This window comes from Rhinolophus hipposideros (assembly GCF_964194185.1).
Source record: "Rhinolophus hipposideros genome assembly, chromosome: 20".
Lineage (NCBI taxonomy): Eukaryota > Metazoa > Chordata > Mammalia > Chiroptera > Rhinolophidae > Rhinolophus > Rhinolophus hipposideros.
In genome coordinates this window covers 21,389,306-21,461,394 of record NC_138066.1, presented here as the reverse complement: position 1 = coordinate 21,461,394, position 72,089 = coordinate 21,389,306, and the positions used below count along the sequence as shown (strand labels likewise).

General features: G+C 39.9%; 3 protein-coding genes and 1 pseudogene across 7 annotated transcripts in view; 2 read left to right on the top strand and 2 right to left on the bottom strand.

Annotated features, from left to right (window-relative positions):
- The window catches only part of LIG3 (DNA ligase 3), a 19,784-nt gene extending 7,165 nt beyond the window's left edge, over window positions 1–12,619 (bottom strand). The window contains exons 1-10 of one of the 4 annotated variants that reach the window (XM_081027423.1): window positions 12,491–12,619; window positions 11,501–11,591; window positions 9,967–10,520; window positions 7,865–8,008; window positions 5,790–5,987; window positions 5,016–5,167; window positions 4,157–4,323; window positions 3,968–4,045; window positions 3,346–3,514; window positions 1,689–1,844 (exon numbers count right to left, since the gene is read on the bottom strand). In XM_081027423.1, coding sequence (XP_080883549.1) covers window positions 1,689–1,844; window positions 3,346–3,514; window positions 3,968–4,045; window positions 4,157–4,323; window positions 5,016–5,167; window positions 5,790–5,987; window positions 7,865–8,008; window positions 9,967–10,516 — 1,614 coding nt within the window. In that variant the 5' untranslated portion in view covers window positions 10,517–10,520; window positions 11,501–11,591; window positions 12,491–12,619. Of the gene's footprint in view, window positions 1–1,688; window positions 1,845–3,345; window positions 3,515–3,967; window positions 4,046–4,156; window positions 4,324–5,015; window positions 5,168–5,789; window positions 5,988–7,864; window positions 8,009–9,966; window positions 10,521–11,500; window positions 11,592–11,888; window positions 12,001–12,490 lie in introns of those variants that run through there. The other 3 variants (XM_081027424.1, XM_081027422.1, XM_081027421.1) reach the window with 3 other exon arrangements.
- Window positions 12,620–21,912: 9,293 nt separating this feature from the next.
- ZNF830 (zinc finger protein 830) lies at window positions 21,913–26,907 on the bottom strand. The gene has a single exon (XM_081027427.1). The coding sequence runs from the start codon at window positions 25,351–25,353 to the stop codon at window positions 24,286–24,288; it is 1,068 nt and encodes a 355-aa protein (XP_080883553.1). The 5' UTR covers window positions 25,354–26,907; the 3' UTR covers window positions 21,913–24,285.
- On the top strand, window positions 25,534–58,523 carry CCT6B (chaperonin containing TCP1 subunit 6B; the record flags this gene model as incomplete). Its single annotated transcript, XM_081027428.1, has 14 exons — window positions 25,534–25,670; window positions 31,713–31,776; window positions 32,339–32,473; window positions 35,751–35,924; window positions 37,794–37,897; window positions 42,456–42,566; window positions 42,710–42,869; window positions 44,391–44,473; window positions 44,825–44,921; window positions 45,205–45,352; window positions 54,003–54,136; window positions 55,549–55,651; window positions 56,986–57,058; window positions 58,010–58,523. 14 exons carry the CDS (start codon window positions 25,534–25,536, stop codon window positions 58,080–58,082), a joined length of 1,596 nt encoding a protein of 531 aa, XP_080883554.1. The 3' UTR covers window positions 58,083–58,523.
- On the top strand, window positions 39,384–39,654 carry LOC308488315 (LYR motif-containing protein 4-like; annotated as a pseudogene). The gene has a single exon. The product of its transcript is annotated as an LYR motif-containing protein 4-like (transcript).
- Window positions 58,524–72,089: the final 13,566 nt, after the last annotated feature.

The following is a 72,089-nucleotide window of genomic DNA, read 5'->3' as shown; positions in this document are numbered from 1 at the left end:
TCAGGTGAGGGAGAACGGGCACAGGGACCTGCAGCCAAGCCCCAGAAGGAACACAACACCAACATGTGGAAACCCAGCTAATGTGCAAAACGTAGACCTAGGTCTGTCGGCCACCAGGGCGAGAGGAATAGGGTGTGTTTCAGGACCTCTGTCCACACCTAGGAAGAGGTCGGCCCATGCTGAGTCACTTTCTATGGGCTGCAGAGAAGGGCAGTTTGGAGGAAAAAGGAAGAAACAGTATGTGGGGGCAGGCCAACATGGGAGGGAGCGAGCAAAGGTGGGCAGGCAGAGATTGGGGGAAAACAGGCTAGATGGAAGGAAGAGATGAACCCCCGTAGGAACAGCAGGGAAACATGAGGCGGGTCTTCTCTGAGTGGGAGCCCTAACCCCACAGCCATCTTCAAAATGAGTATGAAACGATGTTTGGAATTGGATTTTTCCTGATCAAGGCAGAGGCTTAGCCCCTGACAGTTGCAGACAGGGAGAGGTCCCACTGTAATCCAGGGTAGCCCCACTATGTGATGATGTCAGCAGTGAGGTCCAGAGAGCGTGACTGTGGTCCATTTCCTCCCCTGGGCAGGGCGCACAGGCCATGTACACCTGTGATGCTTGGAGCAGGGACAAGAAAGGCCTTCACATCCATCCCACTCCAATCCCCTTACGAAGCAAAAGCACAGGAGCGACAGAGGTGAAGGAAACGTGGGTAAGGGTGAGCAGAGAAAGGGTTCTAATTCTGGGAAGCTCTGCTCAGACTTCTTCCTGGGTATAGGAGGTGCCCACTGAACCACCTCCCAGGGGGCAGTTCCTCAGTAGTTTTACTGCACCAGAGCCAGTGCACCTGCCTAACGCTGCACAGGGAGGCCGGTGCTCGGCTCTGCCGAACAACTGAAATGAATGACCTGATTGCTCAGGGCTCCAGCAAGCAGGCCAGGCTGAGGTCAGAATGTGAGCGACACACCACGACTCTTCACCCCCAGGGCCCTGACAAGTAGAGTCTGAGCTAGGAAAGACGGGGTAGCAAGGACGGGAAGTCCATTTACTTACAAGCTGCTGGAGCCATATGTTCCAGCTGCTTTTCCCTGAAGATACCCCTAAGGGCTCACAGAGGCCCTGGAAGCTAAGAAGCGCTGAAGAATGAGGTTCTCATGCCCCTGGTTAAGGCCAGGGGTCTGGGCTCTCAGATGTCTCCCATGGATTGTGTCCACATCAGAATGTAAGCTTCTGGAGGGCCAGAAAATTGTGGGTTTTTTTTTAACTGCTGTATGTCTGCTACCTAGAACAGTGCCTAGCACAGACTAAGCATTTGTAGAACAAACTCATGAATGACAGCCCAACAGCCCTTTGTACATGAGCCATAATTCAGCTCAGGGGGTAGCACACAGGACACGGAAACACAAAAGATAAGCACTACAAGTCACTCTCCAGATGGGCTCCTTGTCCCAGCATCACTGTCCCCTGGGGCTTTGTGCTGACTAACGCAAGTCTGGGCTCTTTGGCTGGGGCTACTGAGCAGCCGCTCATTATTAGACGAGTCTAAATATGAATGAATGAATGAATTCATTCATTCATTCAACAAATATAAAACAAACCTATTGTGTATACTAGAGCTGGAATGGCTGTGGCACTCTAGCCCTGAGGTTCTTAGAGGCAGAAGGGAAAGAGTCCTGGTAGAAATGAAGGGACCTTACCTTGTGAGGTAGGACAGGCTTGAGACTGCGGCTGAAGTAGCTGAAGTGGTCCCCGTTCTTATGCACCTGGACTCGTTCCCCATCATACTTGATCTCAGAGAATATGCCATTAGGACACTTCTTCATTGCATAGTCGATGGACTTGCAAGCCTCGGCCTTGGGGAAGGGAAAGACAAGTCTGGAGACTTACAGGTGCCCTTCCACTGAGGGGCTGCTCAGCAGGGACAGCCCACGAGCCCAGGTCCCGGGGGCTGTCAGAGCACAGCCTCAGGGCAGGCCATTGAGGAGGAGATGAGAATGGAAAAGGCTGGCACTGCCATCTCTGCAGCTTGCACTTTGAGGAATATGAATGCAATTCATTGTAGAGCAAATAAAATCCCACTGAAACAGCATTTCATCCCCCCCCCATAATTAAGGATCTTATAGGGCCTCTGGGTTATTATTAAACATGTCAGTTATCTCAGCACGGGCGTACGTGGAGGTTCCGATTAAAGAGTGCAGGTGACAATGAGGCTGACGGGGTGGCAATGGTCAGGGAGCCCGAGGATGGGGCATTCACACACCTGTGCCATTCTGCGTTCAACAATCAGGGCTACCATTTGGGGGGCGGATACTTATGTATCAGATCGTAAACAATTTCAATTCATTCTCAATGTGATAGATGATATTGTTTTCATCTTATGGATGAAAAAACTGAAATTCAAAGAAGTTACGTACTCGCTTGAGGTTACATAGTAGGAACTCCAAAAGCTGTGTGGTTAACCCCTCAGCTGTACAACCCATGCTGCTCTTTAAACGACAGGTTGTAGAACAGACTCCAGAAGAATTCTTGTAAAAGTCGGGAAGGCCACCACTGCAGGTGACTGGGAGTCCAGTCCCTGGTCTGGATCTGACTATTTTGGTGCTGGCTGTCCCACATTCCTAGGAGGGAGAGAACGCTTCTCTATCCCAAACAGGAAACCCTAAACCAAGGCTTCAGTGTCACACACAATAGTGTTTCACAAACGGCACTGCACGCCACTGGAACAAACCAAAGGATGTGACCGTGGTCGTGGCAGCACCCCTAGAGGTCCCGTTGCACGAGAAAACCAATGCCAGAAGGGAAATCCCCCTTCTCATGGAATGCAGAGTGATCTCTGTTAGAGCAAGTGATCTCTGTTAGAGCTGGTCTTTCCTTAAGTTTCCTCTTTCCAGAAGAGAAGGCCCATGTCACGCTGTTATAGGAAGCCTGGCTCTGTCACCAACTCGCCGAGCTACTCTGGGGCAGGTCACAGAACCTCAAGAGTTACTTAACACATCCACCTCCCTTCAGGAAAGATGGCAGATAAACCATTCTGAAGCAGAGGTAGATGCTTCAGAGGGTATCGTACATCACACTAGTCAAGTAAAGGTCAAGAGACGCCGAGGAACTCATCGAAGGGTCTATAGCTGTGTGGTGGCAGAGCTGGGCCTTGAGTTCAGCTCTTTCCACTAGGTCATGCTACCTTCTCCTTTGCCTGTGCTTCCCCACGGAGAAGCACCCCTCTGCATCTCCATTCTTCCTTCCCTGAAGTCCTGCAATCAGCGTGCCAGGGCCGTCAGCATTCCTACCTCCCAGATCTCCCATGGGAGGACAGACTTGGAGAGAAGGAGGAGGCAGGCCAGTGCGCATCCTTACCAGCATGGGCTGCACTGGGGTCATCAGCGAGGCCTGCACGCTTAGGGTTCGCCTGCGGCCTGGCTCCTTCTCCACCTCCTGCTCATTGCGGAGGACCCGCTCCACCACGTCCTGCAGGTTGCGTGACGCTTTGAAGGCTTCATAGGCATTGGGATCGAGGGCGTCTAACCTGCCAATGTAAACAGGAGCACAGAAACAAAAACCACTGCCTTTGACCTTATTGCTTTGGATGGCAGTCTGTGCTCATGGAGACGGGAGTCCCAATATATGGGGAAGGGGTTATGTTCTACTGTCTAAAGACTTTCACAGGGGAAAAAGCTCTTGGACAACTCAGCTCTTTCGAGGGACTGTGGCCATGTGGATGCTGCCTAGCAAAGAGGGGGCTGGAGCAGGCAAGCGACTCATACTATGCGTGCTGAACATACTCCATCCTTTGTGAGAAGGGTATAGTTATCTCCACTTTACATGAGAAAATGGAGGCTGAGCTAGGTCAAGTGACAGGTCCCACAGAAGAAAGAAGGTAGAATCAGGATTGAAATGCAGATCGGATCTCCAAAGTCCTGACACCCGCTGGCAACAAAGGAAGCTGAGAGCTTAGGCTGTCAAAGGAGCTGGTACTTACACATGTTTTGCACCCGAGTTCATCTTCAGATCATGTTTGATCAACCTGATTATGCACTTGAGGTCATTGGCTGTACACCTAGGGGATGAGGCACATTCAGCTTGGTCTCTGAAGAGCTCTGGACCCCCAAACCTTCCTTCCCTAGCGACTCCATCTCCCCAAGCCCATCCCCATCGGGCACCTCCCCACCTGGAGGCGATGTCCTGCAGAGCCTGTTGCTGCTCATCCTCCTTGGTGAGCCTGGAGAGCTGCAGGAGGAATTCGTCCACCTCCTGGATGGTAAGGAGGCTCTTGGCAGCTGGGGGGAAAGACTTGCTCTGCTCAAAGAAGACTCTGATTGTCTCTGACACGTCACCCTGTCTCCAAAAACCAAATGCCACTGCTACAACCCCAGAGTGGCCAAGGGTGTCCCCCAAACCCTCAGGACTTGAATCAGAGATTTCAATCATTGTTCCTGTCCCCAGCTCACACATTTCGACATGTCTTAGAGAATCTATCCCGCCCACAGTTCTTGGAAAAGGTACCTCCATCCACCAAAAGGTCTGGCCACCTGTCTTAGCTGAAAAGCTAAGGACTAGCTGAAAAGCTAATGACACAAGGACTAATCTGGGACTAAGCCAATTTGATTCCTATTAGAATTTGGACTAAGAGACAAATACGGTCATCAGATAACAGGGTGCTTGGATAGAAACTTCCCACAGTGCTCAGGCTGGAGTCACACCAAAGCTGAATGGTAAACCCAAATTATAAGGGGAAAAGAGAAAAACTAGGCTCAGAAATGAGAGCCCCAGGGGAGAGCGGGAAGTCTCAAATCCTGACCCTTGAGAGCTTGGCTTTCAGGACTCAGCAGCGGTATGACTTCCGTCCTCAGAACCTTGTGAAACTGACAGCTGTAGCCTACCATTCAGCTCCTCTCCTAACGGAAGCTTGCTCAAATGGGTTTCAGGTTCCTAAAACAGTATGTGCCCCAACCAGAAAAAAGAGGTTGCAGGTGCATGGCTTGGCAGAACCCCACCTGGAATGCTGCGTACCCTTCCCTTCATCTGACCTGCTCTAGGTCTCGTGCCATATCATCTGGGTTGCAGTTAAAAATGCGGCTGAAAAGCTTCACGATCTGCTTATCATTCAAGTTGTAAACACTCTTAATAACACCCGGCAGCAGCAGCTTTACTGTTAGGTACACGTCACCGTGGAAACCATCTGGAGACAGAAGAAAGGAACCCTTCTTGAGAAATGGACCTTGAACAAATAAATACATAAACTCGAGGAGCGGAAAGAGATGTCTACATTGCTGTACCCCGTGCATTTCATGACAGTAACAGAGGCCAGTGTTCGGTGGCTGGTAGTTTACATGTCTGTTCCCCTAATTTAGCCGCTGCACGGACTCCGGCAGGGCAGAGCCATGACTGTCGCTTCAGCGTCCCCAGGGATGAACACATTATATAGGTGCTCAATGATGATTTGTTAGATGAATAAAAGCAGAGTTGGAAGATTCTATTCCAAGCTGTGCATGTGATTCACAAATCCTATTCAAACATGCAGGACAGTGTATTTTCTTGTTGGTCGAATGGGATAGATTCTCCTGGCCCTCTCGGGGTAGAATAAAGACAGGTGTAGATGCCACGTGCTCAGAACAGGACTGGCTACGGTACAAAATGTGGGGCTCTTTGTTCTTAATTATCAAGAATTTCAAGCCTGTAACAGCAGCATTAAACCAAGCAAGGGGCCCCGTACAACTAACTGTACTGTTCACATGCCCTGAAGCAGCAATGGCTCTAAGCTCGTTAAGGGCAAAGCACACCCAGGATGCTCTAGGCCCCACCTCCTGCTGAGCCTTTCTGAAGGAAGTCCTGGATGATCTGGGTCTTCGTGTTGTAGCTAGGATTTTCAGCCACCATGGCACACAGCTTCCGAAACTCACGTAGCAGACAATCCTTGTGCTTGGGGTCACATTTGCTTGAAGACAGACTTGTCTTAGGGACAGAGCTGGAGTGGGCTTCCCTCGAGTTGTTGGGCTTGGCTGTTTGAGAAAAAGGAGAGAAACAGCAGAGATGACTCATTTTGCCTTGCTGAGAAGGAAGAAAGGGAAACTAATAGGCACTTTGCTGGTGCTCTGCATGTAGCTTCACTTAAACCCCCCAAATCGCCCTTCTGGGGTAGATATCATTACACCCCTCTTACAGATAAAGAAATGGAGGTCAAATAATTTACCCAAATCTCACAGCTATTAATGGTACAGAAACCGTGGCCTCAGACCCAAGCAGAGGCAGAGGGCCAGCTGATGTGCATCTCTTTATGAGTGCTTCAGAGAACAAAGGCCACCTTCGTGCCAAGAGGGGTCAGGAGGATCTCAGAGCAATTGTAAAGCTGACCCCAAAAAGCTGGGGTGAGGAAGGGGGAAGAGATCAAGGGCCATGTTAGTCAATGTAAAACCCCGGCTACTGCAGGCTGTCAAAGCGGGAAGAAGCTTTCAAAGTTATCTAGTTCAATCTCTTCTTCCTGATGAGGAGACCAAGGCCTGAAAAAAGAGACACGCCCAGCCCCTCGCCACTCCCTCCCACCCCCATCACCACTTTCTTACTGCCAAAATAAAAGGTTGTCAACAAGCAGGGCTTTTCTCCAGGCATCCCCAAATAAATGTACAATTCTTGAGTGATACCCTCTTACGTTATTGTGACCATTTACAAAGCAACTTTCACTCTGCAAGCTGGCAGCAGAGCCATTAGCAAGCAGGCTGCTGATGTAAGCTTCTTCTCGGCTGGGCTCTGCACATTATAAATGCAGCCTCATCTCTGACCTGGAGGCCAGAGGATTTCAGGGGACAGAATCTCCGAAGCCTTGATCTTCAGCAGGTTTCAAGAACCAGAACACCATTTCCCTCCCCTCCCCCCGAATTCCCTCCTCGGGACCAGGGCCCTTCCAGAAACATGTCTTTATTGTCACCTGGACTCTTCTGTATTTCTATTTTGGGCCTACCATTAAACAAAAACAAACCTCAGAGTTTTAAAATAACTCCACAGAGGCAGGCACCATTTTCAGCACCGCATCTCCTTTAGTCCTCGAGAACACTGCGGAGTAAACGAGGTAGGTGCTGCCATTCCCACTTCACAGATGAGGCCACAGCGGCTCAGAGGTGACGTGACCTGCTTCCCCGAGCAAGCTGTCAGGTGACAGTGCTGGAACCAGGACCCAAGTCTTCCGACCTCAAGTCTAGGCTTCTTTCACGCACATAAAGCTACCACCCCTAACGACTTCTGAGTCCATGTGTTTTGGCTTCCTTTTCTCTACCTGAGTCAGTCGCAGAATGTCTCCAAATAAAAGACACAACAGGGTGCAGGGTAAGAGCACAGGTGTTGGAGTTAAACAGACTTCACTGTAAATACTAATTCATAATGAACCTGAACATCAGCTTTCGTATTCATAAAATGGACCTAATAAAATTACTTCCAAAGGTTAACTAAAGAACAAACGAAACTACATATGTCAAAGCCCTAGCCCAATGCTATCTGTTACATAAGGCATGCACGACATCTGCCTTCTTCCATACTTTTAACTCCTATATGGGCAAGTTTAGGGATGCAATTTCTCAAAATTCTTTCATTATCAAAAAATAAGGAAGGAAAGGGCAGGTTACAGTTATCTGTCTGACCTAGGTACCTATTTCCAGGGGAAAAGTCTTGACAAAATGAACATCTTTTTGCTGCAATAGAGATTAAAGTATATAAAGAAATGCCATACAGGTGTAATGTTGAGAACTAGCCATTATCTGTCTCTGCTAAGATGGAAGCAAATTATTAATGAGACTAGGTAGCACAGAATTTTCACTCTTGGCCCGAGTCCCAAATAGCTACCAAATGAAGAGGACGACCGTAACAGCCACAGTAGCCCATATCTTACCTGAAAAGCCAGAAAACTTCCGAGGATTGGTGTTGGTAACAACTGAAGCACCTTTCACTGGCGATGTCACCTGGCCCGTGGCTGTCAGCTTAGCCTGAACGACAGCTTTCTTCTTTGGTGTGCTTGCTGCTTTAGAAGACAAGTCTATAGGACCCCAGAAGAAAGGAAAATATCCTTCAGTGAAAGAGTCCTGAGAAGCTTCCAAAGGATCTATCAACCGCTCTTAGAGCCTTGCTTGGTAAGTTACCACCGTGGCATTATCCCAAGGCTGGCTGCGGGCTGGCCAGTCCTTTTGAGAAGGTAATAGGTGGGAGGGGCGGGGGTGCTGTTCTGGAGACAAAATTCCCAGTTACTCTTTACTTCTATTAGTAACTTAAATTTTCACCAACACTCTATATTTCACATATAATAATCTCAAGATTATTTGGGGGGGGGGGAAATCAGAAGTCACATTTGTATCAATATATAAAACTTGAGAACCTCAGCTTTATGGAATTAGCCCCAATTTATAGATGCATAGAAAAGTAAAATGATGATGGATAAGAGTACGTCATTTGGCACAGGCAGGAAATCCTCCAGCTGCTGAGTTATTTGAGCTATGTGACAGTTTAACTCTACCTTGTATTTCCCTTCCTCTGAATGAGATGAGTCAAGTGGTGACAAAGGCTGAGGGCAATGGTTCAGGCAGGGTAGGGCAGGACAGGGAGCTTGAGAAAGGAATATATGAGTAGTTTTCTCTTCTGGATGTCTTTTTTTCCTTTCAAATAAGGATAGACGCCCATTTTTAGAAACACTGTTATTAGAGTCCCCCTATAGTGACAAGAACTATATTTAATAGAAAATATGAGTATTACTCTAAAGATGAGGACACTGGTAGTTATAAAGGACTAATTGGATTTGGAAGTATCAGTGTAAGATTCTAAAATATGTATACATGTAAATATGCATGTCTGTGCACATATACAATATGTATCTGTGTGTATTAGGTACAAGAGTAATTGCAGTTTTTAAATTATTTTTAACCTTTTAAATCGCAATTACTTTTGCACTAACCTAATATATGTGTTTTTGTGTAGATAACATATATTTTCTAGTTCCAGTCTGCTGAAAGGGTTTAAAAGCAAAGACACTTCATGGTAACAAAGACATGTAGCATTCAGATTTGGTCTCTAATGCCATTGGCCACTAACAGGAACCAGGACTTTTCAGAGCCAGGGCAGGTATATGATACCTAGGAGGTAAGCCTCAGAGCATCCTATTATGCCCAAGAGTAAGGAAGTCCTTTAAGACATTTTTTTTTTTTAAATGATGAGGGCATCCAGGACACAAACCAGCTCAAAGGGGCTCCCAACAGGCCAAATATGAAACAATAAAGTACCAAATTAATAAAGTACAGTATAGTTATAAGCCACCAGGAAAAGGAAGTAACCTATGAGTCCATTCAGATAATAAATTGATAGATAAAAGGAGGTGGTGGTAGGTACAGTACCCTAGTCTTCAAAAATGTCAGTGTCATTAAAGAAAGACTATGGAAATGTTCCAGATGAAAGGAGGCCAAAGAGACATGACCACTAAATGCCATATCTGATCTTAGATTGGAATTCTATAATGAAGGGGGGGAAAAAGCACTATAAAATATATCATTTTATCAGTTAACAAAACTGGAATACAGATGGTAAAATATTATATTAAGGATAAATTTACTGAAGTTATTAGCTGTAATATGGTCATGTAAGAGAATATTCCTATTCTTAAGATATATATACTGAAGTATTTAAAGGCAAAGGGCCATTATATATGCAACTTGTTTTCAAATGGTTCAGGAGAAAAAATGTGGGTAAGAAGAGAGTAATAGAGAGAGCATACATGAACACAAATGATAAAACAAAGACAGCAAAAGGTAAACAATATGTAAATCTGGGTAAAGGGAATATAAGTGTTCTTTGTACTATTTTTATTCCTGCAACTCTTCTGTGAGTTTGAAATTACTTCCAAATAAAAAGGTAACAAAAGAAAAGAAACAGAAAAAAAGGGACTCTACTCTCCTTATCACTTTTTCCCACAGCACCAGTAAGATGAGAAAGCATTATTCTGCACCCCACCTGCAATGTGCTGGCTTATCTGTTCCTTCTCATTATCTTCCAGCTCCTCCCAGCCTTCCAGCTCTGTGAGGTCTTCAATTTTTTTTGTGGTGGCCCGGGCCCGCTCCAGTTTCTCAAACATGCATTTGATGTGGTACCACTCTTTCATATCACCCCCAGACTCTGAGAAGGGATTGGGCACCACTTTACCAATTCGGCATACACCCTTCACAATCTTTTCCTTGCATTTTTTGCAGCCAGCTGTGCCACGCTTGGCATAGTCCACACAGAACCGTTGCTCAGCCATCTCCCAGGGCCCACGGCAGAGTCCCACATGCGACCCTGGCAAGAAGACAAGGCAGGTGGTACGTGGTCTTAGATTGTCTTCCTGGGATGACAGAACAGGCTTTCTTTTCTGAAGGAGGCAGCACCCATGAAGCAGATCTGTGTCTGACCAGCGGCTGAAATGTTTTATGTGTGGCCAGAGATGCTGTTTTCGGAGTAGGCACAGTTCTTTGTGGTTGAGTGCACGGAGGGTTGGTGAGAAGAGAATCTTGAAAGCCACAGTCATAGAGCTGCATGAAAGGGTGAGAGGCAGAAAAAGTGAAATGGATACCAGGGGCTAGGCTTCCAATTTCCTCAAAGGCCGAGGTCCTAATACAGTCTATGCTGACTAATCAAAGACTTCTCAAAATATTAAAAGATTTAATGCCTACAGAATGAAGCAGAGTTCCAAATACAGGAAAATTCAGTTTACAAAAGGGTGTTCACTTAGCTAATGTACTAGTAAATCACAATCAAGAGAATCCAAATCACATAAAAGCTTTCCTCAGCCATCAGCAATACTTGATATTCAGAGTGAATGATGACACCTAAGTATTACAAGACCTGAAGTTTCTTTTTAATCACCAAGAAAAATTACATTATATTCATGAAGTTTTTAATGTGAAGTATAACATATATGCCATCTTCAGAAACTAATTAAGCTACTATACAGATCTGTGATTTAATCAGAAGCCCTATTTTGAGAAGCAATTCAAGAGAGCCTTGAACCAGACTGCGTGGGTTCAAATCCTAGCTCATTAACTGTGTAACCTTGGGTTACTTAACCCCTCCATTCCTCAATTTCCTCAACTATAAAATGTGGGTAATAATAGTACCTAACTCAAGGGGTTGTCATTCTAAGCGTAAAGCCCTCAGAACAGAGCTGGGCATAGCAGAGGCACAATAAATGTTAGCTCTTATTATAATCAGTGAAGCAGTTAGCCTTTAAGCAGAAGCTCTCTATGTGCAATTAGCCTGTTCATATTTCAGCAACTTGAATCATGGAACGCTGAAGTAACTAGACAGCAAGAATCAAAGGAACTGATACAGCAATCCCAATGGAAACGGGGATAACAGCTGCATGGTATCCCCCCACCTTCTTAGATTCATATTTTCTGAAGCATCTCCATAGTTCTGATTTTAAAGAGACTGGGAATTATTTCAGCCTGCACACCGCTTTGCAGTGAAACTACCGATGGGTTATGTGTAATGAAAAGCAGGCTTCACTTACTACGGTGCAACGTGATGCAGAGGAAAGCAGGTAAATGGCAATCAGGATGGGAGCACAAGGGTGGCAGCACAGTTCAGGGACTATGAACTCCCTGAAAATGTATACAAAATGTGCATATTCATAAATGTACCTTTTGGGGGGGGCGGGGAGAGAAGGTCTACGATTTTCATGAAATTCACAAAGGGCTCTATAACCCCCAGAAGTTTAAGAACCACAGCGGTGAAGTATGTGACAGTATGGCAGGCCCCTCGGAGGGGCTCGGGACAAACGAGGTTTCAACACCAGAAGAACGATGGAGAAAGCACGCCTGAAAACCCGCGGTGAAAGGAGCCAATTCCAGAGCACCTCGCAGCCTCCCACCCTCCGCAGGGGGGGGCCCAGGAAGCACCTGGGACAGAGGAGGCACAAGGCTGCTTCGAGGAACCCAATCTGTGCCCCGGTCCCCCACGGCCGCTGCTCAGCATTTCATCAAAAGGAGTCGAGAAAGCAATCACCGAGGCCTGCACGCAGCCCCGGCCGCCACGGGCCGGGGAGCCGCACCGGGTTGGGAAGTGAAAGCCCCGCAGCCGCGTTTCCTGGAGGGCCTTCCTGCGATGCTTTCGGGGCCGTGGGCAGGGGCTGCTACCAGGTGCGGAGCCCGGGGCGCCCGGGGACGAGGGCGGCAGCGCGTCCCTCGGGTCGGGCCGGCCGGGGGGCACGGACACAGCTCGGGGATGGGGAGGGGACGCGGCGGGCGGAGAAAGGCTCCGGCGTGCGGACCCGGCCGGGGCCCGAGCAGCCCCGCGAAGGCACCCTCCCCGGCGCGGATCCGTGGGGGCCCCGCCGAGCCGCGAGCCAACCCGCAGGGGCTCCCGGGGGGCCACCACGTCACGGAGGGTGTGCCCCGGGCTCCACGGGCGGGGGAGGAGCCGAGGGCGCCGGCTCCCCGGCCGCGCCGAGTCCGGGGCTGCTTCGCTCCCCACCGCCCGGCCCCGCCGCGCCGCCGCTCACCTGCCTTCCCGGCCCCGGCGCGCACCGCAGGTCTCGGTCCCGGCGACCGCAGGCCGCACTCAACCTCGATGGTGGTAGCGCCTGTCTCTTTAAATCCGGGTCCTTGAGCGAACTGCAGCGCGCAGGCGCAGACGTCCCAGCCGCCGCTGGGCCACGTGTCGCCGCCCCGCCCCCCGCCCCTCCGCCACCCCGCCGGCCACGTGGGCAGTGGTCGGGTCCCGAGTGGTGAGGCCCTGGGCTTGGTGTGGGAGGACGGGGCTGCTCCCCGATCCGCGAGGGCTGCGAGGAAAGCGGGCGTGCGGGGACGCGGTGGCGCCCACGGGCGCAGCCCGGCTGAAACTTCCCAGCACTGTCCGATTTGCTCATAATGTTAGGGGTGAGCTAGTCCTCAAAGGGCGAAGGCAGTGGCTGAGAAACTGCATTGTGATGAGCTTGGGGAAGGCCAGGATCGCGGCAGTCAGCCTCCTTTTCTGTAAGCTCTCGGCCTTGTGTGCCACGCAGTGCTTAGCACGTGGCAAGTACTCGCTAAACACTGCATTGCAAAGAGACACTACGTAGATAGAGATATAAGTGATGGGGAGAGGTAGCCCTTGACTGCGTATCGTTTAAAGTGTATTTATCTCTTTCAGACCTCAGGTCGACTTTTTGAGAGATTAGGATGGCATTTTTGACAGCAGAGGAGCTTAGCGGGCTCAGAGGAGGGTAGGTGAGCTCACTTGTTTAGGATGCAGCCACAGCAAACAGTGGGTCCTCGAGGGACTTCTGTGCTGTGTGAAAAAGCTTGACCTTACGCAGGGGACTGAGAGCCATGCAGAGAAGTGGTAACTACTGTTGAAGCCGAGCAGGGCAGAGACTGAGAGGTAAGGGAACCGGATGAAAGGATCTTTGTGCTGGCTTTGGCAGCCCGTCTGCTGACATTGGAACAATACGGAGAGTAGCATGGCCTCGGCCCAAGGAGGACGCGCAAATTCATGAAGTGGTCCATAATTTTAAAGAAAAAAAAAATTTTTTTTAATTGAAACTATATGAGGTGACGGATGCTAATGAAACTTCTTGTGGTAACCATGGCACAATTATGTAAGTCAAACCCTTGTGCTGTACACCTTAAGCTTATGCAATGATGTATGTCGATTACGTCTCAATAGAACTGGGGTTGGGGGAGAAGGTGCTTGTGAGAGATGAAAGTGGCCTGAACAAGCTCGGTTAGTTGGAGTGGAGAGGAAGATGCAGTTTTGGACAAGCATTTAGATTTTAAATGACCTTCCAGATAAAATGTTCAGTTACCTAAAGATGAAACGAGGACGACTTGAGCAAACAGGTAGATGATGGGGCCATCGACTGAAATATAAAATGAGAGGGAAGGAGGAGGTATTTGAAATAAAAAAAAAAAAATGAGTTTTGTTTTGGATAAATTCAGTTTGGCTGGTTGGGGCTACCCAAAATCCCATTGTGTGACATGGGGCAGAGTCTCTACGGTGCCCCTGAATGAACAAGGTCTTGGGATTGGAAGGTCACTGGAGGCTCAAGTCCTAACTGGTAGTTGAGGGAGCCTGAATATATCTCTATCACTGCATTTACTGTCTTGTTTTGAAAATCCCTTTGACTGTATCTGTCTTTTTCCCCTGACCTTGTGCTGTCAAATGCTGTTACCACTAGCCACATGCGTGACTCTTGAGCTCTTGAAATCTGGCTAATCTGAATTGAGATGTGCAATAAGTATAAAATACACACCGATTTCAAACACGTTACCAAAAAAAAAGGTGCAAAATATCTCATTAGTAATATATTTATGTTGGTCTTATGTTGAAGTGATTGTTTTAGATATGTTGGCTTAAATAAAAATATTTCATTTCAACCGTATATTCTTATTTAACCCAACATATCCAAAATAATCACTTCAAACAACTGTTTGTTTTTACCTTTTTGAAAATGTGGCGACTAAGAATAAAACTGAATACTTGGCTCGTATTATACTTCTGTTGGACAGCACTCTCCGAGATTTAAAACCTGTTTCTGGAGAGTGACATCTGTGCCTTACACTCCTTTTTGATTCTCAGTGCCTGGAACAGTACTGGGTACATAGTAGGCACTCAGCAAATATTTACAAATGAATGAACGAAACCGATGAGTGAATGGAATGAATGAATGAAGCTCTGAAAGCTTCCTTACAGTGATGTTCATTACATTGTATTGACAATGTTTGATATAAATGTGCAAAAAGACTCAGGCTCTAAATGTTTATTTTGCTTGATTAGCGCTCCACGGAACCCTTAATGAATGATCTCTTTTACTCAGGCCCTTCCTGTAAAATGCAACTAGCTGGAAGTTGCTTTTCCTTACGAGAAATGGGAACTGCTACCAAGGAGAATGAGGTAATGTGTGGTAGCAACTTTGGAATTACACAGACTTAGGTTTGAATTAACTTCTCTGGGCCTCAGTTTTCATGGTGAAATTGGGATTAAAAAATACCTCTTAGGATTGTGACAATTAAATGAGAGGACATATATTAGCTGGCAAAACTGCTTGGCACTTAGAGGTAGTTCAGTAAATGTACATGCCCTCTACTTCTCAGCCTGGATACGTACATTCCTACCACTGCAGCATGGAATCATTCAGTCAATCATCGATCAGTCAAGTATTTGTGGAGTGCCCACTCTGTGTTAGGCCCTATTCCAGGAACTGAAATACCGCAGTGAAACAAAACACAAAAAACCCCTACCCTCGTGGAGCTAAGAGGTTAGTATGGGAGACAGATAATAAACTGTAAGTAAAAATGCATAGTCTGTAAGATGATGGGTGCTATGGCGAAAAAGAAAGTAGAAAAGGAGGAGGATAGGATGTCCCAGGCAGGGCAGCGTGGGGTTGCAATTTTAAATACAGTGGTCAGGAAGACCTCACCAACAAAGAGACAATTGAGTAGACTGGACGGAATGAAGGAGAGAGCCACGTGGAGTTCTAGGGTAGAGGGAGCAGCAAGTAAAGGCCAGGATGTGTCTGTCCTGGTGGGAGATCAGCAAGGAGATGGGTGTGGCTAGAGTGCCGGAGTCAAAGTTGAGAAGAGTTGGAGATGAGGTCAGCAGGGTATCTGGAGAAAGATCCTGTAGGGCCTTGTAAACTACTGTAAAGAGGTTGGCTTTTATCGCCGGCGAAATGGGAAGCTAGTGGATGGCACTGAGCAGAGATGTAACACGATCCGACTTAGGTTTTAATAGGATTGCTATCACTCTGGCTGCTGTGTAGAGAAATTGGTAGGTGAGTTAGGTGGCTGCTGTAAAGATGTAGGAGATAAATGAGGGCACTTGGGTGCTAACAGTGAAAGTAGTTAGAACTACCTGAGGCTCATAGACCCTACGGCTCTGGGGTGTCCTTGAACCCCCTGAAATTTTATATAATTATTTGTGTGTAAGTGCAGTTTTGGAAGGAGAGCTTTTATTGGAGTCTCAGAGCAGTTCCATAATCCAAATCAAAAGCTACTTTGGTGGTAAATAAGTAGCGTACCTCCTATCTGTTCTTAGTTATTGAAGACTCAAGATGGTTAAGTCCCTCCCTCAGACCTTGATCCTAAATCCTCCAGAGTACTGATCCTGTTTGTAAGCCTCTCAGAGCTACTGCCACCCCCTTTAAGAATATAGCATGATTTCTAGTTTAGACGCATCAGGATGGTTAAGAAGGAAAAACAAATCACAGGGAAATGGGTAGATTCTGTTAATTTTTTATGCTACTCACTATGGAAGCTTGGCAGCCACAAGCAGGAATTGGGAAAAGGTATCACACCTTCTGAGAGGGCACCTTTGAGGTTAGTTTGCGCTCAGTGGATTTCTTTAATAAGCGCTGGTCTCTGAATCATGTAAATCTCAGCTCCAAGAGCCATTTTTATGGTTTGGTTTGCTTAATAGTCACACAATTAAAATAAGTTGCAAAAAACAGTGGTGGTGTTTGCCAGGATAAATATTTAAACGGGAACAGGTGTAGGAAGATGTAATAATTCAAAGCAGCCCATGGCTCTTCATTCTTAATAAAGGCTGTGGAGGTTAGTTCTTAAGCAGAGGGGTTTCTTGGCCTCTCCTTTGAATATCTTTGTGCGGCAGCTGCCAGGTTTAAGCAGGACAGAGCAAAGAGGAGTTGAGTCCAGTGTGCCTTTGGGAAGAACAGACCTATGGCACAGAGATGGGGCTTCTCAGGTAGGGTTGAGGTGATAGATATGGAGTGAGAGAGACTCACAGTTGCTACCGTTTCCTCGGAATTTCTAGGTTGGGTTTTTCTAGTGTGAAGTCCTGGTGGTCGTAGTTTTCTAGGTGGCAAGTTAAAAATTTTCAAAGGGGAAATTTATTTTACAAAGAGATGAGCCTGTTTGGGAAGCAAACTTAAGTCCTCCCCTCCACTGGATTCTGAGATCCCTGATAGGTAGCATTGAGCAGGTTGAACACTGACTTCCTCTCTTGTTCCTCATGCCATTTCTTTTATTCTGGGACAGTGTCTACCCTTCTCTCCTCCTCTGGGAGATTCCACTCAAGACCTCTTACTGAAGCCGTCCTACCATGCAGCCCAGTGTGCTATCCCTCTCCTGCCTTCAGCTCAGTTTTGGTGTTGGTGATCGAAAAGAAAAAAGCTCTCATTTCCATTTGCATTACACACGACACTCTCAGAATACTACACTTCTGACACGAGATGCGGGTTTCTACCTGGAGCAATCCTGTGACAGAAGCTGGGTGTCCTACAATTTAATTCAATTCTGACACTGTCTGGCAGGAGTCAGTGTCAGATTTTGTAGGTTAAGGGCTCAGTTACACATCACTGCCTCATGCCACCACTTCAGACGCCAATCATCAAGGCCAGGATGTTACCTGTGCTTCTGACTGACCAGGTACAGGTCAGAGCTTCCCACAACTCCCTCCTCGGGTTCGATTAATTTGCTAGCGCAGCTCACAGAATTTAGGAAAACAGTTTACTTAAGCAGATTACTGAGTTATTATAAAAGGATATGACTCAGGAATAGCCAGATGGACGAGATGCATAGCGTAACGTACGTGGGAGGGGGCGCAGAGCACTTCCTCAAGTTCACCAACCCAGAAGTTCTTAAACCCCAACCTTTTGGGTTTTTATGGAGGCTCCATCCCATAGGCAAGATTGATTAAATCATTGGCTGCTGGTGATTGGTTAAATCATTGGCTGCAGGGCGGGGCTGAAAGTTCTAACCCTCTACTTGTACAGTAGGTCCCAGGGACACCAGCACGGGTCCTTAGAGGCTTTCCAAACATCATCTCATTAACATAAATTCTACTGTGCCTGGAAGGGGCTTGTTTTGAATAACAAATGATACCTTTGTCATTCTAATCATTTAGGAAATTCAAAGGTTTTAGTTTAGGAGCTCTGTGACAGAAACAGGAGGAAGGCCAAAATATATACAGGTATTTCTTATTATAATAGAAATCACAATATTACAGTGATTGACAGGTGGGAAGGTCCTTAGGGCATACCCAGATAGCATAATACCCAGAGAGGGGAAAACTAAGGCTCAGAGAATAAACCGACTAGGTAGATATCACATAGCTAGAACGTGGGAAAAGTCAGACTCCAGACATGATTGGCCCTCTTTCCACTACCTACCAGTAGTTTAATAATTGGGTCCTGCTCAATTTCTTACACTGTTTAAACTACAACCAGATTGTAATTTTCTTGAAGGTAGGACCATGTCTTCATTCATTTATTCGATTAGTATTATTTGAGTGTTGGTACTAAAAGCATTTACATGCATGTAATTTATTTAATCTTCTTAGTAATCCCAGGAAGTAGAAGCTATTCTCCCGGTTTTGTAGTTGAGGAAACTAAGGTTGCAATAACTTACCTAAGGTCACATAGTTAAAAAGGGGTGGACTACAGGACAGTGTCACTGTTGTTCCCCAGTTGGAATGTCTGGGAATTGATGTCATTAGTCTTGCTTCCATCAGAGACTACTAAGGAGTAAAATTTATTACTGGTGAAATGGGGAAAGGCAGGGCAGTGTGGAGAGAAAAATATGGCTTTCCAACCCAGCCAAGGTCTCTGGACAGCACCCTTAACCTTGACAGTTAACTTCTCTAATCCTAATTCTTGCTATTTTGGGGGGATCCTCTCCCACTTTTCACATTTCATTATTAAATAGTAGTAGAATATTGGACTGGGAATCAAGTTACATCTAGTCTTATCTTAGCAATGAACTTGATGAGTGACCTTGGACAAATCATTAGACGTCTAAAATGGAGGTGAAATAACTGTTTAACTTCTCTGGGTGGAGGGGGGGGGTGTTGAGACTTGAAGGAAACTAATCTGAACTAATTGGTGAGCAAGCAATACTCTCACTATGCAAATATAAGGTAATGTTAAATAATAACGATGCAGGGGAATAATAAGGACTTAGGGATTGTTGCATTAAGCAAATTCCTTCACTTCTGAGCATGTTCCATCGTCTGTAAAATGAAGGTATTACATAGTTTACAAGGTTGTTGTGAGGATTAGAAATGATGTAGCATGCTGCCAGACATGTGGTAGGAATCCAGTAAATGTAACTGTTATTAGTTACCTCACACACTGGCTTGTTCGATACTCTTACAACCACACTTGGCAGAACAGGCAAGCAAACAACACACATGCACAACGAAAACAGGAACCACCACCATCAACTACCCAATCAGTGTGGTCCTCTGAAGGCCCCTCAAGGTGACCGCTGGCTCCCAAGTGCACTGGAAGCCTGACAGATGCTGTTAGCAAATGGAGGTGCAGCCAGACGAACTCCTTTCCTCCTGAGAGACTGCGAGTGCTTTCAATGAAGCGCGGCTGAGTGCATTCGCTCTGAAATAGTATTGACGGCCAAGTGACAGGAGTGAGCCAAACAAAATGGTGATGGCAGAGAAGGGGAGGGCTGACAGCAGCTGGGAGGCAGTGTGCTTTGAGTCTCTGAACTTACTCTGCCCCCGACTCACTTTATTCCTTTTTCGCCATTTAAGAGGCCTCTAGGCAATCAGGGCTCCCCACGAGCTCCCATTGACATGGACATCCCTTGCTCGCCTGGTGTCATGAGGAATTCTTATTAGGTGCTAAACGTGGAGGTGGCCCATTACACTCTAGAGCCTGTTGTGTATGCCTCTGGTGCTGCTTCTCTCAGAATAGGTAAGGGCTTCATATGCCCAAGAAGGAAAACGCAAGGCAGGAAAAGATTTCTTAGCCCTTTAAGCTGTTGAACTGACTTTTGTTCTGGTTCTGACTTCCATCAGTCAGCTGGGTCTTTTTTGTTTTTTACTTTTCCAAACTATGCCGGTATTATTCATTCAACAGATGTTTATTGAACTTTATTATGTGCCTGGCATTTTAGGCTGTGAACAAGACACACAAGCTCCCTGCCCTTGTGGAGTTTACATTTTGGTGGGGAGAAACACAATGTATGTACAAATACAGCTAATTTAAGATAGTGATAAACTTAATGAATTCATAGAATAATGTGATAGTGACAGGTGGGAAGATAGCTGTTTATGTCATCTGAGAAAGACATTAGGGCTGAGGAATGAATGAGAAGAATGCCAAGCTATTTGAAGTCAGGTTCCAAGCAGAGGAACCTGGTACAGGTCCTGAAATGGCATGTTTGAGGAACAGAGTTTGCTAGTGAGACATGGGACATAGAGAATAAAGGGGGAAGTGTGGCAGATGAAATCAAAAGATAGGTCACAAAGTGGGGGCCCATGGATCACATTCAGCCCATATGGTGGTGTTTGAGGTTTCACTAAAACCAAAAATAACAATCTTGACTTGCAATTTCTCTTGAAAATTAAAACTTGGCCATGCCAGGCCACTATTACTGAATGACAATAATTGGTTTCAGCAGAGCAGTTATGCTTTCCTGTCCCCTCCCATTCCCCTTTCATGGGAATGTGGTCACCAGTTCATGTGTGATAGACATTTGAATTAGCAGCTGCTGAGCCCTAATAGGTTTGCTAAGGGCCTGATTGCCTTCCGCCTCTCCCCAAATGTGATGCAAGAATGAAGAATTTTAAGTGACAGTGACTTGACCTAAAATTTTAAAAGATCACTCTTAGTACCTTGTTGATAACAGATTGCAGCTAGGTTGGGGAAAACAGGCAACAGTTAATGCAAGAGATGTTGGTGGCTAGGACCAGTGGAGACAGAGAAGTGGACAGATTCTGGGCATATTTTAGAGGGAGAGCTGTCAGGACTTAACTAAAGCTAAGGTTGGGGGCTGAGAAAAGGGAATGAAGGATAACTCCCAGGAGAAAGGTCAAGTCTAGGGATATAAATCGGGAGTCATCAGGATATAGGTGGTATTTAAACCCATGGGAATGGGTGAGATCACTGAGGGAGGAAAGGTAGATAGAAAATAGAATGTAGTTTGGGATTTTCTTTTCCCCTGTACAAATTTAAATCTTCTAAATTCCTAGTATGATACAGGCTACAAGACTCTTAGTATTAAAGAGTCCCCTCTCAAGCCACCATTCCTACCCACATATTTACTCAAATCCCCCTACAAACATCCAGCCAAGTAGCTAGCCAATTGGTTCATCAACAGGACACATACTATTTCCATTAAGAATGTTCCAGTCCGTGTTCATTAGAAAAGTGGTTTTTCCTCCTATCAAACAGTTAGGTAGGTAAGTCTGTCTCTCTCTGTCTCTCTCTCTCTCTGCAAAAAGGGTCAGTACTGAGAGTGAAAGGAGGCTCTATTCATTAATTACAATAAGACAACTGGGACTATCCTGGGCAAACTGCAGGCAAAAGTAGTAATACTTTAGCCATTTCTGTCTTCAGATAGTCAATCAAATGACTTAAAAGGTGAGGTGCCATTTGTCTCATGGCAAAATAAAGGATTAGGGAGTTAAAAGAAACCTCAAGAAAATTATCTGCTTTAATTCTCTCATTTTAAAGAGGAAATTAAGGGGACCGAATTGTTAGCCTATGATCAAGTTAACAAGTTAGTAGCATGCAGCAGGGGAAGACCAGACACCACTAGCAGAAATAGTTGCCTCTCACCACACCCTGTGAGGTATCATAGCGAACTAAGGTTCAGAGAGGTGACTTGCCCGAGATCACTAGCCATTAAGGATACTCAAATGTTAAAGTCTATAAAGTTCCAACTCCTCAGAGCATGACAGCCAAAGCCCTCTACAATGGTGCATAATCTACTTTTCCGATCATTAACTTTCATTGTTGTCAGGAATGAACACTGTGGTCTAATTACATTGGCCTGCTCACTACCTTCTGAGCATGCTTTATTTTTCCAGCTGTATACCTTTCTCTTTAAATCTGCACTGTCTTTATGGTGGCCATTAGTCATATATGGTTGGTGAGTACTTGAAATGTGGCCAGTCTAAACTGAGATGTACTGTTAGATACACTCAGGTTGAAAAAATGTAGAATGCCTAAAATGTAAAAAGATTTCCTTAATAATGTTTAAATATCGATTGCATATTGAAACAATATTTTGGACATACTGGATTAAATAAAATGTTACAAGTAATTTCACATTTTTTAACTTTATGTGGCTACTAAAATTTAAAATATGTATGTGGCAGTATTTTTAAATGGACAGTGCTCCTCTAAATCATTAGCCTAGCCTCTTATGCCACCAGGGCCCACCATTCAAACCCATCTTGTACTGTCTCATCTTCTGAAATAATAAAGCAACAAATGACAGCAAGAGAATTAATATTCTCAGTAAGTGTAAGATAACTTCTTTTAGGCACCCACACTAAAAAACCCCTAAAAGCTCAACGAAGAAGCAATGTATCTTTAATTCAGGGCTCTGCCCAGTGATATTCAACTCTAACCTGAGGGCAGTAACACTCAATGTAATTCCTGGTCTGAATTCAAAACTTCTGGTTACAAACAAGCTGACCACTGACCACTTCAGTGCAATGCAGCATCTACTGTCAAGGAAATCATTTGTTATACCCCATCAAGATACTGAATCTTCAGGCCCAGGGATGTTTACATTTCTGGATTAAAATCGGTGTACTTATGGAAAAGGCATGTTTGAAATTGAAAACAAAACAAAACAAACCCCTAAAACCCTTAATTCTATATCACGCCTGTTTTTCTTCCACTTCAAGTCACTAAAATGTTAGCTCTTCCTGCGAAATTCTCTAAATTCTATTCTTTTTCTCTCAATCTATACCTAATCAAAGTCTTGGTCACCTTGCTTTTAAAATCTAGTTTTCAAGTAGTCTAACAGCTTCCTTTTCCCCTATCCATGTTCATTCCATTCTATATAATACTGCAACTAAAATCATCTTCCTTTGCAGATGTAATTCTTTGCTCAAAAACTTCCCTTTTTCCACATTGCCTACAGGAAGAATTCTTTTGTCTAGCATACAAGGTTTTTTCATATCTTATCTCTTTATGTACTCTCCTCCATAAAACCTGGGTTTTAGGGAAACTAGACCGAATTTATACAAAGCTCTTAGAACCCTATGTAGTAAGAACTCTGTAAGTCTTAGCTATTATTATTACTGTTCTTTTATTTGAATATGCTGTATGCATTTCTATGTCCAGACATTGCTAATTCCTTTTTTCCTATTTGAATACCTCTATCTCCAAAGGGAGAAGAAGTGATTTAAATGATCAATGACCAGCACAAGGCAACTGTTACTCCTTGAGAAAACAACTTATATAGCAGGTCCTTGAATAATGTCATTTCTTCCATTCAACATCCTTTCATAACACTGATGAAATGCTGTAGGAATTTAATTCTTGTTCATATCAATTACCTATGGTAAAATTCATTTCATTGTATCATTTTGCTGCAGTTCCAAGAACATATCAAGGATGTGAAGTGAAGATTTACTGTATATTCTTTCTACGATAGACAGAACTGATAACTCTGAATGCTAATTTGCCCCAAAATGTAGTAATAAAATTTAAGACTGGATGGAATATTTTAAAAAGGTAATATTGATTTTATACAATAGACAGTAAACTTACGGAACGTGTTAGTTGAAGAAAAAACAAAGCCTGAAAACTTATCAGTGGGTTCTGGATTTAGGGCAGTGGCTCTCCAACTTCCGTGTAATTAAAATAAACTGGGAAGCTTTCAAAATTAATACAGATGCGTGGGCCCCACTCCAGATTTACTGAAATCTCTCTAATGGCAGGGCTTGGGCACACACATTTTTAGAAAGCTTCATAGGTGATTCACGTGCACCTACATCTGAGAATCATTGGTTTAATCAAGAGAAATTTTGGGTTGAGGCTGGTCATGTTTGGCATATATTTTTCACCATGTTCTCCTGCAGCATGTTGTTGGAACAGAAACAGAATACTCGCAGAACTCATTAGCCCTGAATGACTTATGTATCCATGAGCAATGTTTCTAAACACAGAACAGCAAAGCCCCTCCCACTCTCGAGTTTGATTTAGGGGGCGAGAACATTAAAAGCCATAAACATCCCAAACACCACGCTTGGTATTTCCTCTAAATGCCTGCCTGTTGGGCTTACTCCTGTTACAAAGTTACAAACAGAATTACCTAAGTAAATATATATTTAACTATGTACAATATTTACAGCTCACAGATTTTCCAACCCCCCCCCCCCAAATCATACATTTAAATCCGTAAACAGGTGAAAAAGTTGGCATTTTCGCATTTACTTCAAACATGTCCAAACACCTTCACCTCTAAAACGATTTACGCGCATTTCCCACAGCGCTCGCGGCACCAGCCCGGCCCAGTTACCGCACCGCCCTGGAGTAACCCACGGGGCAACCGTCTGGGGCCGCGGCGCCGAGTGCCACACGCCCCGGGGCCCCGAACCCTACAGCAGAGCCCCTTTCACCCTCCAGTCCTGCGACAACAGATCCTGCAGTTCGCCCTCGTCGTCGCTGCCGACGTGCTCGTCCTCCTTCTTCTGCAGCTCTTTGATGCTCAGAACCTCGCGCAGTTTCTGTCTGATTTCGTCCTGGCGGTTCCGCAGGTTCTCCACCCGCCGGTAACACTCGATCTGCTCGTCGATCTCCCCGATCTGCCGGTCCAGCCGCCCCTCCTCGTCCTCCTCGGCGACGATGGCGTCGGAGATGGTGTCGACCTGTCGCATGGCCTTCTGGAACTCGTCCCACTCCTTGTCCATCTGGTCCTTCGGGGCGTCCACCTTTCGTACCCTCGCGTCGACCTCAGGGTCGTCGAAAAACCCTTCCGGGAGCGCTTCCGCCGTGTTTTCCCGCCTCGCCGCGACCTTTCCGTGCACTTCCGCTTTCTCGATGGACCCGGAATGAGGAAGCACAGGGGCCTCGGGGGGATCCGCCGGCGGGAAGCCGCTCGGCAGGACGCCGCCCGGGGCCTCCCGGGGGCACGAGAGCGAGTGCTCCGCGCCCGGCGCGTCCCCGCGTCTCTTTTCTCCTCCTGCCTCCTCCTCCTCGTCACCAGGGAGTGGAGCGCGTCCCGAAGCCTTACCGGCAGGGGCTCTCGTGGACTCCTTGCCCGCTGTGTCCGCGTCGGTGGGCAAGGCGGCCGTGGAGGGCTGTCCCGCGGGGGCCTTCGCTCTTTTGGCCTCGTGGCCACCCGCGTCCGGCGCCTTCCTCTTGGAGGACGGAGGCACAGCGCTGGTCGACGGCCCCTCGCTGGCGTCCCTCGCATCTTTCAGTCCCGCGACTTTCTCTCGGTGCTGCTTCCCCAGGACGTGCGTGGGCCACAGGAGCTCGCTCTTAACCGGGGTGTTGCACAGCACACAACTCAGCTGCCCCACACGGTTGTACCTCGCGAGGGGAGAGTCGATGCGTTTCCGGTTGGTGCTCAGACGCTGCTTCTCCTTCATCAACCGCCGCAATTCATCTTGACTCACCACTCGCTTCCCGCCCGAAGCCCGAGCCGAGGCGGGGGACGCCATGTTTGCGACCGGACCCCAGGCGGTTCTGGCTTCCGTCCCGGCGAGGTTTGTGCACGTCACTTCCTGTGCGGTCGGGGATTGGCGGAGGTTTCGGAGCGTGCGCCCTGGCGCCCGGAGGGCCCTGAAATTCGCGGTCCGGCGGTTTGGTGCCGGTTGGATGGCTCCTTCTTCCTTCGGGTTATGTCTGCAATAAAGGCGATCAACTCCAAGGCCGAGGTGGCGCGGGCCCAGGCGGCCTTGGCCGTCAATATATGCGCCGCTCGAGGGCTGCAGGACGTGCTGCGGACCAACTTGGGTCCTAAGGGCACCATGAAGATGTGAGACGGCGGTTGGAGCGGCGGTTGGGGCGACTGCGCTTGGTCGGTGTCGCAGCGCGCACCGAGGCAAACGTCGCAAACGCGAAGAGATTCGAGCAAAGTGCACACACTTGGGGGCCTGGTTTCCCTCTGTCTCGTTCCTTCCCTGAGGGCATCTCTATCCTGATGGTGGAGGGGGAGAAAAGCCTTCCCGAGGAGAAGGCTCCACGGCTGAATCTGTCACCCCGCCACCCCACCCCACCGATGTTCCTTAAGGTTCCTGTGCAATTAGGAAGTCAGTTCATGTCGCGTTTCATAAGGAACACACGCCCTCTAACTCCCTTGTCTTTAATGCTGTACGCCCTTCCTTTCCGTTTTGTTTGGCCGTGTGCTGTGCAGAGGGCGTGGGGTTTGCAGCCTGGGTTCCAATCCAAGTCCCCTCCTCCGTAGTGTCATCCTTAGGCACCTTACGTGCACGCTCTGACTAAGGTCCTGCACGTCTGTTCCTCCCTCCAGCATTGATTTATTTAGCACCATTATTTTCTTTAGAAGAGAGTGAGGGAAAGCGACCAGTGTGGGCAGCAAGGTGTAAGAGGAGACAGTCTTAGAGGAAGGAGCAAAATAATATTAGCGCTGAAGGACAGCACTTAGGTACGACCTGGGATGCTGGGAACACGCTCCTGGCCCACATAGTTTCAGTTCTTGAGGTTTGGTAGAGACGGAATGTGTGTACGACCACGAACGTACGTACGCCTGTCCGTTCACGCATCCACGTGTGCGATTATACTGAGGGACACGGACTGATTATTGATGGGCGAAGAAGAATCCTCTCAAATCACGGATTTTTGGGGGGTCTTTTCCCAATTACAATAGTGGAAATGATCTTATTTTTTAAAGTTATTTTTCATTTGCAGTTGACGTAATATGTTAGTCTCAGTTACACAACGTAAGGATTAAACATTTTACATACCTTACGAAGTGATCCCCCTGGCAGGTTATCGCTATGCATAGTTATTACAACATTATTGACTATGTGTCCTACCGTGTTTCCCCGAAATTAAGACCCAACCGGAAAGGAAGCCGTAGCATGATTTTTCAGGATGCTCGTAATATAAAATAAGCCCTACTGTGTCTTTTTAAAAAAATAATTGTTTTATTTTTTAATTACAGTTGATATACGATAGTATATTAGTTTCAGGTGTATTACAGTGATTAGACATTTGTATAACTTACGAAGTGATCACCCCAATAAATCTAGTACCCAGCTGATACCTATATAGTTATTACAGTATTACTGACTATATTCCTTATGCTGTACCCTTCATCCCCATGACTATTTTGTAGCTACCAATTTGCACTTCTTAATCCCTTCACCTTTTTCACCCTGCCCCTAGACCCTCTCCCATCTTTTACCCCAACAAATCTAGTATCCCTCTGACACCATACATATTTATTACAATATTATTGATTATATTCTTTATGCTATACCCAACATCCCCATAACTACTTTTATATATATATATATAAAATTATAGTTGGAAACCCCGTGGCCATCTTGTGGTTACCGACTGTTTTCTAATCCCCTCACCTTCCCCCTTATCCCCACCCCCCCGCCCATCCTCAGTTTTTCCTCTTTGTCTCCAAAACTGTTTCTGATTAGGTCATTCACTTATTCTTTTCTTTAGATTCTGCACATAAGTGAGATCATATGGTACTTGTCTTTCTCTGTCTGACTTATTTCACTTAACATAATGTTCTCTACGTCCATCCATGTTGTTGCAAATGGTAAGATTTCTTTCTTCTTTATGGCTGCGTAATACTCCATTGTATAAATGTACCACAGTTTCTTAATCCAGTCATCGACCGATGGGCATTTCGGTTGTTTCCATGTCTTGGCTATTGTGTATAGTGCTGCAATAAACACAGGAGTGCATACAGATTTTTGAATTGGAGTTTTGGAATTCTCCGGGTAGATGCCTAGGAGTGGAATTACTGGATCATGGGGTAGTTCCATTTTCAGATTCCTGAGATACCTCCATACTGTTTTCCATAGTGGCTGCACTAATCTGCAATCCCACCAACAGTGCACTAGCGTTCCCTTTTCTCCACATCCGCACCAGCATTTGTTATTTGTTGATTTATTGATGATAGCCATTTTGACTGGAGTGAGGTGGTATCTCATTGTGGTTTTTATTTGCATTTCTCTGATGGTTAGTGAAGTTGAGCATTTCTTCATATGTCTGTTTGCCTTCTGTATGTCCTTTTTAGAAAAATGTCTCTTCAAGTCCTCTGCCCATTTTTTAATTGGGTTGTTTGCTTTTTTGGAGTTGAGTTGAGTGAGTTTTTTTATAGATTTGTGATATTAACCCCTTATCAGATATATCATTGGCAAATATCTTTTCCCATTCAGTAGGATCCCTTTTTGTTTTATTGATGGTTTCCTTTGCTGTGAAAAAACTTTTTAGTTTGATGTAATCCCACATGTTTATTTTCTCTCTTACTTCCCTAGCTCCAGGGGATACATCAGTAAAAATCCTACTCCGGGTAATGTCTGTGAAGCCTAATGTGTCTTTTGGAGCAAAAGTTAATATAAGACTCAGTCTTATTTTCGGGGAAATACGTAGGGCTTATTTTATATTACGAGCATCCTGAAAAATCATGCTAGAGCTTATTTTCCAGTTAGGTTTTATTTTCGGGGAAACATGGTATGCTGTACTTTACATCCCTGTGACTATTTTTGTAACTGGCAATTTGTGCTTCTTAATCCCTTCAGGTTTTTAATCCATCCCTCCAACCTGCCTTCCCATATGATGACCATCAATTTGTTCTCTATATCTATGAGTTTGTTTCTGTTTTCATTTATTTTTTTTAGGTTCCACATATAAGTGAAATCATATTTGTCTTTCGCTGTCTGACTTACTTCACTTAGCATAGTACTCTCTAGGTCTATCCATGTTGTCACAAATGGTAAGATTTCATTCTTTTTTTATGGCTGAGTAATCCATTGTGTGTGTGTGTATATATATATATATATATATATATATATACACACACACACACACACATAATATATATATATATATATATATATATATATATATACACACACACATATATTACATCTTCTTAATCCATTTGTCTATCGATGGCCTCTTAGGAGGTTGCTTCCATATCTTGGCTATTGTAAATGCTGCAGTGAACATAGGGGTGCCCATATCTGTTTGAATTAGTGTTCTGGATTTCTTTGGATCAATACCCAGAACTGGAATTGTTGGGTCATAAGGGAGTTCTATTTTTAAGTTTTTGAGGAACTTCCATATTGTTTTCCATAGTGGCTGAGACAATTTACAATACTACCAACAGTGCGTAAGGGTTCCTCTTTTCTCCGCATCCTCACCAACACTTGTTGTTTGTTGATTAATTGATGATGGCCATTCTGGTGTCGATGGCCATCGACAGGTGTGATATATTATTATGGTTTTAATTTGAATTTCTCTATGATTAGTGATGTTGAGCATCTTTTCATATGTCTATTGGCCATCTGTATGTCCTCTTTGGAGAAATGTGTATTCAAGTCTTCTGCCCATTTTTTAATCTTTTTTTTTTTTTGGTGTTAAGTTGTATGTGTTCCTCTTATACCTTTTTGCCCTCACTAGTCTCTTTCCCTTACTCTCTTCTAAAGAAAATAATGGTACTAAATAAATATATGCTGAAAGGATGAACAGATATGAAGAACCTTAGTCACATAGCATCCAAGTAACTTGCCTAAGGACTCACAACTAAGAGGGGAACTTGTATATTTTGGATATTAACCCCTTATTGGATCTATCATTGGTATCTTCTCCCATTTTCAGTAGGTTGTCTTTTTGTTGATTGTTTCCTTTACTGTGCAGAAACTTTTTAGTTTGATATAGTTCCGTTTATTTTTTCTTTTGTTTTCCTTGCCTGAGGAGATATAGCCACAAAAATTTTGCTGAGAGCAATTTCAAAGAGTTTACTGCCTATGGTTTCTTCTAGGAGTTTTATGGTTTCAGGTCTTAATACATTTAAGTCTTTAATCCATTTTGAGTTTATTTTTGTGTGTGGTAAGAGAGTGGTCTAGTTTCATTTTTTTGCATGTGTCTGTCCAGTATTCCCAACACCATTTATTGGAGAGACTGTCTTTACCCCATTGTATGTTCTTGTCTCCTTTGTCATGGTGTTGACCATTAGGCCTGGGTTTATTTCTGGTCTCTCTATTCTGTTCCATTGATCTATGTGATTGTTTTTATGCCAGTGCCATACTGTTTTGATTACTGTAGTGTTGTAGTATAGTTTGATGTCAGGTGGCGTGGCACCTCTAACTTTGTCCTTGTTTCTCAAGATTGCTTTGGTTATTTGGGGTCTTTTGTGGTTCCATATAAATTTTAGGACTATTTGTTTTAGTTTTGTGAAAAATGTTATTGGTATTTTGTTAGGGATTGCACTGAGTCTGTATATTGCTTTGGGTAGTATGGACATTTTAATGATGTGAATTCTTCCTACCCATAAGCACGGTATATGCTTCCATTTATGTGTATCTTCTTCAATTTCTTTCTTCAATGTCTTACAGTTTTCCAAGTACAGGTCTTTCACCTCCTTAGTTCAATTTATTCCTAGATATTTTATTTTATATTTTTAATGTTATTGTAAATGGGATTGTTTTTCAAATTTCTCTTTCTGATAGTTCTTTATTGGTGTATAAAAATGCAACCGATTTCTGAACATTAATTTTCTATCCTGCTGTTTTACTGAATTCGTTTATCAATTCTATTAATTTTTTGGTGGGATATTTAGGGTTCTTTCTATATAGTATCGTGTTATCTGCAAATGATGACAGTTTTACTTCTTTCTTTCCAGTTTGGATGCCTTTTATTTATTTTTCTTGTCTGACTGCTGTGGCTAGGACTTCTGTGGATGATTTTTGACCAGAGTCTTGAAAGACAAATCGAGTTCACCATTTGGAAATGGGAGGAAAGTTCTTCTAGATAGAGCAGCTTCAGGAACAAGAAAGCCCAATGGTATAAATCCAACAGAAACAAAAACAAACATGATGTATTAAGGCAACCACAAGATTTTTTTTTTTTTTTTTTTTACAGGATTTTATTGGGGAACAGTGTGTACTTCCAGGACGTGTTGTTGTTTTTTTTTTCCAAGTCAAGTTGTTGTCCTTTCAGTCTTAGTTGTGGAGGGCGCAGCTCAGCTCCAGGTCCAGTTGCCGTTTTCTAGTTGCAGGGGACGCAGCCCACCATCCCTTGAGGGAGTCGAACCGGCAACCTTGTGGTTGAGAGGACATGCTCCAACCAACTGAGCCATCCAGGGCAACCACAAGATTTTACCACAACATCTCATTTTGGTAGAGGAGACAGGAAAAATATACATAAGCAGATTGGGAAAGGTCAACTATGCCATTGCTAAATAGTTTGGATTTTTCCTTAAAGGTGATGTTCAACATGAAAATCATTGAAAGATTTTTGATCAGGGAAATGAGTGAGTCACAATGCCTTTTAGAAAGATAAATGTAATTTGGAGGGTAGATTCAAATTCAGAGATATCTGGATGCTAATTAGTTCAGACTACAAATGATGATAATGGAAACGGAGAGGATGGGGTAGATTCAAGAGACCTTTAGGATGTAAAATTGATATAACTTGAAAATCCAATGAATGTGAGGGGTGAGAGAAGAAACTAAGTTGAGTGAATGGTAACGTTTCACCAAAATAAAAAACCTGTAGGAAATTCATGACTTTGTGGTGTAGACTTCCAAGTACCCTTCTTGACCAAACCACTGTTCTTAACTCATCAACTACTCTTATTCTTAAACTTGTAAATCCTCCATTTGGAATGAAATCACCATAGCAGTCCATCTGGGGGAGAAGTGATTCTATGGGATGAAAATGGTGGTGATTACTACGGTATTTCCATGGTACTATGGAAATTTTCCAAGGCTCGTTTCCTACATTAAAGATAGTGGAGTGGCAAGCACTGGGAGTCTTGCTTGACTTTTGCCATATGAAATTAGTAACATCACTGTTTTCTGAACAGGCTTGTTTCTGGTGCAGGTGACATCAAACTCACCAAAGATGGCAATGTGCTGCTACACGAGATGGTGAGCTTGGGCTGCTGACTTTAATAAATATTAATAAGCCTTCCTTGAGAACATGGTTCAGTTTGTATATCTTCAAACCAAGGCTGTCAGCTAACTCCTGCAGTCAGGAGATATGCTTGTTGGATAAAACCTCGATCAAAAATGTGTTTGCGGCTGTTTTCCAATCTTTGTATAGTCCAAGTAATAGCTTAAGGATACTTCCAAATTAGTTACATCTTTTAAAGGCACTGCATTGTGTTCTTTATAATCATGGAAAGATAAAAAACCCTTTGCAATTTTAGTAAATATATTCATCTTTGAGATTGAAGGATTTAACCTAATTTTAGAAATGGCATTGCATTCTGTAGCAAAGACTTGCAAAGTGTTCAAACATCAGTAGTTCTCAATTTTTAACTTGGTCTTGACGTTTATTAAGTATTGATAATATAAAATTTGTGAACCTGTAGAATGAAACTTAATTTGTTTCTTAGTTTTACTATTGATTCTTAGGTTATCTTGTTTTTGGTGGGCAATTTTTTATATCATTCTCTCTCTTATTTAATCTGTTGCTTGCTTTTTCTAGCAAATTCAACACCCAACAGCTTCCTTGATAGCAAAAGTAGCAACAGCCCAGGATGACATTACAGGAGATGGTACTACTTCGAATGTTCTAATTATTGGGGAGTTACTAAAACAAGCTGATCTTTACATTTCTGAGGTATTAGAATTTCATAGAATTCACATTCATATGATAGTTTATTTTGAATGGAAAGTTTTTGTTTTTCCTAGTAAAATGGTTTCATTTTAGATGGCAAAGGTTAATATTTATCAAGATATTTTTGGACATTTATAAATGAAAATAATAATGAACTTTTTTGACAAAATATAATGCCTTTTATCGTTCTATAATTGTTCTCGTTTATTAGTTGTTAATCTCTTACTGTGCCTAATTTATCGATTAAACTATCACAGGTGTGCATGTACAGGAATATATACCTCTTTTTAAAATGAAATATTTAAGATATATGAAAAGGTAAAAAAGTTACCCATATACTCATGACTAGTGGCCTAAACAAGAAAACATCACTGATAAAGTTGAAACCAAATTGGTTTTAAAAAATAACTGGAGGGCCGGCCGGGTGGCGCAGGCGGTTGGAGCTCCGTGCTCCTGGCTCCGAAGGCTGCCGGTTCGATTCCCACGTGGGCCAGTGGGCTCTCAACCAAAAAAAAAAAAAAAAAATAACTGGAGAAAAATTATTGAAGGCTTTCCACATTGTGAATTTCCGTACCTTTCTATTTTTATTTCCCTTTGTAAGCCATCTACTCTAGCCAGATTTGTCCATACACTAGCCTCTGAAATCATTACATATGTTTCTACCTCTATGTCTTTGTTCAATCTGTAATTTCTTCTTGGGATTACTTATCTGTCTTTTCTAATTAAGTGCGTATTTGAATTTTTCTTCTCTTTCAAGGATCATTTCAACAAAGCATAGCTTGGTCAAAGTACTAAAATTATTACTTCTTTGTATTTTATTTAGTATTTGAAATTGTTAATTCTGTAATTGCAACTTATTTCAGTGAGGATGCTTTTGGCTGGAAGCAGTGGAAACTTGACTAAAAGTCACTGAAACAATGAAGATGTTATCTCCCATAATAGAACATAGAGAGATAAGGCAGCCTTCCAGGGCTGGTTGATTAAAAAAGTCAGTCAGTTATCAAGTATGCAGGTCTCTTAGCACTTCCACTTACAATGCTATTGTATCATAAGGCTTATTTCCATCCTGACTGTAAGACTGTCTGAGGAAATCAGGTCTCTTCCCTTAGTATTAATAACACTCCGTAGGAGAGGGCAAGAGAAGACCATTTATCCAACTATGGAATGTAAATCCTTCCTTTATTTGATTGGGCCAACTTTGGTCTTATGTCCATCCCAAACCAGTAATGGTTTGGGGGGCAGTTGACTTAAGTCTAATCAGAATCCACCCCTTCATCTAGGGGTAGGGTCAGCTTCCTCTGAAGCACTGTAGGAAGAGAGATACTGAAACAAAATTAGGGTTGGGTAAGGAAGAAAGAAGTTTCGGAAGGTGGAGATGCTGCCAGACATTGACATGAAACTGGCAGTACAACGGTGGAGCTAGGGACAGGATATGACAGAAACACGGACGAGGGAGGGATATCCTAAACTGGCCTGCGGTAGTCAGAAAGCATTTTCTGAAGGAAATAAGGCCTGGGCTAAAACTTTAGGATAAGGAGTGAGCCAGATAAAAGACTGAGGGGTGAGGAGAATGGCATTCTAGGCAGAAGGAACAACATGAGCATGGTATCCGTATAGAGCTAAGAAATGTTTGATGTTGGCGGAGTTTAAAGTGATGTGACTGACCAAGAAGAATCATTCGTATTAATATACCAATGGGTGATATGTTCAGGTTATTTTAAATATTTGGGGGACAGTTTTAAGGGAGTCAAGACTGGAGGTTTTGACTGGAGGTTTTCAGAGCAATCCAGGTGAGAAATTAGGAGGTCCTAGACCAAGGAAATTTTTTATTTTATTATTTATTTATTTATTTATTTTTAAGGAGGGTGCAGCTCACCTTGGCCCATGTGTGGATCCAATTGGCAACCTTGGTGTTATTAGCACCACACTCTAACCAACTGAGCTAACCGGCCACCCTCAATAGGAAATGTTTTGAAAAAGGTTAATAACACAGGCTCTGGAGTCAGACCTTGTGGGTTTAAATCCTGGCTCCTCCTCTTATTAGCCCAGTGATCTAAGGCAAAATTACGTTTTTTCTTTAAGCCTCAATTTCCTCGTCTGTGAAACAGACATACAACATCCACTTCATAGTGTTGAGAGGACTTAAAGAAATACATGTAAAGCTCTTTAGAATAGTGCCTGGCACAAATGCTCAATAGAGATCAACTTTTAAAAATTGTTATAGGACTGATGTAAAGGAATGGAGGAAGGGAATAAATAGACCTTGCTCCAATTTTCAGTAAGTTTGTATATTTTCAGAATAAAAAGTACTGTTTTTTAGAACAAATATTTTATTATAATGTCAGACTATAGGAAAGTTGCAAGAATATTCCAGAGAATAACATTTTTCTCTCTCTCAGATAAACGTGTGTGTGTGTGTGTGTGTGTGTGTGTTAATGTACGTATTTTTTCTGAATGGTATAACTCGCAGACGTGATGATATAAATATTTCTGTATATTTCTTAAAACTAGGGAATTATATAATACAGTATAGTGATCAAAAACAGGAAATTAATACTAATATCGATACAGCGCTAATATCTAATCTTCAGATTTTATCACTTGTCCCAACAGTGCCCTTAATAGCAGAGGAAAAATCTAGGCTCATGAATTACATTTAGTTGTCACATCTTTTTAGTCTCCTTTAAGCTGGAATAGTTCCTGAACCATCTTTCGTGTTTCATGACATTACTATTTTTAGAATACAGGCCAGTTATTTTATAGAAAATCTCTCAATTTGGATTTGTCTGTTTCCTCATGATTAGACTCAGATTATGAATTTTGGACAGGAAGGGCTATAGTGTTCCTAATGCTTCATATCAGGAGGCACGTGATGTCTATTTATCTCATTACTGTGATGTTAACTTGGAACATTTGGTGAAAGTGGTGTCTGTCTGCCACTTTTCTTCAGGTTAATGCTGATTCTTTTCCTCTGCATTAAAAGGACTCTGTTTTTGTCCCCATTCAGAAGGATGCCACACAACAACAGTGTGTCATAATATTCAGAAATAAAAAGGATTTTGTAAGTTTTTGTACTGGACTTACACTTTTTCTGTAAGTTGGAGATTGTTTTAAATATGAAGCACTGAAAATTACTTTTATAAATTACATACATACACTTACAGCATTCGGTGGCATTGATGTAATATTACTTTTTTTTAGACAAACGTATCAATAGGAGAGGATGGTTACTTTTAATTGGGATGAATAGCTTTGTAACTTACAGTTTGTCGTTTCGTAGGGTCTGCACCCTAGAATAATAGCCGAAGGATTTGAAGCTGCAAAGAAAAAAGCACTTGAAGTTTTAGAAGAGGTTAAAATTAAAAAAGAGATGAAGAGAGAAATCCTCTTAGATGTGGCTAGAACATCTCTACAAACTAAAGTGCATGCTAAACTGGCTGATGTGTTAACAGAGGTATGTGATTAAACTTTTGCATTTAGAAAGAGCGTAGCCTGACACATAGTGATATTTTTCTTTTTCCTATAAGATAATCAGCTATTGCATGTGGTTCTTTTGAATGTAAAATATGGAAGACAAGTATTTATAGGCTTACTTATAGGCTTACTTACTTACTAGGTTTGATTGGTCAGAACAGTATGTGTCATTTTCCAAAAGTGTCATAGTAAGCCATCTTTTAAGTTAACTTGAAAGTTGAGAGGAGCTTGGCTGCTTGTGGCTCATCCCCTGTGGAAGCTGTTGTGGTGATGTACTGGTCTCTTAAACCTAGAGGTCTATATTTATTATGTGATACATGGGGAGGTGATACATGGGGAAGTTGTGGCAGCGTGCTTTGTAGTTGAAGGTTACCACTTTAATGAAGCATGATTGATCTGATAGATAATACATCTGGGAAATGCATATTTGTTTTGTTTCTGAAGGTATAATATATGTAATATAAGGACAAGATTAGGTATTTTGGGAAGCCTTTTATCAGGTGGCTATAGCTTGCTGATAGCATTGTTCCTTAGCTTTGCAGTTTCTGAAACTTGAATATATTAGTTTATTAGGAATAATGAAGTTATAACCAAATTCACAAGACATTGACATATAAATCAGAATGCTGTATTACTAATTTACATTGAGAAATACAAACACCAAATGGACTGGAACACCTGAGTTATTTCTGGTCAATTATCCTTACCAATAGGAAAAATTACTTGGGAATTCAGATTAACATCAGACAATTTCTTACTGAACAGATCCAAATAAAGACTCTGCTGTCTTTTCTGCTGTTGTAATATATAATATATCAAGTGGCCCAGAATCTACATCCTATCTGGTTAGGGCCCCCATTCTCTTTAGAGTTACAGACGCTGATACTCTCACTGTCCAATAGTTTTTGTCCTTATTCCTTATTTGACTCCAAAACCAAATATCATGTTACCTCAAATAAACTTTTCTAAGATATACAGAGGGTGCCAAAAGAATGTATACACATTTTAAGAAAGGAAAAAACTGTATTAAAATTGTAATACTCAATATATACCGATAACAAAAGATGAATACAAGTCATATATATACATTTTTTTGGCACCCTCGGGTTGTTTTTTGCTTTATTTATATTTTAGGATGGTTATACTGAAGCACTTAATTTCTATAGTTATTTTTATATTATTTTCTGAGCTAAGCAATAGGGTGTATTGTTCTATGCTTCCCAAATTGCATATCCCTGGGGATATTTGGCGGAATAAATGAGACATAGCTTTTTGGAATGTCAATTTTACTTTACAATTTGGGAAAAAGCATTATTTTCACGTTAAAACAAACATGTATATATAATGGCATGACATGGAAACTTTTCATGATAAAACACAAGACTTAAAAATTTCTTGTTGTTGCAGCCAGCAAATTTGAAATCTTCCCCTAGGTTATATTTCCTTCTTTTCCATTATTGTGTCCTTTGGTGGGAAAGTTTGAGTAGTGTTGGCATAGTAGAAAGAGCATTAGCTTGGCAGTTAAAGAGACCCGAATTCTAGTGCTAGGACTGCTACTACTGTTTAGACCTTGTTTTAATAAGATCATAACTTCTTAAAGTCTGGTCTTAGTTTCCTTATCCTTAAATTAAGGGTTGGGACATGATGATCTCTGAAATCCTGTTAGGCTCTAAAGTATCCATGGCATTCAGTATTATTAGTGTCCGGGACAAAGTGGCACTTTCTGGTCTTGCTCTATATTTTGGAGCCTGAAGCTCTTTATTTGCTTAGTCTGGTGGTAGATTATTTGGGCCAGTGGTTTCTTTTAGTAGGCCAAATAATTTACTGTTCTCATTCACTTCTCTTTCAGGCTGTGGTGGATTCTGTTTTGGCTATTAGAAGACCAGGTTATCCAATTGACCTCTTCATGGTAGAAATCGTGGACATGAAGCATAAATCAGAAACAGATACAAAGTAAATTATGTAAACTTTGACAATACACATATTCTAGAATATTTGCGTATTTTCAGATATTCTTTCATTAATTTCATTAGTTACTTTTATTCAACATCAATCCATTCATTCAACGTATATTAATTGGATACTTAACAGAGCGAGTCACTCTTAGGTGTTAGGAATGAAAAGTAAACAAAACAGCTTCTTTCTCTAAGAAGCTTACATTTCTAGTTGAAGGAGATAGTAAACAAGTGATAAATGTTATAAAGAGGCTAGAGTGTGAGCATTTGTGTGATTTTAAAGTGCCAGGGAAAGTCACTGTGATAAGAAATGAGGGGACTAGCCATTTGGAAACCTGGAATAGTGTTCTAGGCAGAGGGAGTGACAGTTGAAAAGGCCCTGAGGCAGTGTTCCCTTGTGCCTGGAAGAAAGTCGGAAGAAAAAGGAGTAGGAGATGAGGCCAGAGAGGTAAGAGGGACCCTACAGTTGACATTGAGTATGTGTGTACTCCGAGTACGCAGCATCTTGTTGATTTTGCCCTTAACTCATTGAAACTATTTTGGAAAATTCTAAACGTATATAAAACTAGAGAGAATAGAATAGTGAACTCTCACGTACCTGTCACTCATCTTTATCCATGATATGGCGAATCTTATTTCCCCTTATATACTCTTCTTTCTTACCCCGTGCCCCAAACCTGGGGCAATTTTGAAGCCAATATAGATAGATACCATATTTCATTTGTAATTACTTTCTTATTTATTTTTAATATACTCGTATGTGTGTGTAGTTTTACTTATTTATTTAAGTTCTGTTTGGTTCTTCTGGAATTTCTGTTTGGTTCTTTCTTCAATTTGCCATGTAACTACTTATGGTTTCCCATGCCCTGCACATCTTTCCAAACTTTTGTTTCTTTAAATATATAGTTCATGTCTGATAATTACAATATTTAAAGTTTGGCTTGTCTGTTTCTGATGTTTATTGTATTGTGCTGGTTCTCCCTCCTCATGCTTTGTTTCCTTATGTGCCATTTGTCATGTTTGAAAACAGTATTTGTAGAAATAATTTGAGTCCTAGGACGAAGGTGACTTTCTGCACAGAGGATTTGAATTTGCTACTGCAAGGAGCCCAGAGACTACTTTAAATTAAATTCACAGCTGGAGGCTTTTTGGGACTATCTAGTTGTGAATTCCACCTGCAGGTCCATGTGAGAGCTGCTTGCTTCTAGTTCATAATTCTGGTTTATACCCTGAGTACGTGGTCCATTGGGATTCCCACATAATGTGAGGAGGGCCTTCTAGAAGCCATGCGTGATGCTGGCCACTGTCAGCAGTGGCCCGAGGCACAGGCGACTGCTTACCTAGGCTGAGGCCCAGGCCTGCTAGCTCGACCGAACCCCACTGCATTTTATTTTGTTCGTGGTTTTGGAATAGGCTGGAATTTTGTGGTTGGGTTAAACTCAAGACCTCCCTGAAGAGGACCCACTTACTTCTTTCTTCCCAAAATGGCAGCCTCCAGCTCTGCACACGTGTTAGATCTATACTGGGTGATGCTGAGAGGGCAAGCATGTATGCGCCTACAATTACAGAACTTTTGCTGTCAGGAGGATAAGAGATGCCTTCAGAGAAAATAAGAATGTAAAAGATCTGTACAAATTCAGACTAGTGAATAAAGCCAAAAGAGAGCTGGGAGTGATTCGTCAACCGGTCCACATTGACCAATTATATTTGACTGACAGGCTTATGATTGAGACTCAAGAGAAGCCCAAGACCTAAGGACAACACCACCAGCAACCATGGATCACCTTCATCCATTCTGTGCTTGGGATGGGATGGGGGCTCCCAACAGACCATGAGTAGCCTCTGGCATCAGCGTAAAGTAATAGTCTCTTGCTTTGCCTGTCCTGTAGGATCTCATAAATTGAGTGAGGTTTCCATTCTTCTGCAGCCTTACTGCAAAAAATTGGTTCAAATGTTAGAATGAAGAGCTGGAGCTCACTCAAAAGAACGCTGTGTATTACTGCGTTTCCTCTCTACCCTGCCCCGCTTTAGTAGCTCGTTACCACTTGTATAGAGCATCTCCAGACTTGGTTTCTTGGTCCTTGACAGTAAACAATTATCTCTCTTAAAAAGAAAAAAGGGCTTTCTGTTAGACTCTCTACCTTGGATGAGCCCTGTGTGTCTCCCTTTCATTGTGAGGTCATTGAAACCAAAGTTCAGATTTGCCTGAATTGTCAAATGATTTTATAATAATGGTGCCTGTACTTCTGTACTTACCTGTCAGAGATCTTGTTTTCAGTTTTGAAAAGAAAATTATTTTGTAGCTCTGAACTATTTTATAGCTCTCCAATGTTTTTAAGGTTTTGTTTGTTTGTTTTTTAGCCCAGCATTGTTTTTGGCAGTAGGGTTCATCCAGATTAGCCTTCCATTGCTGAAGGCAACAAGTTCTTGATTTATATTTCAAAAAGTTCTCTGTGATTGTTGTGTGGAGAATATACTGTGGAGTAGGGTGGGAGGTGCAAGGGCAAAAGTAGGAGATCAGTTAGGAATCTATTGTGATACAGATGAGAAATGAAAATGGTTTAGATCAGGGTATACTTAGAAAGAAGGAACAATAGGATTTGTTCATGGTTTGACATAGAATGTGACAGAAACAGAGGAGTGTAAGATGTCTCTTGGGTTTTTGCATGAGCAGCTGGAAAAGTGGAGGTGCCATTTTCTGGGATGGAGAAGACAGGGAGAAGCAGGTTTGGGACAATAAATCAAGAGTTCATTTTGGGGAATGTCGTATTTTAGATCCCTGCTGGGTCCATGTGAAGATGGTGAATAGGGAGTTGGAGAGACGTGTCTCGAGTGCAGAATAGCGGTCTGGACCGGAAGTGCATATGTGGGATTCATCAGTGGTGTGGATGACTTAAAACTATGAGACTTAATGAGGTCATCTGGAAGGTGAATACAGATGGAGAAAAGAGGAAGTTAAGCATGAGAACATTGGGAAACTCCAACGTTTGGAACTGATAAGAGAAAAAGCATTCAGCTAAGGAGACTGAGAAGGGTTGTCAGCGAGATAGGAGGAAAGCCAAGAGAGAGGTGTATCCCAGAAATTAAAGAAGAATGTGTTTCAAGAAAGAGAGAATAATGAGCTATGTTATATGCTGCTGAAAGTTGGAGGAAGTTGTTGTGAATTGAGAAATAACCATTAGATTTGGAAAACATTTACATTTGTAGTAGTTTTACTGAAAGCTGATTTAGTAAAGGGGTGGGCATGAAAGTCCAGTTGAAGATGGGCTTAGGAAAGAAGGATGCAAATGTAGACAACTTAGAGAAGTTTAGCTCTAAAGGAGAGCAGAGAAATGGAGCGATAGCTATTAGAGAAGGGAATATGGGAATGAGATTGAAGGAGAAGAATTCTTTGTTTTGAAGATGGGAATTATTATGGCCAGTTTGTATCCCGATACGGATGCTTCTGTAGACAGAAAGAATTGATGTGGTGGAGTAAAGGGCAATCAATGCAGCAGCAGAGGGGAAATGAAATATACCGTGATACGCAAGTGGAAGGGTTAACCTTGGTAGAGGTAGTGATGGGATAGCTTTTCTTTCTTCTCAAAGAAGCAAGGTCATTTGCTGAGAGTGAGTTGGGGGAATAGTGAAGGAGACTTGAATGAAGAATATTTAAAAATTAGTTTGTTTCTTCCTAAACAAAGTATCTTCACATTAAGTTAGGAGTTGGAATAATTTGGTTAGGTTAAAATTTTGAAAACTTCCTTTTAATTATATTTAACTATTCAAAAGTTATTTATTTGAATGTATAATAAATATTGATTATAGAAGATTTATAAGTAGAAATTCCATTCCCTAATTGGGCATGTGAATTTTAGAGAGTTATAAAAATATTTATTCTTAAAAGAACACTTTGAAAACAGGAAAAAACCCTCCCCTCCCCCCCATCATCTATATACCTAGCTACCCAAGCATAACCCTACTCTTAGTTTCCCTGCATTATATTTTTCTTTTCAATGCCAAGGTGCTTATTTTTTAAAAGAATAGGTTTAGTCCTGTTTTATCTGCAATTGGTCATTCTGTGCTTATCAGCTACCCCTGTAAATATTTTTCCAAGTTATTACATAGTTCTCATGACTATGAAATAGTTAGGTCATTATTTACTGAACAATGCCCTATTGTTGAACATTTAGGTTAACAATTTTTAGTTGTTCCATATAATTATTTTGAACAAATGTTCCTAAAAACATTTGTGCCTACCTTTCATTACTGATCTGCTGTGTCATATGTTTGAGCAACATAATTTAGAGAATAATTCTGGGTTGACTTTTTATTGTGACTTAACAATCACGGTGTGTTAGAGTAGATTTTCCTTTCTAATTTTGCTAATTATGTGTTAGGATTAAAGTTGGTGCTTGGAAACAGTGTATGTATGTCCTGATAGTTCTGTTGCAACTTTAAGAATACAATTAGAATTTTATACCAAATTTTATAGTAGAAATTTAGAGTAGATACTCAAAGTATACCAAAATTTAGAGTAGATAGTCAAAGGAGGAAACACTGCATATTTTTAATAGGTTGATCAGAGGATTAGTTCTGGATCATGGCGCGCGTCATCCTGGTATGAAGAAGCGAGTAGAAGATGCATTTATCCTTACTTGCAATGTATCACTAGAATATGAAAAAACGTATGTATGTCACTTTTGAAATTGTTTTTTCTAAAAGTGGTTTTTAACCTCTTCCTTTCTTCCCAAACATTTAGTGTAAACACTTTCTACCTTTTCCTCTACCCCCCTGGCCTTCACTAGCTTCTTTTTATTAAATTTTTTAGAGAGGTGAGCTCTGGTTTCTTTTATAAGACTGAAGAAGAAAAAGAGAACTTGGTAAAAGCTGAAAGAAAATTTATTGAGGATAGAGTACAAAAAATAATAGATCTGAAAGGCAAAGTCTGTGCTCTGTCCAACAAAGGATTTGTTGTCATTAATCAAAAGGTGAGAAAGAAAGTTTATATTTTAACTATTTGTAAATGTGCTTTAGTGTTTCTCAAAGTGTGGTTTGTGAACCCGTAGGAGTCTCAAAGATCATTTTGCTGAGGTCAAAACTATTTTCATAATGATAATAATGCCTTGTATATTGTATTGACATTCGCAATGATGTGTAAAAGCAATGGTAGGCAAAATTCCTGATGCCTTAGTACAAATCAAAACAGTAGCACCAAACTGTACTAGTAGTCATCGTATTCTTGATTGCCAAACCTCCACATACTGGTAGTTAAAAAAAAGACACTTTCATTTAAGAATGCCTTGATGAAGTGGTAAAACGGTTAATTTTATTTAATTTTGAACCTTAAATATGCATGCTTTTATAATTATGTGTGACGAAATGTGAAGTATGCAGAAAACACTTCTGTGGCATATCAAAATATGGTTGTCTTGAAGGAAAGTGCTTATGTAATTGAGTTGCAAGCTAAACTAGCCACTTTTTTCATGGAATGACATTTTTACTTGAAAGAGTGACTGACAGACAAGGTATCTTTATTAAGACATGGATATTTAGTAGGTTTTTCTCAAAAATGAATGCAGCAATCTTATCACTTGAAGGAAAACAACTGACAGTATTTGTTGCCAGTGATAACATTTAAGCCTTCAAACAAAAATTAGAATTTTGGCTAACTTGTGTCTGCCACTGTGAGCTTGACAGTTTTCCCATATTTAAAGTACTTTTCTGATAATATTAATGATGATATTAGCAAAGGTGATATTTCTGATATTATATAACCATGAAATATGTCGACGTTTGAAATCTCTGCCTAATTTAGTGAATCAGTTGTTCTTTAAATGACTGAAAAATGCATGATTTAATAATATCACAAATGATTTTAATAAAATCATTTAATAAAATAAAATGTGGGTCAATAATCAATTCAAAGTACAAGATAGACAAATGGATTTTAATGTGGGAGAGTATGGAAAGTTTGTTGATATGGTTCTATATTTCACATTGAAACTAACCACTTGTTTAGTTTTGGTATAGTATCAAAGAAGAATATCCACATTCATCTGAAAAGGCTATTAAAATATTCCTCCCTTTACCAATACATAGCTTTATGAGGCCAGATTTTCTTCTTAACCAAAACAACGTATTGCATCAAACTGAATGCAGAAGCAGCTATGAGAATCTAGCTGTCTTAAGACAGACATTAAAAAGATGTGCAAAAATGTAAAACAATTTCACTACTCTCACTATATGTTTTCTTTGTTTAGGAAACTATAATAAATTTTGATTAAAAATGTTATTTATGTTAACATAAAATGGGTTTATTATATTAAATGGGTTAAATATATATTTTAAAAGTTTCTCAATTTTAATTTATCATATGATAAATATTATAGCTACAGCTCACAAACAAAAGCTCTTTGGGTTCTTAATTTGTAAGAGTTTGAAACAGTGCTGAGATCAAAGAACTACTGTCTTAAAACATGCTCATAACTTTGGTGCTAATTTGGTTGTAGGGAATTGATCCATTTTCCTTAGATGCGCTTGCAAAACATGGCATAGTAGCTCTTCGCAGAGCAAAAAGAAGAAATATGGAAAGGTAAGTGTGCAGATAATTATGTATCCTAAGTTTATTAACAGATTAAATTGAAATTATCCCATGTGTATTCCTTTTAGCTTATATGTAAACATTGTTGAGTAAAATAGTAGGATACAAATTCCAAATTTTGTTTTTAATTTCAGTAAATAATGGAACTCAAAAATCAAGAGTGTTAACCTACTTCAGAACTTTGTTGAAATACAAGGAAGGTTTTCATCTTTTTAAAACAAATTTTAAAAACAATGCAGTACAATAACATTGCAGCCTTCTGTGTTAGATATCTTTTTACCTTTAAGAAATTAGTCTTTGTTTTCCAGAACCAAAGCTATATTGACATATATGTAATTTCAGACTCTCTCTTGCTTGTGGTGGAATGGCTGTGAATTCTCTTGAAGACCTCAGTGTAGATTGCTTGGGACATGCTGGTCTTGTACATGAGTGTACATTAGTGAGTATTTCTGGGGGCAATAGTTATAAAGTGAACACTTAAGCATTTATTTTAGTACTAAAGCAGGTTTTACATTTTGAGGTCTTAGTAACCCGCAGGATACCTTTTTCAATTTATTTATCTAAATGTCAGTTAAGAGTTCCACTATAACTTAACTACTTTTAATACATATTTAGTTATGTGTGAGAAGAAAAATTCACATGAAGATTGGATTCTAATATTATAAACTAATTTCATAATGACATTACATATTAAAGTTATATGTTCTTTTATTATCCTTTAGGGTGAAAAAAAATTCACTTTTATTGAGAACTGTGTTAACCCTCTGTCTGTCAGCTTGTTGGTTAAGGGACCAAATAACCACACTCTCACACAAGTCAAGGATGCTGTAAGGGATGGACTTCGGGCTGTCAAAAATGCCATCGAAGATGGTAAGCTCTTTTTTGTGATGGATATGAACCTCTTGTATTTTTAAAGTGGTAATAAATCTGTCATGGTATGTGTAATATTTTAAATGATATGAATGATGACTATTGTCATTTCACTTTGGACAATTTTTAGTTTGGATTGTGAAGGTTTTTCCTTTGGAATAGTTTTTTTTTTTTTTTAAGTATTGACTTTTGGAATTCTTTTTTTCTCAATAATTGATTAATTTTTCAATTACAGTTGACATATGATATATTAGTTTCAGGTGTACAACATAGTGATTAGATAGTTATATAACTTATGAAATGTTCACCCTGATAAACCTAGTACCCATCTGATGCCATACATAAGTTATTACAGTATTATTGACTATATTCTTTATGTAATACTTTATATCCCCATGATTATTTTGTAACTACGAATTTATACTTCTTAAATCCTTCCTCTTTTCATCCACCCTCTCAACTTCCCTCCTATCTGGCAATCATCAAAATGTTTTCTGTATCTATGAGTTTGTCTCTGTTTTGTTTATTATGTTCTTTAGATTCCACATATAAGTGAAATCATAGGGCATTTGTCTTTCTCTGTCAGACTTATTCCACTTAGTTCAATACCCTCCAGGTCCATTCATGTTGTTGCAGATGGCAAAGTTCCATTCTTTTTTATGGCTGAGTACTATTCCGTTATGTATATGTACCACCTCTTTATCCATGTATCCATTGGTGGACACCCAGTTGCCTCCATATCTTGACTAGTGTAAATAATGCTGCAATGAACATATGGATGCACATAATAATTAAAATGCCAAAGGTTAAAGACAAAGAAGGAATCTTAAAAGCTGCCAGAGAAAAGCAATTAGTTATCTACAAGGGAGCTCTGGTAAGACTGTCTGCTGATTTCTCAACAGAAACTTTGCAGGATTGGCATGAAATATTCAAAGCAATGAAAAGAAAAGTAAGGACCTACAACCAAGGTTACTCTAACCAGTAAAGCTATCATTTAGAATCAAAGGAGAGATAAAGAGCTTTCTAAACAAGAAAAAGCTAAAGGAGTTCATCATCACCAAACCAGTATTACAAGGAATGTTAGAGGGACTTCTTTAATTTAAAAAGAAGAAAAAAGAAAAAATACGAATAATAAAATGGCAATAACTACACATCTATCAACAATTACTTTCAATGTTAAATGGATTAAATGCTCCATTCGAAAGATAGGATGGCTGAATGGATAAGAAAACAAGACTGTTACATATGTTGCCTACAAGTGATTCACTTCAGATCGAAAGACACACACAGACTGAAAGTAAAGAGATGGAAAAAGATATTTTATGAAAATGGAAACAAAAAGAAAAAGTTAGGGTAGTAATACTTATACCAGACAAAATAGACTTAAAAAAAAAAAAGGCTATAACGAGACAAAGAAGGACCCAGTAATCCCACTTCAGGGTATTTAGCTGAAGAAATGTTCTTAATAGTATGCTGCCCTTGAAGTATTCTTAAATAGTATGCTGCCCTTTTAATTATCTTCTGTTTATGAAATGAAAAAGCACCTAATTTAATGCTATAATACCATTTTTTATTTTTTAAGCCATGAAAAAGCTTTTCCAGCTTAGAACTCATTCCATTACCTTAGGTGCAGTGCAATTTTAAGAAAGATTAGGAAAGTATATTAGCATTTATTATTTACTAATAACAGGCTTCTTTCTAAAAGGAGTTATAGATAATTCAATAAAAATACAAATTATTAAAATAATAAGCACATGAAAAGATGCTTAACATCATTAGTCATTAGGGAGATGAAAAGCAAAACCACAAAGAGATACCATTTCACATTCAGATGGCTATAGTCAAAAGCTGGACAATAATAAACATTGGCAAAGATGTGGAGAAATTGGAACCCTCATACGCACTGTTGGAAAACAGGCAGTTCCTCAAGAAGTTAAACAGTTACTGTATGACCCAGCAAATCAACTCTTAGGTTCAAACAAGAGAGTTGGAAACATGTCCACACAAAAAAACTTGTACACGAATGTTCATAACAGCATTATTTATGATAGTCAAACAGTGGGATCAGTCCAAATGTCCCTTAGCTAATGAATGGGTAAACTAAATGTGGTATAATACTCTATACAATGGAGTAATATTTAGCCACAGAAAGGAATAGATACTGATATATGGTACAACACAGATGATCTTGAAAACATTATGCTAAGTAAAAGAATCTGAGCATAAAAGGCTATGTATTATGTAATTCCATTTATATGAAATATTCAGGAAAGGCAAAACCATACAGACAGAAAGTAGATTAGTGGTTGCCAAGGGCTGGGGGAGGGGAAAATAGGGAATGATTGCTAATGGGTACAGGGCTTTTTTTTTTAATGTTCTGGAATTAAGTAGGGGTGATGGTTGCACAACCATGTGACTATACTAAAAAGTACTGAAAAGATACTTTCAAAAGCTGGATTTTATGGTATGTGAATTATAATCTCAAAAAATAGAGTAGTAAATTTTATAAACAATAGGTCAGATTTATCTAATAAACAAAAACAGATGTGAAATAATGGTAAATTAAAAGCTGAAATGGAAAATTAGAACCTAGGAAAAAAGAATATAAATACTGTATAGAAAACATAATAGTCGCTATAAATATTTAAGCTGCCAGAATATATGAAGAGATACAATCAATTATGTAGGTTTTATTATTGAAAAGGAGAAAACACATCATCCTAAGTTGAAAAAATATGGGGCTTTCTGTAAGGGTCACTGCCTCTTTTCTGTAGTCACTTTTGATAAAAGCTAACAGCATTTTTTTTCAACAAGGTAATTATGTATGATTTAGGCATGTAGTTTTTGGCCGTTCAACCTGATTCTTAGAGTTTAGAATACATTGAAAAAGGAACTGACTACTTTTTTTTTAAGTCCCTTTAACCACTTCGCTTTTTAAAAAATGATTTTATTGAGGTATAATAGACATATAATGAACTACCCATATTTATCCATCACTTCAAAAAGTTACCTCATTGTCCCCTCCCTCTCCTTGTGTCACCCCGTCCTCAGGCAACCACCAGTCTGCTTTCTGTTGCTATAGATTAGTTTACATTTTCTAGAGTTTTATATGAATGGAATAATGTAGTATGTACTGTTTTTTTGTTTGGCTTTTACTCAGAAAAAATGAGTAAATTAATTGATGTTATATTTGTCAGTAGTTCATTCTGTTTTGTTTTTGTTCTTTTTTAAAGATTTTATGGGGGAAAGGGAACAGGACTTTATTGGGGAACAGTGTGTACTTGCAGGACTTTTTTCCAAGTCAAGTTTGTTGTCCTTTCGATCTTAGTTGTGGATGGTGCTGTTCAGCTTCAAGTTGTTGTCCTTTCAGTCTTAGTTGCAGAGGGCACAGCTCAGCTCCAGGTCCAGTTGCCGTTTTTTAGTTGCAGGGGGCGCAGCCCACCATCCCTTGCGGGACTCGAGGAATTGAACCGGCAACCTTGTGGTTGAGAGGACGCGCTCCAACCAACTGAGCCATCGGAGAGGCAGCTCAGGCAGCTCAGCTCAAGGTGCCGTGTTCAATCATAGTTGCAGGGGGTGGAGCCCACCATCCCTTGTGGGACTGGAGGAATTGAACTGGCAGCCTTGTGTTTGAGGGCCCACTGGCCCATGTGGGAATCGAACCGGCAGCCTTCGGAGTTAGGAGTATGGAGCTCTAACCGCCTGAGCCACCGGGCTGGCACGTTCATTCTGTTTTATTGCTAAACAGTATTTCATTGTACACTTGTTTATCCATTCACCTGTCGATGGACATTTGGTTATTTACAGTTGTTGGCTATTACAAATAAAGCTGCATATGGACATGTGCTCTTATTTCTCTTGGGTAAATGCCTAGGAATGCAATGGCTATGGAAGGTATATGCTTGACTTTTTAGAAACTGCCAAACTATTTGCCAAGTACCATTTTACATTCCCACCAGCAGTGTATGAGCGTTCCAGTTGTTTTTCATCCCCACCCATACTTGTATGTTTACTCATTTTAATTTTAGCCATTCTAAAATTCAAAAACCCAAACTGTGGTTTTAATTGACATTTTTCTAACGTTCATTGGTGTTGAGCATCTTTCCATGTGCTTGTTTGCTATTCACATACCTTTGGTGAGGTTTCTGTTCAAACGTGTTACCCTTTAAAAAAACTGAGTTGTTTTCTTGTTGAGTTTGAGAGTTATTTTTATATTCTGTATACAAATACTTTTTTCAGATACATGATCCGCAAATATTTTCTCCTCCTCGGTAGCTTGTTCTGTTATTCTTTTAGCAATGTCTTTCAAAGAGAAATTCTTAATTTTGATTAGGTCCAATTTATCAATTTTTTCTTTCCTGGATTATGCTTTTCATGTGGTAGCTAAGAAATATTTACCTAGGTCAGGGTTCGCAAAGATTTTCTTCTATATTTTGTTTTAGAAATGTTACAGTCTTAGGTTTTACATTTAGGTCTATGATTCATTTCAAGTTAACTATTGTATACGGTCCAAAGTATGGATCTAAGTTTGTGGGGTTTTTTTTTTTTTGCATGTAGGTATCAAATTGTTCCATCTCTGTTTGTTAAAAAAACTATCCTTTGACCACTAAGTTGCCTTTGCATCTTTGTTGAAGATCAGTTATTCATATTTGTGTGGTTCTGTTTCTGGGTTCTTTATTCTCTTCCATTGATCTGTTTGTCTACTCGTGTCTCAATGTTAATATCACTATCTTGATTACTGTAACTTTATAGGTCTTGAAATCAATAATGTTAATCCTTCCATTTTGTTCTTTTAAATCCTTTGCATTTCCATATGAATTTTATAATCATCTTGCCAATTTCTACCAAAAATACTGCTGGGATTTTGATTGGAATTTCACTGAATTTTTAGATCAGTTTGGAAATAATTGATATCTTAGCAGTATTGAGTCATGGTACTATTTCCCCAAAAATAAGACCTAGCCGGACAATCAGCTCTAATGCGTCTTTTGGAGCAAAAATTAATATAAGACCCGGTCTTATTTTACTATAAGACCAGATATAATACTAATGTAATGTAATGTAAATACCCAGTCTTATTTTACTATAAGACTGGGTCTTATATAGTATATAATACAGTATAGTATAATATAATATAACATAATACTGGGTCTTATATTAATTTTTGCTCCAAGAGACACATTAGAGCTGATTGTCCAACTAGGTCTTATTTTTGGGGAAACACGGTATATCCCTATTTATTTGGGCCTTCTTGAATCTATATCAGCAATATTTTGTAATTTTTAATATGTGGGTCTTGCACTTTTTTTCCAGATTTATCCTATATATTTTATGTATTTTGATCCTATTGTGAATAGTATTTTTAAAATTTCAATTTCTGATTGTTAGCTTTTAACATATAGAAATACAGTTGATTTTTGTTTATTGATCTTGAATTCTGTAACCTTGCTACACTCACTTATTCTATGAGCTTTCTTATAGATTTCATTTAAATGTCTATACAAATGATCATGTTCTTTGCTAATAAAGACAGTTATACTTCTTCCTTTCCAATATGGATATATTTTTTTAAACGTTTATTTATTTTAAGTGTGTTTTTCCAGGACCCCTCAGCTCCAAGTCAAGCAGTTGTTTCAATCCAGTTGTGGAGGGCAGAGCTCACAGTGGCCCATGCAGGGATCAAACCAGCAACTTATTGTTAAGAGCACCGTGCTCTAACCAACTGAGCTAACTGGCCACCCCTGGATATTTTTTAAAATTTCTTTTTCTCCCCTACTTCATGGGCTGGCACCTTTAATACAGTGTTGAATAGAAGTGGTAAGAGTAGACATCCTTTTCTTGTACAGTATTTGTCTTTTTATGACTGGCTTATTTCACTTAGCGTAATGTCTTCAAGGTTCATCCGTGTTGTATTGTGTGTCAGAATTTCCTTCCTTTTTATGGCTGAATAATACTCCATTGTATGAATATACCACATTTTATTTATCCATTTTTTCATTGATGATAAACTAGGGTTGCTTTACCTTTTGGCTATTGTGAATAATGCTCCCATGTATATTATCCTTTTTATATATTGTTGGACTTGATTTTCTAAAATTCTGTTTAGAATTTTTACATCTATATTCATAAGTGGTATTGGTCTGTATATTTTTTTCTTGTAATGCCTTTATTTTTTTGTTAGAGTAATGCTGGCCTCATAGAATAATTGGAAAGTATTCTCTCCTCTTTAATTTTCTGAAAGCGTTGCATTCTTGTGTAGAATTGGTATGATTTCTTCCGTAAATGTTTGGTAAAATTCACCAGTAAAGCTGTCTGGAACTGGAGTTTTCTTCATGGGAAGATTTCAAACTACAAATGGAATCTCTTTAATAGATACAGGGCTATTCAGGTTATCTATTTTTTTTTTTTTGAGTGGGCTTTAGTAGATTGTGTCTTTCAATAAATTTGTTCACTTCATCTAAATTAACTCCTGCCTATGAGTAGTGGATGAAAAAGGCACCACATATTAAACCTGACAAGCTCAGGGGAGGCCAACATGGCAGGCCCTACAAACTCAGAGACCGAAATTAACCACATAGGATGGTTTCAACCTAAAACTTCCTAACTAAAAGCAGGTCATGGCAGGTAGTCACATCATTGGCTTGCAGCTTCCTTGACAAAGGTCAATCTTTACTATAAGTGAGCCTGTTTATTGTCTTTTTGCATCTAAGATAACATACCCTTGGAATGTCAGAGTAATCCATTTTTCTGAACCCCACCAGAGCACAAGACCATGGAACCCCTCATTGTTATCTTGTTCCCTGAATACCATCTCCATGTGCTGTAAATGTTAATTATTAACTATTTTGTATCCACAAATGTTAAAGAAGTACGTGTCTTTCCATTTTACTTTTTATCCAGTCCCAGAGATTTCCCTGCTTTTGTTATTCCCACCTCCTTAATCTACCACCAATGGATTTCATGTATTAGGTTGGTGCAAAAATTATTGCAGTTTTTGCAATTATTTTTAATCTTTTAAACCACAGTTACTTTTGCATCAACATAATAATTCTCCTTATATTTCCTCCTTTAATTCTAATGTATAAAATTAACTGTAAAACTGCCAGTCTCTGGAGCATTTTCTTAATCCATTGAGATTTTGCTTCCCTGGCAATTGTCAGTTTGGCTCAAATAAACTCATTAAAATTCTCTATGGGCTTGGACTTTGAGAGAGTTAAATTTGGTTTGTTGACTATTTTTGGTGAATAAAGTTTTGCTGGAAAAGAACTATATCCATTCATTTATATGTTGTCTGTGGCTATTTTTGTGCTATGACGGCAGAATTGAATAACAGAAGAGGTGGTATGGCCCATAGAGCCTAAAATATTTATTATCTGTCCTTTTATAGAAAGTTTGCCAACACCTGATCTAAGTTTTCAAATTTAATGGCATAAAGTTAAGATTATTCCCTTATCCTTTTAATATCTGTAGAATCTCTAATGACATTACCTGTCTCATTTCTGACATTGATCATTTTTATTTCATTGATTTCCACTCTGGTCTTTACTATTTTCTTTCTTCTGCTTATGTTAGGTTTCATTTGCTCTTCTTTTTCTAGTTTCTTAAGGTGGAAGCTGAGGTCATTGGTTTAAGACTCTTCTTATTTTGTAATATAGGTGTTTAGTGATATAAATTTCTCTTTAGGTACTGCTTTAGTGGCATCCCACAAATTTTGATAAGTTGTGTTTTCATAGGAGAATGAGATCAGGGTAGTTTTCAAAGCTCTGTTCTGTTTCTTAAGCTGGGTGGTAGGTACATGGGTACATTTATTTATACATTTATTCTTTATACCTTATACATACAAATGTTCTTTTGTATGTATTCAGTATTCAACAAGGGACTTTTTAAAAGTGTAAATGGGAAGTGAGGATGTGATCATTTTGTGGGTAGACAACTGTTTTGAGCTGTTTTGTTGTATAGTAAAGCAGAGAAAAGTGATACGGGATAAAAGGAGATAGCATTTTTGTGTTGTTTTGTTTTAAAGATGAGTGATTCCAAAGAAGTTTTCTGAAAAGAAGAGTCATAAGCTTTATTAAACTATACAAAGAGGTATCAAAGTCATATCTTGATGTGAAAATTGATGCGTTTGACCATACCCTTTTGCCTTTAGAATAATAAAAACAACTGCATTTTTTTCTCAGCAGTTTGAGTTTTGCTGCAGTAGAGGAAATAAATACTTCATTGTGTTCCAAGAATGCCATACCAAAAACTGGCCTAATTATCTTGCCCTAAAAAAATATCAAATCAGTTATTATATTTAGTTATCTGCTACTATAAATTATAAATAACTACCTTTTAAATGTAGTTATAAAGGAGTAAGATGAAGGTGGAAGAAATGTCTACTTTTATTTGCCAGGGGATAAGCATTGCCATAAGCTGTTTGTAACCAGTTGCCTGTACCGTGCTTCATTGTTGAATGGTGTATAACTTCAGGATGCTTCATGAGACATCTGAGTAATCACTGAGCTGTGCAACTTGCTTTATTTCTGTATATATTTAAATACATTTTAGATGTCGATAAGATAACAGAATACACTTGAATAGCTAGTTGCTGTTTTCTCTGGTTTTTCTGTGTGGCATGTCTTGCCAATCATTTTTTCCCCTCCACTAGGTTGTGTGGTTCCAGGAGCAGGGGCAGTTGAAGTGGCAATAGCTGAAGCTCTTGTTACGTACAAGCACAGCGTGCAAGGAAGAGCTCGTCTTGGAGTCCAAGCTTTTGCTGATGCCTTACTCATTATTCCTAAGGTACAACTATCCTACTGGCCAAAGAACAACTGATTAGATGTAAGGTGTTTAATTATAAGCTGCCCATATTACCTGACAAGTAGCCAAGTAAAAAGACGTATTTATTTGCATTTCCTCACATAGTGTTGTCTCAGGTATTTTAGAGCTAAAGCAGGAAAATGTTTGTGATAATAGCTCAGAATCCTTATAGGGGTTTAATGAAGTAGCCATATTAGCCCCTTGCTTTATTCTCTTGAGTTCTAAAAGTTGAAGTAACTCCAAAAATTTCCTTAAAAAATGCTTCATGATTGACTAATCATAACGATAAAGTTTAGAATTTAGGATTAAATTAGATTTTAGGGTAGACCTTTATTTTGTTGGTGGTATCCAAAGTATTATGACTTTACGCTGTGGAAAGGGAGAACTTCAGGCTGTTTAGCATTCCCAGATACTAGCTTGCTCTCCATTGTTGTTGTAATTCCTAGAAAAGCAGAGAAGCTAGATTTTTCCATGTATCAACAGAAGGACAGTACCATTCCTTTGCTTTTTCTTAATCTGGTTTTGAGCCACTTAAGAGCACAGAAAAACTGCTTCAGATATGCTATTACCATAAATTAAAACATTACTAACAATGCTAGCAAAGTCTCTTTGATAATTGCTTTAAAACTTATAACTTGTGGAGTCTTTGTGAATCAGAAATCTATTTTTTTCTTTCCCCAAAGCAGTGAAGTCAGTAAGTAATGATTCTATAGTTGACACAAACTGATAAACCCAGCATATATATATATATATATATATATATATATATATATATATGTATGTGTGTGTATTTTTATATATATGTATATATGTATATGTATATATATATATATATATATATATATATATATATATATATATATACATGGTAACTTTTACTCATCAGCTGTTGATTTGGGACCACTTGGGCATAAAGCTGGTCTGGAGAGCACGGATCTGAGTCCCTGTTGCCATAGGTCATGGCTCCTCCTGTTGATGCGGAGCGCAGATGCTGCTAATATGCAGGTTTCCTTTTGCAGGTACCCAGGAAAAACTGGGAGATGTGTGGCTAGAGGGACTAGAGGAAACAAGACTACCATTCTACTTCCTTCCATGTTTCTTGTCTTTAAAAATCTTCTGCAAGGAGAAGGAGGGTGGGGGTGGGGGAACTACTGTCCTCAGATGTACGTGTGATGTATGTAGATAAATTGTTTAAGTAAACATAAAAGATGCTAGATACACAAAATGATAATTTGGTTTAGATCGAGTGAAATTCTTCAAAAGGAGGTGATTACTATATGATGGATATGTTTTCACAGGACTAGAGAGCAGTGCTTTATTTTTTATATTTGATACTCAAATATATATGTGAAGGTATTCCACATGTGTATGTATTTTTCTTTTTACTTTTAAAGGTTCTTGCTCAGAATTCTGGTTATGACATGCAGGAAACACTAGTAAAAGTTCAGGCTGAGCATTCAGAATCAAAACAAATTGTCGGCATAGATTTGAATACAGGTAAGAAAATGAAGAAAATTAGTAGCTTAATTAAAAAAGAGGTTATGCTCCAGTGACCCAGCACTTACAGTAAAGGGGTGGAGGTTTGGGTGACGTTAATATTTAAATTGTGGGTACCTTTAGTTTGCTTTTGAACTTCTTAAAAGAAAGTATTCATTCATTTAAGAAATAGCCACCGAGTGCTCGTTATTTGACTTTTGGGATTCACACAGAACGAAACAGACAAAAGTCCCTCCCCTTGTGAGCTTATGTTGTATTGGGGAAGTATAGGCAGTAAGAAATAATCTTAGTAAATAAATTCCTTTAGCATTTTAAAAAGTAATAAATTCTATGAAAAAAATAAAAGAACAGTATCAGGATGATTGTGAATGCTAGCACAGGAGAGTGGGGAGGGGGTTTCACTGTAAAGAGGATGGCGGGGGAGGCCTCACTGAGACTATGTCTATTAAAAATATCAAAGGAAGTGAGGAAATTAGCCATGGGGGGAACTGGGGAAAGTATCCTAGGTAGAGGGAACGGCCAGTAGGAAAGCCAGTGTCTGATATTTTTGAGGAGGAGGAAAGAGGTGAGAGAGGTTATAGAAGGTCAGGTCATGCAGGGGCATATGTGCCAGTTTAAAGACTGATTTTCACTATAGTGGAATAAGGAACAGTTTTGAGCAGAGGTATGACATGGTCTATGTTTAAAAGAATCACTGGCTACTCTGTAGAAAGGAGCTAACTAAGCAACTGGAAGGTTGGAATTCCCGATAATTGCATTAGAGAAGACTGTCAGGGCAGAGCAGTTTGTGGTGGTGGGGAGATTTGGCAAAGTTAAGTTTGAAGTATCTGTAGACTTTCAGGTGAAATAGACAGTTGGATGTATCAGTTTGGAGCTCAAGAAAGAGGTCTTGTCTGGAGAGGAAAACTTCAGTCATCAGTGTGTGTATGGTTTAAATCCAGAAGACTGGATGAGATCACCTAAGAAAGAGTGTAGTGAGAGAAAAGAATCCAGGACTGAGCCTGTAGGTACTCCAGCAGTAAGAGCCCAGGGAGGAGGCGGAAGAACCAGCAAAGCAGACAGGAAAGGAGCCACTAGTGCAAAAGGAAAAACCAGGTGAGTGCGGTATCCTGGAAGACCAGTGAAGAAAGAGTGGTCAGGAGGGTGTGAACAACTGTGGTAAGTGCTACTGACAGATAGGCCTGAGAATCGGCCATTGGGTGTGACAACATGGAGGTCACTGATGACCGTGACAATGGTAGTTTTGGTGGTATATTAAATATTGTTAGAATATACAACCAACATTCACAGAATATATCGAGATTGTGGTATTAAAATTGTTTTTTACTTTGCAGGTGAGCCAATGGTAGCAGCAGATGCAGGAATTTGGGATAATTATTGTGTGAAAAAACAACTTCTTCACTCTTGGTAAGTTTGTATTGATAAAAAGACTTTGGGGGACATGATTGATAACATTAAAATTTTTCTATATTTTAAGGGAAGGGATTAGGAAGTACAAATTGGTACTCACAAAATAGTCATGGGGATGTGAAATACCATATGGAGAATATAGTCAATAATACTGTAAAAATTATGAATGATGTCAGATGGGTACTAGACTTATGGGGGGGTTACTTCTTAAATTATACAAGTACAAATGCCTAAATGCTGTGCTATACACCTGAAACTAACATAAATTAATACTGAATGTCAACTATAATTTATAGTGACCATGTGTAGTCACGGGATGTAACGTACAGCATAGGAAATCTAGTCAATGGTATTGTAATATCTATGTACGGTGGCAGATGGGTAATAGACTTCTTGGGGTTATCACCTTGTGAGGGGTGTAGATGTCTAATCATTACATTGTTTTGTACACCAGAAACAAATAAACTAGTAAGCAGTGAAAAAAATTTTTTTTCCTGTATTTTTTTTGCCATCCTATATTGGAAAAATGGTTAAGTGTAGGAAAAGGCATGTATCCAGTTATTAAGACTAGCTTCTGTCATTTTATAGTCCCTTTAACATTTTAGTTCTAGCAGTGTAAGTTGTAGGAAGTGTTAATCTTACTATTTATTTGAGGGGGCAGGGAAAGAAGGAACTTTACTGAAATAGTACCACATGCATTGTGGGAAAAATCAAATGATGTGCTGAAAATGAGGTCAGTTTTGCTTGAATATACAATCGGGCTTCCACTTTATCAGGAAAGGAATTGAAGTGATAATACAAGGGCAATGTTTGTACTTACAGTAGCTTTGTCTCATAAAACCTCACACCAACATCACTGAAGAACAAAGTACCTTTAATAGCTGAAGATTGCTCAGGGGAAAAGAGTGAGCTGGTCGGCTTTACTCACCCTGTCATCTTTTTCCTCAGCGCCGTGATTGCCACGAACCTTCTCCTAGTTGATGAAATCATGCGAGCCGGTATGTCTTCTCTCAAAGGGTGATTGAGTTCAAAATCAACTCTTCTAGAAGCTGAAATTTAGCACATTTTATATCCAACTACCATTGTATAGCTCGAACCATTCTTAATTTTTACACAATAAATGCAGTTTATATTTCCTGGCCTTAGCAGTCTCAAAAATATTTCATTACGATATAAAGAACACAAGAAATATTTTTGCAATGAATGGAAATATTTTTCCCTAAGAGTTCTAATTTCCCACCCTTTATTGTATGTGTGATATTGTGATATAATAAGCAATATATATTGGTCTTCATCCCCAGTTCTTGGCACAAGTACTTCTAAAATCTTTATAATTTCCTGAGTAACAGGTGATAGGAACATTTTTTGTTGTAATATTTTGTCTTAGTTCTCAGTTCCAGATATAAGTGTTTCTAAGACCTTTGTAAACTCTGTAATTAATAAAAATGTCTTTTTGTATGCTAATGAGGTGACTCTTGATGGGGCCTCTAGATAGCTTCAGGATGGGGGCTAAAACTTTCAGCCTCCCCACATTCCCCAACCCTGCAGGGAAGGGAGAGGGACTGGAGATTGAGTTACTAATCAATCTTGCCAATATGATGAAACCTCCTTAAAAATCCCCAAACTATGGCGTTCAGAGAACTTTCAGATTGGTGAACATATCCATGTGCCAGGAGGGTGGTGTACTCCAACTTGGGGACAGAAGTTCCTGTGCTCAGGACCCTTCTGGACCTCTTCCTATGTACCCCTTCATCTGGCTATTCACCTATATCTTTTATAATAAAGGATAAACTGATTAACATAAATTAAGTGTTTCCCTGAGTCCTGAGAGCTATTATAGCAAATTATCGAACATGAGGGAGGGGGTCATGGGAACCCCGATTTGTAGCCAAGTTGGAAAGAAGTGTGGGTAACGTGGGGACCCACTACTTTCAATGGTTGTCTGAAGTAGGGGGCAGTCTTGGGGGCTGAGCCTTTAATCTGTGGGGTCTATGCTAACTCTGGGTAGTTAGCATCAGAATTGAATTATAGGACATCTGGGTGGTATCTGGAGAATTGGAGGATTGGTTGGTGTGGGAAAACTCCACCCATTTGGTGTCAGAAGTGTTGTGAGTAGAGGAAACAGTTTTCCTTTAGTATGCTGTTGCGGTTTACATAACATAGAATCTATTATGATTCTTAGACCTTTTGGACAACTTTTAATGAACAAAAAAGATGGAGCACAGGTTTTAGAGCGTGCAAATCAATTTCTAATTTATCAGAGGGTATAAATGTAACAGGACAAAATAATTTAGTGTCTCTCAGAATTCTTTCAGTAACTTTGTGCTGCCACTCTTTCCTTTTATAAATATGACATCACTTTGTGAGTATAGCTTTGGGTTTTATCGATACCTGACAGTTTATTTTGCATATAGTTTATTATAATTTACTTGGTTTTTTGTTACACCGGGGGTGCCAAAAAATGTATACAAGTGGACACTTTGGTCAGTGTTGCTCAAGCAGCAGTTCGCCTTAACAAGAAATGTTTGGACGCTGATGGAAACCACTTTGAGCACCTTTTTGTAATTGCAGAAGTTAAATGTGACTTGTATTCATTTTTTGTTATCGGTGTATATTGAGTATTACAATTTTAATACAGTTTTCCTTTCTTAAAATGTGTATACATTTTTTTTGGCACTCTCTGTATGTGATCAGTAACTTGTGCTACTGTGCCAGCTCTGGCTCTGACTGGATGGTTACATAGAGGTGGTCTCATCTGGAAAGGTGGGGATTGTTGGCACCAACACTGGGAAATAATTGTTTTGGCTGCAAATGCAGCTGTTCTGTATCAGTATTATAAAAATATCTTTCTTGTTCAAAACACTACACTTAATCTATTGTACTGTTTATTATTATTACTCTCTTTGTAGTTAACGTCTTTCCATGGATGCAGGTTAATACAAGGTTAAAACATAGCAGGTGCATTAATGGAACTTCTGCCTGTTTAGTGCAGCTAGGAGGTTTATTTAACCATTTAATGCCTTAGTTGAAAACCTATAATCTTACAGCTTTTCCCTCCCCCAATTAATATGTTGTCAGCATCTTTCCAAGTTAATAACCATATTTCAGAGCTATTAATTTTTGTTATAATTATATGATATTTCATTGCATGGCTATTCTGCAATTTATTTAACTAGTTCTATTTTCAATTTTTTGCCATTATGAACAAACATCTCCTTTTTCAGCCTCTATTCTTATTTTATAGGATGTCTTTTAAAATGGGCATATCATGCATATTTCCAGATCTTTTCTGTGTACAATGTTTAAATTATGAAACATTTTCAATATTCTGAAAGGACAGAAAAAATAAACACCTTTGTATCCTCCATCTAGCTTTAACAAATAGTAACATTTTGTCATGTTTGTTTCAGAGTTTTCTTCAAAGAAATTAAAAGAGTACAGATGTTGTTAAATTGCTATCCTCCCTACCCATTCTCCCTAGAGAAAGATGGCCTAGAGGTAGTCTTTGATCTTTGATATATATCACCCCACGCACTTAAAAAAACAAACCAGAAACCTTTTAATATATAAAAGCCTAAAACAATGTAAAATTTATTCTTTTTCGGTTTTTAAAATATATAAAAAGTATATAATTTTGCTGTTTTTATTTCCTTCTTAACATACAGTGTTGAGACTTATCCATTCATTCATTTTAGCTGTTTTCAAGTATTCTAGTGTATTTCTATAGTATAATGTATTTATCCATCAGTGGATCTTTTGGTTATTAATTTTACATGATTTTAACACCATAGCACTGAATTTCTGTGTATATGTTTCCTGGGGTACATATGTGAAAGTGATCCTAGGGATTATACCTATACCAAGTGGAATTGCTGGCGTTCAGGGATCCTCATTGTTATATTTACTAAGTGATTATACTTTCCCCTACAGTGTATAATAGTTCTATATCTCTACAACTTTGCCAAGTCTTTGTATTTTTAAACTTACAATTTTTGTCAGTCTGAAGGTTATAAAATTATATCTCATTTGAATAACAATTGCCTTGAAATTGAACATATTTTCATAAATCTATTGGCCATTTTCAGTTCTATAAAATTGCTTGTTTATATTGTTGTCCCTTTTTTCCTATTGGATTTGTCTTTCTTCCTATCTATATATCCACCCACCCATCCACCTACCTATCTACCTTCCTGCCTACCTATCTATCTTTCACAATATTTTCTCCCAGATTAAGTCTTTTTCACTTTTGAAAAATATGCAGAAGAATTTAATATAGGTATTTTTATATACTGAATTTTATCATTTTTTCTTTTTTTGTGCTTCTATAAGAAATTCTTCCCTACTTCAATAATAAAGATATTTTCTTATTTTTTAATGAATATTGCTTTTATTCTTTTTTCTTATTTTTTTACAGTTGACATTCATTTTTATTTTGTATTAGTTTCAGGTGTACAGAATAGTGGTTAGACATTTATGTGATTTATATAGTGATCTCCCTGGTTAGTCTAGTATACCCGTGGCACTAAATATAGTTGTTGCAACATTATTGACTATATTCTCTATGCTGTACTTTACATCCCTGTGCCTATTTTATTTTATTTTTTAAAAATTTTTATTAAAATATAACTAACAGACAACATTATATTAGTTTCAGGGGTACACCATAGTTGTTCAATATTTATGTACCTAAAGAAGTGATCACCATGATAAGTCCAGCAACCATCTGACACTGTACCACGCTATCACAATATTATTGACTATATTCCCTCTGCTGTACCTTACATCCCCATGACTTATTTGTTTTATACTTTCCCCTTCACCTTCCCCCCTTTTTAAATTTTTTAATTACAGATGACATTCAACATTATATTAATTTCAGTTGACAACATAGTTATTAGACATTTGTATAATTTAAGAAATGATCCCCCTGACTAGTCTGGTACTCACCTGGCCCTACATGTAGTTATTACCATATCACTGACTGTATATTCTCTATGTTATACCCTACATTCCCATGATTACTGTGACAACTAATTTGTACTTTTTTATCCCTTCTCCTTTTTCACTCATCCCCAACCTCCCTCCCATCTGACAATCAAAACGTTCTCTGTATCTATGTGTTTGTTTCTGTTGTGTTTATTTTGTTCTTTAGAATTCACATATAAGTGAAATCTCATTGCATCTGTCTTTCTCTGACACTCCACTTAACACAATTTCCTCCAGGTCCATCCATGCCTCCACAGATACCAAGAACCCATTCCCTTCCCTGGCCGAGCAATATTCCATTGTATACTCGTATATGTCCCATCTACTCTTTATCCATTCTTCCATCAGCAGACACCCAGGCGGCCTCCACATCCGGGCCACTGTAAACAGTGCTGCAATGAACATATGGATGCTCATGTCTCCTTGGGTTTTCCAGATAAATACCCTGAAGTGGGCTTACTGGTCCTTTTTTGTCTCTTGTTATAGGCTTTGTTTTAAAGTCTATTTTATCTGGTGTAAGTATTGCTACATCAGCTTTTTTGTTTGACTGTTTCATTTTGATTTTTATGACATTTTTTTCATCCCTTTACTTTCTGTCTGTGTGTGTCTTTCAATCTGAAGTTGAGTCTCTTGTAGGCAGCATATGTAAAGGTCTTGTTTTCATATCCATTCAGCTCTCTTATGTTTTTGAGTGGAGCATTTAATCCATTTACATTGAAAGTAATTGATGATAGATATGTAGCTATTGCCGTTTTATTCATAATTTTGATTTTTTTTTCTCTATCTTGAAGTCCCTCTAACATTCCTTGTAATACTGGTTTGGTGGTGATGAACTCCTTTAGCTTTTTCTTGCTGGGAAGATCTTTATCTGTCCTTCGATTCTAAATGATAGATTTGCTGGGTAGAGTAATCTTGGTTGTAGGTCCTTGCTTTTCATCATGTTGAATATTTTGTGCCAAACCCTCTGGCCTGCAAATTTTCTGTTGAGAAATCAGCCAGCAATCTTATGGGAGCTCCCTTATAAGTTACTAGTTGCCTCTCTCTTGCCACCTTTAGGATTTTCTCTTTGTCTTTAACCTTTGCCATTCTAATTATAATGTGTCTTGGTGCAGTCCTGTTTGGGTTCATCTTGTTTGGGACTCTCTTGTGTTCCCTGAACTTGTATGTGTATTTCTTTGCCAGGTTAGGAAAGTATTCAGTTATTATTTCTTCAGATAGGTTCTCAATCCCTTGCTTTGTCTCTTTTTCTGGTACCCCTATGATACAAATGTTGTTATGCTTGATGTTGTCCCAGAGATCTCTTAGTCTATCCTCATTTTTTGGATTTTTTTTTTTCTTTTTGCTGTTCTGTGTGTTTTCTGCTACTTTGTCTTCCAGATCACTGATTCAGTCCACTGCTTCATCCAGTATGCTGGTGATTCCTTCTAGTGCATTCTTCATTTCAGTTATTATATTCTTCACTTTTGACTGTTCTTTTTTTATGGTTTCTATGTCCTTTTTTAATGCTTGCTATCTCTTTCTTGATGTTCTCACTGAGTTCCTTGAGTATCCTTATAACCATTGTTTTGAACTCAGTCTCGGGTATGTTGCTTATCTCCATTTTGTTTAGTTCTTTTTCTGAAGTTTACTCCTTTCATTTGGAATGTATTTCTTTGTTTCCTCATTTTGGCTGCTTCTCTATGTGTTTCTATGTATTAGGTAGATATGCTATGTACCCCAGTCTTGGCCAGGTGACCTTACGTAGTAGGTACCCTGTGGGGCCCAGTGGCGCAGTCTTCCTGGTCACTTGCACTGGGTGCTCCAGTTGTGTCCCTTGTGGGGGATGTGGATGTCCTCCTGTGATAGTTGAGCCTTGGTCGCTATTGGCACATCAGTGGGTGGGATTGATCCTCAGGCTGTTTGGCTGTGGGGTTTGATCATGCTCATAGCTTACAGGCTGCTGTGCAGGGGGCTTACCCCACTGAATGGCATTCACCCCAGTGGGCTCTGGTGCCTGTTGAACCATCCTTTGGGTGTGCCTCTTGTGGGGCTAATTGGGCAGTGTTCTGCTATAGTCTGAAGCCAACCTACAGGTATGTTGGTTCTGAGGCCTCTTGTGAGGGGCTCTCATGCAGCCCCAGGTCACCCACTGCCTGTGACCAGTGAGGGACTACCTGGTAAGAGCTACAAAGTGCTCTGCAGTTGTTCACTGCCTGGGTTAATCCTGGATGCATGTGGGAGTGGCCGCGCTGTGAACTGAGGACGTCTGCCAGCATTACCGGGCCTGGGCTAGCTCTGCAAAAAGCCGGGACGCTGCAAGGCCTGCTGCCACCTGCCAGCTCCTTAAGGTTCTGCCACTGATAAAGCCTTGTGTGGTATGCAAATTGGGTGAAGCAGGGTCTCAGGGAGTCAGTAGAGTGGGAAGAGTTGTGGTCACCTGATTTGGTGCCAGAGGTGAGCCTGAAGCTACTCAGCAAAAGTCTCAACACACTGAGGCCAGTTTCGCCACCCTGGGGTCTTTCGGACTGATAGTTTTCCAAGAAAGAATGCAATGCAGATGGGGCTGGCTGTTTGCAGAGAAAGTACCTCTGGAGTTGGGGGAGTTGGGTGGGGCAGGGTCCCAGTGAGTCAGCAGGGTAGAGCTGGGGAGCTTACCAGACCAATCAGATAAGAGATTTGGCCGGAAGTGTAGGGGGAGGGCTCAACACAAAAAGATGGTGCCGGCCTGCCAGCTACAGGGGAAGAAGGTTCCTCACAGGGAAAATGCCAACTCCTCCAGCCCTCTTCTTGAAGCCACACACTCAGTCTGCGCCCCCATATGTCTCTGACACGCCCCGACTTTCTGTCCCTCCGTGGGAGCCCAAGGTGAGTGCATGGGAGTGAAAGAGTCTGTGCGTGGGTCCTTTAAGAGCACACGTGGGTTTCCTGCCGCCTTCCGTCCCACCTGGATGGTTGGATGGTCAGAATCCTCAGTTTTTCACAGCCATATGTTTTTGGGGCTCCTCTTTTTGGCACCATAACGGGATTGGGGAGGCCAGTGTGGAGCTGGGGTCTCTTGCTCCTCTGTGGGGAACCTCTGCCGCTGAGATACCCCTCCCAGTTCTCAACTGCCACACGGAGGTTTGGGGTTAGCCAGTTCCGCGTCTCCGCCCCTCCTACCAATCTGCATGTGGCCTCTATATGTCAGTTATAAACCTTCTGTTCCGCCAGACGTTTTCTCCAGGGTGATTGTTCTATGATTTAGTTGTAATTTCAATTTGTTCTACTCCACCATGCCTACATTTTCTTATATTTTCTGAATTTTAAAATTTTGTTTATCACATTAAGCCTTTAATCCATTTGGAATTCATTTTTGTGTATGATATATATGTTGTGGACCTGCTATTTTTTGCATATTACTAATGAAGAGTTCTCATACTTGCTGATTTGTGATACCACTTCTGTCACATACCAAATTCTTTTGCATTCCATTGGATTGATCACATTTGTTTTTTAAATTTGGGTTTGTTTCTTTATATTTGTTTCTTTCTTTATTTTTTATTTAGGTTTAAATATTTTGTTCCAGTGGTTTGGTTGGTTGTTATTACATCAATACCACATTGTTGTATTTCTTAAAACTTTATAAAAAGTCTTGGTATGTGGTAGGGCGATTCCTCCAATTCCTTCTTTATTTTCTTCAAAATTGTTTTGGCTGTTTGTGGATCTCATTTTTTCTATCTTCCATATGAATATTAGGATTAGCTTGTTGAATTATATGTTTGATTAGAATTTCAATGATTTTATAGATTATCTCAGGTAGAAATGATTGTATATATAAATATACATATATACATATATATCTCACTCATAAATATTTTGTATCATTTTATTTATATCTTACTAAGTACCTCACTTTCTTTTTATTAGTAAATGTTTTGTTTTCAGTAAAGCTTTAAACATTTCCTATAAAAATGCATTACATTTTTGGTTAGATTTATTCCTATGTGTCTTGATTTAGAAGCTATTTTGAATAGGATCTTTTGTAAAACTGATATTTTAAAATTATTTATTGTTGTACGGTAGGGCCTCTATGGAGTTTTATATATTGGCTTTTATATTCCACAACCTTGATGAACTCTCTTGTAGTGCAATAGTCTGTAGATTATTTTGGGATATCTGGGTTGATAATAACAGTTTAGTTCTTTTTTTCCTAGTCCTTGTACTACCTTTACTATTTTCCTGTTTTATTGATCTGGCTTAAGACCTTTTGTATAATGCTGAATAGAAGCAGTTATGGCGGTCATCTTTATCTTGTTCTTGCCTTTAAAGGGGATTTTTCTAGTGTATTTTGTTTTGTGTTTGCTGTGAAATGTTGGCAGGTAGCTATCTACACAAGGTTAAGTCTGTTCTAGTTCTGTTTTACTAAGAGGTTTTTAAAAAAGTTAATGATTGTTGAATTTTATCAAATGCTGTTTTGCATATGAGATTTTTTTCTTTGATCTGTTAATATGGTGACCTATTGAATAGATTCCTAATATAAACTATTCTTGCATTCCTGAGATAAACCCTGTTTGATTGTGATATACCATATTTGATTTTGAGATGCAGAGTTTTCACACTTTCACATTTCTGTAATTAGAATATGTTTTATAAGTCAGTGGCCTCTGCTGATTGCTTTTGCTTGGATTTGGTCACCTTGTAATTCCTTAATATTTTAGTCTTCAACCATTGAAGGACCAATTGAGGAAGGACTATGAATCATGATTGTTGCCTGAAAAGTTTCTGTTCTATCTTCTAGTAAGTTAAAGAAAATTTCAGCATCAAAACTTTCAGAATGTGTGTCGATGGCTTAGAGGAAAATACCAGAGAGAATGGTGGAGACTCTTTTATGAAATGTTACCTTTTGATGGCAAGAATGAATATCAAAGACTCTGAGTTGAAAAGTGATTTAGAAAGTTGGACTCTGTGAGGATCTTTATTTATTTTGCTTGTTTTCCTTGTTACAAATGCGTAAGAATGATGAATGATAAAAATCTATGTAAATAAGTCTCAACAGCTTCTTCAGTAAGTATAAAATAAAATGTATGAGTGCTAAGAAAGCATTGTTATGGTTGAAGTGACAGTATTTTTCTTTCTTAGTATATACAGTAATGGTGTATCTTATTAGTGACATTTTTGATTCAATGAAATATTGTGTTATTTTAAAATAACACATATTTTAAATATATATTTTTATATATAAAAATATAAAAATATTTTTATACATTGCTAGACTTAATGCTAATATTTATTTAGTTTTTTGCATGTGTTCATAAGTGGGATTGGTCTGTAATTTTACTTGTTCTACTATCCTTGTGTAATTTTGGTATCAGTGACATACTAGCCTCCTAAAATGACAGGGGGGTCATTCCTCTTTTTCTCTTCTTTGGAACAGTTTGAGTCAGTAAGATGGAGGATTATCTCTTGCTTGACAGCTTGGTCTTGGCCTAGTAGTTTTTTAAATGAGAGGGATAGGTTTTTGACCACTGATTCAATTTTCTTCATTGCTTTAGGTATTGAGTTTTCTATTTACTTTTGAGTATGTTTTTATAATTTATGTTTTTATAGAAGCCCTCTATGAAATGATGCTTTTCCCCTTAAAGTCAAAGTTTTATATTACTCTAGTGAGGCTGACTTTTTGGTATGGTGGGGCCGGTGGGGTGGGGGTTGAGAGAGGATAATATTTTTTCTGGTATGTCTTTCCCATCCTTTTATTTTTGTTTTCAGGTTTTAAGTATGTCTCTAAAATCAGCCTATAGCTAGATTTTTATTATTTTTAAAAATCCAGTCTGACATTTCTTTTAACTGGCAAGTTTAGTTAATTTTTTTTTATGATTACTGATATACTGAATTTATTTCTACCATATAATTTTGATACTTTCTGTCTACCCTCTTTTTTATGCTTTTTCTCTTTTTACTACCTTCTACTGGATTGATGCAGTTTTGCAATTTAATTTATTACCCCTCTTTTCCCTCTGCTAGTTTGGAGATGATATATCTTGTTATTACTTTAAAAATTTTAACTTATATACTTAATATAGTTAATTACTCTCTGCTCTTCCCTACCAATACAAAATCCTTAAAACATTTTAAATATAGTCATGACTTCTTGTTTTACATGTTTTCTTCAATATTTTAGTTACACTTTGTTTTTTACATCCCTAAATTAGTTATAATTATTATTGTTTTATACATCTAGCTTCTGTGTACATTTTCTGTATATTTACCCATTTCTTTGTTCACCATTCTTTCTTGCGGTTTTCTTCTTCCAAATAGATCAGTTTTCTTTTTTTCTCATATATGTCTTTAGTCATTCAAGTGTGAGTCTGGTAGTAATATTCTCAGTTTTGCTTTCCTCAAAAGTCTTGGTTGCTCCATACTGAGTGGTCATTTAGCTGGGTGGAAAATTCTAAGTTTTTTTCTCTCAGCACTTTGAAAATATTATTCCACTGTTTTCTGCTATTGTATATGCTTTGTAATTTCACAGTAGTATTGCCAAATTCCCCTCCATGAGGGTTATACTAGTTTGCACTCCCATCAGCAATTTATAGAGCATGGGACCCGTTTTTACCTTTTCTTTTCTTTTTTTAAACTCAGGTAGTATAAAATTATTCATCTGCACCTGAGCATGGTGTCGACTTTTGGCTTCAATTTCTTGTGGGAGCCGTGAGTAGGGCAGTTTCCTTAGTCCGTGTTTCCCCGAAAGTAAGACCTAGCCGGACTCTCAGCTCTAATGCGTCTTTTGGAGCAAAAACTAATATAAGACCTGGTCTTATTTTACTATAATATAAGACCAGGTATAATGATATGATATAATATAATATAATATAATATAATATAATATAATATATACCAGGTTTTACACTATAATATAATACCCGGTCTTATATAATGTAATATTAATTTTTGCTGCAAAAGACGCATTAGAGCTGATTGTCTGGCTAGGTCTTATTTTTGGGGAAACATGGTTGCTTCGTTTGGCAGGTTTATCTAGCAGCATGGAGAGGCGACCTGTCCAAGGCTCTTGTGTCTCTTAGGGGCCTGGTGTCAACTCCTTCCTTCAAGGGTGGCCCTGTGTCTGTGTGGGCATTAAAAGCTTGACTTTATTTCACCCAGCCCACCACCCCCCCTCCCGTCTGGTAACCATCAGTTTGTATGGGGAATATACTCAATAATATGGTAATAACTATGTATAGTTATTACGGGTGGGGACTATCAGGGGATCACTACATAAATTATATAAATGTCTAGCCACTATGCTGTACGCCTGAAACTAACATAAAATAATACTGAATGTCAACTATAAATGAAAAATAAAAAAGTAAAATGAGGTCAGAACTAATACCCCTCCCCCAAACAACAAAACAAAATACAACAACAAAAACTTGACACCTAGACTAGAGCTTCTATCTAGTTTCTTATTTTCCCGGGCTTCTACAGTTTACCTTTAGAGTTCATCCCCTTCGTTCTCTCCTTGACAAAAATCTCTCTTTCTTTCTTTTAAGTTCAGCTGTATAACTTTTTGGTTGTTTTTTTTTCTATTTATTTAAATTGTGTAAAATGTATGCGACATAAAATTTACCTTTTTAACAATTTAAAGTGCACAGTTAAGTGGCATTAAGTACATATGCCCATTGTTGGGCAACCATTACCACCGTCCATCTCAAGAACTTTTCTTCTTCCAAAACTGAAACAATTAACATTAAACAATAAACAATAGCTCCGCAAACAAACATTAAACAATAACTGCATGATTGACCCACCCTGGCTTCTGGCAACTGCCATTCTGCTTTCTGTTTCACTTTCTACAGAAAGTGACTGTAGAGTTGAGTTGACTGTAAAGTGAGTTGACTGCTTATTCTAAGTACGTCATATGAGTAGAATCATATAATATTTGTCCTTTTGTGACTGGCATATTTCACTTAGCATAATGACTTCAAGGTTCATCCATGTTCCGGCAAGTGTTCGGTTTCCTTCTTTTTAAAACGGAATGATAATCCATTGCATGTATAGGCTACTTTTCGTTTATCTGTTGGTCAAGGGCACTTGGGTTGCTTCTACCTTTTGGGGGTTGTGAATATTGTTGCAATGAACATGTGTATATAAATATCTGCGTGTGTCCCTCCTTTCAGTTTTTTGGGGTGTATATGCAGAAGTGGAATTGTTGGAACACGTGGTAATCTGTGTTTTAATTTTTTTAGGAACCACCATACATTTACATACCTACCAGCAGTGCATAAGGATTCTGATTTTTCTGCATCCTCACTAACACTTGTTATTTTCTGGAGTTTTTTTTTTTTGTTTTTTTTTTTGATAACAGCTATCCTAATAAGTATGAAGGTGGTATCTCATACTTATGAGCCATATAATGGTTTCAAATGTGTTGCATTTTATCTGACATTATTCTTCTGTGTTTGTGAATTGAGGGTTGTCCAGATTAGCTAAATCTGCTATGTACGACAACTGCCAGACCTACCCATTTTTAATGTAAGTTGTTTAACTAATTTTCTCTCTTTTAGAGAGTAGCCAGCTTTTAAGGATGTACAAACTTCATAACAAGTCCCTTAAAAATAAAGACTTCATCCTAAGTTTCATAAATCTGTTTCAGTTAAAGTATCATGAGCCAAGAATCATCATCCCCTTGCCTGCCATTCTCCTAAGAGTTTGTTTCTTAACCTGTCCTTTTTCACAGTCTTTTCCATAACAAGAACTTTTTCTTTGAGATCATTTTATTGGTGCCATCATTATTGTTTTATGTTTTGATCCTATCTGATAGTCATACATTATTACCTTCTTAGCCTCCCACAGTACCACTTGTCATCCTAGGGTTTTGGCTCTTCATAATTCAATTTAATATCTCTAAGTATTAAGACCTTGTAAACAATCCATTCACTCTTCCTTTACAGCTGCTGGTATAATTGTCAAAGAGATCTAGGGGAACAAGGATACAGTCATTAAGGACAGCCCTAGTGACGTAAATAGTCCTGCTTTCCTTATCCTGTGCTAGATTGAGGTCTTTGAGTTTATCAACTAGGTAATCAAATGCCTTATGAATTAGATTTAATCTTCAGTTGTACTTTTCCTGGCCAGATGTTTAGGCTCTATAGGAAAGGGACAGAGATGGGAGACTGGAAGGTCAGCGTTTTAGTGTCTAGAAGATCAGTGACTTAGTGAAAAAAACGTATGCTGCTAAGCTATTTATAAATGTTGCCTTGCAACATAGATTTGACTGGAAGTTCTTGACTACACTGCTCTTTAGTTTTTTCATAAATATTAGCCTTTGTTTAAAAAGGTGACTTGGGGACCTGAGTTGGAACCTTTAGTGAGTGAGGGCCATGTGTTTGAGGAACAGAGAGAGAAGGGAAGTATCGGGGTGTTGAGATTTCCCCAAAGCCCACACATGGTAAGAATGGTTTTCCCGCGGCCTAACTTGCCATCATCTCCATGCTCAGCAGTCTCCTTGACACTGCGGAACTGAGCCGATGACAGCCACGGTGAGCAATGACCACACTTTCCTTCCTTCTGAGACTTGCTCCTCAGTTTTCAATTCCTTCGTACAAGAATCAGCTGGCATAGCCCTATGTCTGCCCATTGCCTGGGCCAGGATGGAGCCAAATGTCCTGGACAAAAAGCCTGTGGGCCTGAATCTGGCTCCTGTCCCTGCCTGGGAGATAAATCTAGATGCAGAGGGTGAGGAACAGGTCTGGGCCATATGCCTGCCTGGCAGGTGCTTCAGAAAAGCCCAAGATTCATAAGGCAAGGCTACGAGGGCGGGCAACTTGAAAGGCTCTTTTCTGTTGCCCCTTTCTTCTGTAGCCCTGGTCTGTGTACAAGGGCCTGTTTGTTACGCAGTGTTTGTCCCCAGAGGGGCTGCTGTTGACCAAGGCAGGTGCCCTTCATTGTGCGGACTTTTACCATTGTACGACATTTCACGTTCCTGGCACCCAGGCACTAAAAGGCCAGGACACCTCCGTTCCTTGTGACAGCCAGGAATGCTGCTGCATTTTCAGATGTCCTCTGAAAGATGGAACCGCTGAAGAAAACT

What these genes read in the sequence shown, in the direction of transcription:
- ZNF830 (XM_081027427.1), bottom strand. Translation starts at nt 25,353, where the DNA reads ATGGCGTCCCCCGCCTCGGCTCGGGCTTCGGGCGGGAAGCGAGTGGTG.